The sequence below is a fragment of the Crocodylus siamensis genome, chromosome 1 (assembly GCF_052110815.1).
Source record: "Crocodylus siamensis isolate JL-2025a chromosome 1, ASM5211081v1, whole genome shotgun sequence".
Lineage (NCBI taxonomy): Eukaryota > Metazoa > Chordata > Crocodylia > Crocodylidae > Crocodylus > Crocodylus siamensis.
Genome location: NC_143395.1, coordinates 41,972,713 through 42,044,801, shown reverse-complemented (window position 1 = coordinate 42,044,801; position 72,089 = coordinate 41,972,713).

The following is a 72,089-nucleotide window of genomic DNA, read 5'->3' as shown; positions in this document are numbered from 1 at the left end:
TGCCACACAAAGGCTAACTCTGCAGCCACAGCTCGCTGGCAGCTGGCCCAGAGGGGCATATGCCTCTACTGGTTGTGCAGTCCCCATCCAGGTCTGGCAGGTGCGCAGCAGGTCACAACCAGGCAGCAGCCCCCACTGCCCAACTGCTGCAGTGGGTAAAGGGTGCAGGGAGCTCTAAGGGAACTCTAAGTCCAGCTGGCATATGGGGTAGTGTCCCCAGGTACCAATTGGCTGGCCCCTAGAAGCTCCTGAGAGTGAGTAGCCATGAGCAACTTGCCAGGGCAGTTTTATGTACTGACTTGGCCAGGACAGGGCAGCTTTTTATCCTACCGGAGATAGCACAGCTGCTGGTCCTGGGCACTAGCTCCCCCTGGCTGCAGATTTGTGAGGAGCCAGGCAGGGTTATTTTGCCTCAAATGGCATAATTTGCTCCACAACAAAGTGTATGTACAAACACGTGCACTGAGGCAAAAAGCCCCAGCTCAAATTTGCATTGCTTCTATTTGAGCTGCTGCAAGGGTTGGGGCATTGCTCCCTGCCCCTGGGGGGCTGCCTGTTGCTGGGTTGAGGAGAACATTCCCTACCCAGCTCCATGAGTGTGGATCAGGGTGGGGAACAATCTGTGGAACTTGTTCCCTGCTCAACTCTGTGATCATGGAGCTGGGTGGGAAACAAGCTAGGGCGATAAAGGTCTCCCAGTGCTGGCCCCATGGTCTGTGGCTGTGGTGCTGCGTAAGGATCTTCTAGCCCCTGCTCCTAAATTGTGATGGTGAAGTGGATGCTGGGAGATAAGCCCTGGCTCAAATTTGCATCACTTCTATCTGAGCTGCTTCAAGGGTTGGGGCATTGCTCCTTGCCCCCGGGTGGCTGCCTGTCCTACTCCCCGATTGCAAACTTCAAGCAGGGGGCTTGGAGCACCCTGCTGCTGGGACAGGGGAACACAGTGCTCACCTGAGATCCAGTGGCAGAGCCTGCCCCAGCAGCAGGCAGCTTCTGGGGCCAGGGAGAAATCTCCTGCCCCTGGTGGAGAGCTGACCAAGACCAGATTTGTTCCTGGTCAGGTGTCTACATAAGCACTACTGCACAGTTAGTAATCACAAGTACATTTGCTACTTGCATTTGCAGGTAGCAAATTTACTCATTATTAGCAAGGTCTGCTATGCAGTAAACATGTGTACATGTAGATGCACATGCTTACTGTGCAGTTAACCACACTACTTCACTATAAAGCTCCTTGTGTACATGCACACATAGAAGGACAGTAAGAACATGAAATACTGAAAGTGGTTCTAAGCTAAGTATTGTAAAGAATTAGTACTCAGAGACTGCACTAATGAGAGGGCATCTATGTATATTAAATCCTTTTATTATGTCATGGAATACTAGATAAATTCTGGAAGACTAAAAGAGTAATAGTATTGTAAATAGCCAAAGAGGAACAAGTAAGTTGCCATGTAAAGTACATGTCAGCTCATTTTGACTTTAGTCCTACACAAAAAAATAGAAGAAGCTATTTAGAATCAAACAATAAAGAATTACCATATTTACATGATTCTTAGATGAGTCCCCTCTTTTAACATGGGTAAGGAGGCCTCTCATCTTAGATTTTAGTATGAAGCAGTTGAAGGACAGACAGCTGCTGCAGCTCCAGTTGTGGCCCTGACCTAGGTTGGGGTTAGAGCTGCAGCTTCTCCCTGCTTCCTACCTCTGACCCCTCACTTCACTCCTCCTAGCCTCCAGAGCTGTAGCTGCTGCCTGCCCCCCATCCCCCGCACTTGTGACCCCATTCACCTTCTCTATCCAGACTTTGAATTCCTGCCACAACCCTCTTTCTTCCTGATTCCCACCACCACAGCCTCTGTCCCTCTACCCCACCCCCACTGCTTACCTTTGCTCCAGCACCAGAGCCTTCATCCTCTTTCCAACCTGGGGCATGGAGCTTGCTCTGGCCCCAGCCCAGCCTGATACCTGCAGCTGCAATGGCAGCTCCAGGAGCTGGGGCTGGAGCTGCCAAGCCACCGATGAAGGCTTCAGGGGGAAGAGAAGCATGTGTGGGGAAGAGGTGCCAGGCAGGGGTAGGGGAGCAGGGAGATAATCTAAAATTACCACTGATTAAAAAAAACCCAACCAGATTGCAGGAGAGTTAATAAGGATGAGGACAGAAATCATTGAATGCTAAAGAGCATTCAATTTGTGCATATGCAAACAAAGTATATTTTAATACACCAAAAAAGCAAAAATAGACATCTAAGAACAAAGGCCATATCTAAGGAATGGCCTGGGGGATGGGAGTGGGGAGCCTGAAGTGTGCCAGTGGTTAAGTTTTTATACTTTGATTGTGGGGGCTGGATTTCATGCACATTCATGAAAGATAGATTTATCTACTTTGAGCAGGGGAAAAATCAATGGTATCTTGAGATTCTTCCTAGCCATATTGATTCTATGGTCTTCCAGGCAATGCAGTACCAAAAACGACCTGCACAATTCTTGAATTATAAAGTGAGTAGTGGGAAGGAAAGATCTTGCCACTAATATCTAAGGCGTGGACAAGATCGATTGTAAAATACTGCTTTCTAAATTTTGAAAAGAAAACATTTGAAGAGACTCACAAAATTAAATCAAGTACTGGAAAGAATGTCTTACATTTAGGGACTTAAAAAGTTGAATCAGTATCTTAATAATAAGAAGAGTGAGAGGTGACATGACTTTTATAGGCAGAAAATACAAGGTACTTAAAGGGCTATTTAAACTATCATAGAAAGGCAAAACAAGAAACAAGAGCTAGTAGCAGAAGCTAGGCAGATTCAAACAATACATTTTAACTGAGAGTTATCAAATATTCTAACAAGCTACAAAGGAAGAGGTATATTTTCATCTTTTGACATCATCAAGTAAAAAGTGTTTTCTAATCTATGTGCCTTTAAGATACACAGTGAATGTGTGTCTACTTGAGCACCTGACTTTGCAGTTGTTACTGTGCACTCATTTAATACTTGCTAAATCTAGTGTTGTGTAGTCCTGGCACCACATGGGTCATTACTATGCAGTAGTTCATTGCTATTTCACAGTAGCAGCAGTGCCTGACACTGTGTTGCTGTAGCGCAATGTAGCAGCTGTGCCCACTGACGCTACGTTGCTGTAGTGATGAGCTATGTCATTGGAGGTCATCGCTACGGCAATGGACTATGTTGTGCAGATGCACCCAGTTAGCCACGTTACACTGAAATCAAGTACAAGTCAAGGTAGATTTCTCCCTAATAGACTAACCAAAGTATAGAACAAGCTTTCATGAGCTGAAGCTCACTTTATCAGATGCTGTGATGTGTCTTAGTTAAGCACTGATTCGTGGCCTCAAGAAAGGGGTGAAATTCTGAGCTGTGTTATACAGGGGTCACACTATATAATCTAATAGCTTCTTCTGACTTACAATTTTAGAAAATGAAGAAAATCCCTGTTGAAAATAATTTAAAGCAATATTTATTACACCCTTATTAAAATTAATAGGATTCAGAAAACTATTGTTCCAAAATACCAATGAATTCAGAGATCAAATGAGGATGTGGCTAAGATGACAAAACACCACAGCAGTTGACTTTGTGGCCAATTAATATGATGATAATACTGAGCAGGAATCTTAGGATGTGTCTAGATGCATTGGAACATGTGCTTTGTGGTGCCACAAAAGCTTTTGAGGCACTACAAAATGAATGCAGCAAATGGAAATCCTGGCATACAAAAAAAAGTGCAAAAAAATGGTGTAGTGACATGGCTGCAGTGGGTGCCACCTAAAACTGGAGCCTGGCAGGCCACAGCCACACTCCAGCTGCCAGCCAAGCTCTACATGCCTGGATCACCACATGTGCAGCCCTGGGAAGCCCCCAGGACCCCAGGTGAAGCTGTTGGGGGGCCTCCCTTATCCCATCTGGGGCAATTTGCCATGCATGGGGGTGCACATGCACCCACTGAGAGCACCATTGCATCTCCTGACCGGCTGCACTTGTTGCTTAGGCAGGGGGTGCATGCAGGAGGACTGTTCCCTACCCTGCAAACCCCAGCCAGGGAATGGAGTGTCTCTCTTGTCAGTGGGATCACTTGCAGGGAACCCCCCCCACCAGTCAGTGGGATTAGCTGTGGGGGACCTCTCCCCCCCACATCAATAAGATTGCCCTCCCCTCCGACTAAGGTGGGACCAGTCATCCATGCACCAGAGGGCACATGAAGGGGTGTTCCCCAGAGACAAGTAGCAGCTGCACATCTATGTTTCCCTGCGGAAAAGCACATGCATGCTCATAGAGACACACCCATACTGGGACTACCACCAATGGGAAAATGTGCCCATAACACAAAGAGGCTGAAAGAAATTGTATGAATGGCCAAGAACTTTTAGGGTCTATAGAGAAAGGAAGGTTAGAAGAGCTATTTAGCTGAGTCTTAATTCAGTAGCCACCAAATTCTACTCCTGTCCAGAAGCCTGATTCTATGCCCACCTTTTACTACAGGGATAGAATTTTATTTCTCTCCCAAAACTACTCACCCCAATAGGCCAACTGCATTGCACAATAATAATATCACAAAATCAGGCGAAGAACAAGTGTACAGTTTCACTCTTGACTCAACTTCTTACGTGGTGCTTGAGTTTATTACATAGTGGGCGTATATACATGAGACATTTTACTGCATAGTAGTGTAGGTTACTTCCCAGTAAGCATGTGTGTCTACATACGGACATGCTTCCTGCGCAGTAAACTTCTCTACTTGTGAGTAAATTTGCTACCTGTAAATGCAAGTAGCACATTTATTTATGAGTAGTTACGGTGCAATAACACGTGTAGATGCCAACCGGGAGCTCCTGGGCAGCCCTGGGAAATTTGCTTCTGGTCAGTCCTGCCACTAGGAGGCCAGCCTTACAACAGCCCTAGGGCCCCAGAGCTGAGTGCTGCTGTTTCCCCATGGCTGGGCCAGCTCTGTGCCTGCCCCAGACTTAGGTCCTTAAAAACCTGCAGGCATTTTGAGCCCTGGAGAACAAGAGCAGTGAGCCTGGGACTGGGACTACTGTCAGCCTCTGCTCTCCATGCACAGGGTGCAGGCTACCTGTGTCAGCCTGCCTACACCCCCAGTCCTGCAACCTGGTGCCATAGAGCCATGTAGTTTCCAGATCCATGCCATCCAGACCCACATGCTGCTTCAGACTGCTGCCAGGCAGCTCTTGGCCACTGTACCCAGCTCCAGCTGCCCTCAGCCAACTCCCAGCAGCCTGCCCAGACCCTGCAGGTTCTTTGGAGCAACACTGAGACACACAGCTATTAGTCCTGTACTCTGTCCCTGAACTGGGCACTGCAGGCAGCTGTCTAGGGCTGGCAGCACAGGGACAGCCGTGCAGAGGCCCAATGGAATTACCAGCTATGGCACACACCACCACCCAGAGTCCCAACTGGTCCATAGAGAAAAATGGCAACCTCTTGGCACTGTGGGGTGAGGCAGAGGTGCAGAAGCAGTTCACGTAGGGCGGGTGCTCCAACATGCATGTGTATGAAGGGCTGTCAGGTCAGATGTGAGAGTGTGAGAACAACCGATTGGTAAGGCAGTGGCACATAAAGGTCAAGACATTGTGGGTGCAGTGGGTTATGATCACTGACCACAGCTATTGGTGGGGAGTGCCCATAAGTCCATGCCCTTTATGAAGCAGCTGACATCCTCATGCCCTGGGACCCAGGCCATAGTCATGGTGTGTACTGCTGCATGGGTGGCTTGCCCAAGGTCGCACTCTGGCCTAGCATCCATGATGCCAGGCCAAACCCACAGTACCAACCTGAGCCCACAGTGGCCTGCCCAGGCTCCCACTATGGCGTGGCATCCATGGTGCCAGCAGCTCATCCTGCTGAGCTCCCTGACCCCAGCCTCCACCAGGGAAGCCTGGGCGAGTGCTAAACTGATGGCTGTGTGACCTCAGACCCAGCCCTGAGGCATGGTCAGCCATATCACCACTGTCTGCCAGCTGTGCCAGTTTCTCCTTGGGGGTAGGCCCTACCCAGACACCTGCATGCTGTGCCTCATCATGCCATCACTGCAGCTGGGACTGACCAGAGCTACTGGGCATGTCATTCCTGCCTATGTGGTGATCCCCACACTGGAGGAAAGGCCATCCCCATCCCAGCCCCTGCCCCCTTTTCCCACCTGGCCTGGCTGTTCTCCCCTAGCCCTTGGTTTCCCCTTGACCCAGCATGCAGGGAGGCAGAAGACAGTGCAGAGCTTTATTAAGCAGCCTGTGCACCCACAGCTACATGAAGAATGCATTGATGAATGCACTGAAGAATGCATTGATACCAGTGGTGATGTCCTCCTCAGCTGCGGGGGGCTGGGATGTCTAGCGCAGCCACAGGTAACACTCCACATAACAGTGGAGGTTGTGGGGCAGTGCAAGATTGTCAGTCACACTGCTGAAGCTCAGTGTTCCTTGCCAAGTGTGCAAGTGTGCCTGAGGCACCACGGCCATTAGCAGCAACAAGCAGGTTAAAGTGGGTTGGGCATCCCTTGGTCAGTGCAAAGAGATCCTCATTCTGCACCCAGGACACATGCAGCAGGGGCATGCTTAGGGTGCAGAGTGGGCGTGAGGGAGGGCTGGCCTTGGGATGCCTCCCTGGAGGGGCCCCCTGTGGGAAGGGCAGGGATGTGGGAAGTTCTGTGTCCCAGTCATCCAGAAGCCCATGCCCCCTAAGTATGGGTGCCATGTGCTTGGTGGCAGCACAGAAGACAGGCTGGCCTGAAGGAGAAGAAAGGGAATAGTGGAGTCTGGTGCCACAGCAGCAGGTGCTGCCAGAAGCCTGGCTTGTCCTGACATAGGAACAGGGTAGGGAAGGTAGGCTGCTTGCAGCTATCATCCACTGGCCTGCCTCCCCCACCCATACCCCCAAGGGGCCACATGGGCCAGGGCCTTCCTGGCCATGGTCTTTGGGCACCCGTACATGGACAACCCCCAATCTGAGGCTGGGCAGCACATGGGCCCCTAGTACAGGGCATCTTATCTCAGAAATGTTGCAAACTCTCACAAACAGCTTCTTTCTTATAGCTCTGCAGGCCCTGTAGCTGCATGTGGGGGGAAAGGCTCCAGCTGGCAGTCAGGATGTGGCCCCAGCATCACTGCCATCCATTGCTGGGGCCCTATGGATGTGCCAATGCTGCAGGAGGAGGATGCAGGACTTGACCCTCCTTTTGGACTGGCTGGTGACAGCTGTAGAGGACTAGCTTGGAGACACGTGTACATGGCAGGTTGAGGACATGGCCCACCAGGACAGGAGGTGGCCAGAGGATATCACTGGCTAGGATGCATGGCAAGTGGAGGGCATCATCCATAAGTATGCATGGGACCAGGCAGACCAGGAATTCAAGACTCAGCTTCTGGCCATGGAGCATGAGCATGTGGAGGCCTTGCAGGAACAAGTTGTGCTCATTGCCAGGGCAGTGGAGGCCATAGAGGAGGACCACTGGGTGTTGGACACTGTCTTGGCCTTGGCAGTCATCTTCATGCTGCCCTGCCTCCAGCCATAAGCCTGCCTGGGTGGAATTTCAGCACAGCCACCACAAGCCAGGAGCCTCTGCCCTGGGACCCCCAACACCCGGCCCCCCTGCCTTCACTCAGGCCCACCACTCACCCTGGTTTCATGTGGGTACAATGCTGGAGCTGCCTGCAGTGGGGCTAGAACTATGCACCAGCCCTACTGTCCCTGGCCACCAGCTGCCAGATGGGGAGCCACTGGCACTGGGGGACCAGAGGCCGCTTTGGCACCTGGGTGAGCCCCCTGCTTGCTAGACTTGCTGTGGTATGCACATCCACAGTGGATCAGCCAGAGGCCAGGGTGCTGGCTGCCTGTCCCTGGACTCTGCCCCCTAGGCTCCCCCACCCCACAGTCACCCACCCCAGGAGGGTACACACACAGGGCTCTTTGCCTATCATTTGAACAGGGAATAGGGTTTTTTATTGTTGGTGGGTGGGATGGGTAGTGGAGGGGCTTTGGTGTTGGGGAGAGAGTGGGGACAGGCTCCATTGTTAGGGAGGAAGAGGGGATAGGCCCTGGTATTGGGGAGGGAGGGAGAAGGGTTGTTTGTTGTGAGGAGAATAAAGTGTTTTCTTGAGAACTATCTTCCATGAGCGTGGTGTTGGGGCTAGGCATTGGGAAGGGTCCATGGGTGACTGTCCATACAGACTACAATGGGGAATGCAAGAGGAGGTGGTCATCCAGTGCCTCTCACACCCAGTGCCTTGGCCCCTGCTGGCCTGCAAGCCTTGGATGGCCTCTGGGTATTATCCAGTAGCCTGGCTGCAGCAGAGACAAGGGCCCTGAACAGTGGGTCCTTGGCCAAAGCCAGCAGCAAAAGTAAACCTGGTTATCTTAACTAGCTTGACCAAACATGACCTGCTGTCATCTGCCCATAGCAGCCTACTCTCACCTGTAGCAGTGGCAGTGAGGGCCCACTGGGGTCAGCAGGGCCATCATCATGGCCAGCAGGAGCCTGGGGTGCTAGGCATCACTGGAGCAGTCATGGTGTGGGGAGCAGAGGCTGTGGCGAGAGAGTTGCCATGTACTGGCCCTGGCCTCTGCACACTGTGTACTAGAAAATGGCTCATCAGACTAACCTAGTGTGCAATAGTTGCTGCTCATGAGTAGACAGAGATGCTTTACTGTGCATTAGATTAGTCTAATGTGCAGTAAGGTATCTCATGTAGATTTACGCATTACAAAGTTTTATCTGTGGAAGTTATTTTTCCTTGATTTGTGTAATTTAATCCATTATCAGGAGATTAAAATAGATACCAAAGGCAGCTGCTTTGTGAGACACTACACTATACATTCTACAGAACAATTTCCTTGAGAAGTTTCTACTCATAAAGAACAAACTATCCAAACAGTATCTCCACAACCCTGGTTCTTGTTAGCTTATACTTTCGACTGCTCCTGTGCCATATTTGCACATGTGAGAGCTGAAAAGTATGTTTCCACATTGCTTCATAAACACTTATTGTACAAATTATGCTGCTTTTACCTCCCTAGAAATATCAGGCAAAGAATTTTTGCATATTTTTGTGAATAATGAATGAAGGGTCACCGGTATTGCCAAAGGGTAATGTATTTAGAATTCTTTTCAATACTGGTAGAAAACCTTTGGATCCTCTGCTTTTGGTATGTGTTTCATGTTTTTGTATGGTGTGAATTTCATGTCTTTCAAATCACGCTACTTGATTTGCAGTGAAATAATAGGCATCAGTCTTCTCATGCAACTCAACAAAATGTAATAATTTTACAGTGGCAGACCAAGACAAACACACACAAACTTTCAGGGACCCTACCGTTTGCAAGTACTGTTTATCTCTGGGAAGCCCTTTTACAAATAATCAAATTGCAACTTTTGCTCTTCTTGAGGACTGGCACCAATTAATTTGACTTGTAACCTCATCCAAAAAAGGGAATTAAACTTATATCAATGTATTCTAAAGCATGATTATTAACCTCTGTTTTAATTTAGCTGGCAAATCTATTGAGTATATTTTGTGTTTCAAATATTAATTTTCTTTGAACTTTTTTAACCAAGTACTGCCTTTGGGGCTGTGTTTAAAGTTATATGGATTGAGTTCAACTGTTTTAATTAAAAATATTCAATTAACCCAAACAAAGCTGACTCTGAAGCCTGACAACATTCTCAAAACTCTGGTAGATGATTACTCAGTAAATAAATATTGAATCAAGTGTAATTGATTTTCCCCCCCTTGAAGTCAACTAAAATTTTTCTCTTTTTTCTTTTTGAAGTAATTAGGCAATTAAGTACTACTTAGTTGCTGGAATGACATGTTTAGTAATTAAAACAAACAATGCTATTAACTGTGGAAAACATGAAGATTCCATGAAATAAATCTGCTTGAAAAATCAGTCATTTTAAAACAAGGCATTGTTTATACTGCAGTTGATACCTGTTTTTATGATCTTAACCTTTTTTTAAGCTTTTGTGGAAGGTTTTTTATCAGTAGGTATTGGCTTTCTGATTAAGACCACTAATGTAATGTGTGTAACAGCAGGAGGAACCAAGGCAGTCTTCAGAGCTGTGCTGAGTATTAATTGGATGACAACTTCCAGAAACCACCAGGGGCAAGCTAGAAATATCATTGACTTGGTCAGCCCAGTCTGTGAGCTGAAGGGACAGACTTGGGGACAGCTGCAGGCTGTTTGAGTGCTCTAGGGACTAAATGATTGTTTGGGGAAATCTCCAGAGGTGGGGGAGAAAATTACAGTGCTGAGTATATGTTACCACATTGTTGGTATTTTTTTTACCTTCTACCTGCTCCCTGCCTTTGGCCCATTGGCTTGTTACCCTAACCCCTATGATTTTCTATATAGAAGTGGGAACACCCCCTTGCTGCTTGTGCCAGTATTTGGGGCTGCAGGGTTGGAGAAATATGGTGGTAGAAGTGAGATTCTGAAGTGAGGCTATCCTACAAGTGAGGCAAATGGGGATTGGTGTTCACAGGTCATAAGGCACCTGGCAAACTGCTGCAGTGAGTTTATAGATTGTTTTTGTTGTGTGGGAACATGATCAGTGAAGATGAGTACCACAGGTCTGAGGGTAACTCCAGTGGGAAGGGAAAACACACACACCCCATTTAGCATCTTCGGGCCTATAGTTAATCCAGCACCCTACAGTGGGGAGCAGTAAGAATGGGATGACTGGTTTGGATAATTTGAAATGATAGCTGAGTTAAATGGGTGGAATGAGGCTAGTAAGCTAAAATTCCTGAACCTGTTGCTCACAGGAAAGGCCAGGGATGTCTACTGTGGGCTCAGCTGTGAAGCCAAACCAGGTTACAAACACCTGACAGGGACTCTCAGGAACGCTTTGGAACCAGATGCTAGTCCTGACTGGGACCATGCAGGTTTAATCCTAAGAAGACTTCAGCAGAGTCAGTGCAAGGGTCTGGCATTTCCCTAAGTTGATTAGTTGTAAAGGCCTTCCCATATGTCTGCCCAGAAATACAGAACCTTCTGACCTATGATCAGTTTGTAAGCAATGCCTTCATTAGGGAGGAGTGGGTCTAGCTTCATTTGGGGAAGCTAGACCCTATCCAAGGTTCCAAGACAAGGGTGCAAATGTATGTCAGAGCAGAAGCACTTGTAGAGACTGAAAGCAGTGTTTAAGAGGCTGTAGAAGCCACCTTTAAAATTAAACCTGCCAGATGTCAGTTTTTCTGCATGGAAATACACTTTTTGGGACATGTGATCTCCGTGGGGAGGATAGGCCCAGATCCAGAAAAATTGGAGGTTAAGTCCTGGCCAATACCTTGAAATGTAACAGAACTGCAGAGCTTCTTTGATTTAGCCTCCTATTATGGAAGATTTGTGGCAAATTTTGTCCCATTGCAAGCCCCTTACATAAACTCTCCAATAAGATCAAGTTCATCCTCAAATTTAGAGATGGACCAAGGAATGTCAAGAGTCTTTATAGAGCTAAGGTGGTGGTTGATGTCACCCCCTATCTTATATTGTGACCCTCAGCTACCCTTTACGTTGAACTGTGATGCAAGGGACTTTGCCAATGGAGCTGGTTTGTTACAAGTGGAATGAGGTCAGGAAAAGGTAGTAGCTTATTCAAGCTGAACCTTAAATAAAGCTGAGTGCAAATATGCCACTACAAGAAAGGTATTGCTTTCTGTGATGACCTTCACCAAACACTTTCAACACTTCCTTCTGGGGAGGTACTTAACCTTAAGAACAAATTACAGTTCTCTCCGGTGGCTACACTATTTCCAACAACCCAAAGGAAAAATGGCTAGATGGTAAGAACAGCTGGCTAAGTTCAACTACCAAAATAGTGCATCACTCTGGGAGATGGCATCAGAATGCTGATGGCTTGTTCCACAGGCCATAGTGGAATTTGAACTTAAAGCTGAAGCAGTGGGGATACAGTCACTATCATCAGTGGATACAGCTAGGGGTGAATCAACCCGCAATACAGAAGAAACTAGAAGATTGGCAAACTGGTGTACAAGACAATGGGAAGATGCTGACTTTGAAAAACTAATAAAGTGGAAGAAAATCAATCAGAGTTCCTGAAGCAGGGCAATGTCATCCGTGCCTGAAGGGATACCAAGTAGAGTGGCCTGAGCTAAGCATTAACAAGGAGTACTGATGCAAAAACTTCCAGAATCTGCCCAGAGATACAAGCTTATTCAAATAGTGGTACCAGAGAAGGAAATTCCCAAAATTCTGCAAATACCAATACTGGGGGACATTTGGGCATGGTGAAGGTCTGTCATAAGCAGGGATCCTGGTTTTCTCTGATTTAAACAAATCCCAAAGTTTCAGTTTTAAAAAAGTAACCTAAAATGTAACATTTTTCTAAAAGTAACCTAAAATTTAACATTTTCCCATGATTAAAATGAAACACCCCTATACATCTCTCTCTCTCTATTAGTGGTGTTTCATTTTAATCATGGAGAAATTTGGATTTGGGGTTACTTTTTTCCAACCAGAAATTGGGGATTTTTTAAATCAGAGAAAACCAGGATCTCTGGTCAGTGGTGCCCAAAAAAAGATGAAGCGTAATCCCAGGGCCCCTAAGGTCTCCACTAAGGCTGGACGACCCCTGGAAAGGATAACACTAGACATCCTGAGTCCCCTGCCCATTACACCACATAGAAACAAATATGGTTTAGTAGTGGCTGGCTATTTTTCCAAGTGGACAGAAGCCTATCTCTTCCCTGATCAGAGGCTTAGACTCTGGCAAAGGTGTTTGTTAAGAGATTTTTATGGTACCATGGTGTACCTTGATCCCTACACATAGACCATGAAAAAAACTTTGAATCTTAACTTTTTAACCATGCATGTAACCTATTAGAAATTAATAAAACCCATATCACGCCACATCATCCCAAATCTAATGGATTGGTGGGGCAATTGAACCATACTCTGGTTGACTTACTATCCTGCCTGATGAAAGGTGATCAGAGTGGGATGAAATAATTCCTTACGTCATGATGGCCTACTGGAACAGTGTACAGTTATCTACAGGTTATACACCGTATATGGTGTTGTTTAGATGGGAGATTTGACTACATGTTGATGTTGTCTCTGGAATAAATATGTCAGAAGAATTTAACAATCCGGCTGAATATGTTACAAAGGTGGCAGGATATCTATATATTCAGTTAGACAAGTTGTTGAGAGATATCAGCCACACAAAGGTGTTGCAAAAAGTGGTTCGTTTCTCTGGAGGCTCGCAAAAATCACAGACACACAGTCATCAGTCGGCACAAAAGGTTGTATTTGTTTGCAAACAAGGTCAGAGTGGGGCATTGATGCCCAAATCAGCTTCTGACCAACTAATTGTGTTTGCAAGCGGAATTTATCTTCTCTCTCCTGAGCACGTGTGCAGACACCGGAACTCTTACAGCTACTTCCATTTCATACAAGCATACATGTAGTTACATCATTACATACATCGCATGTATAGTATAATTAGCTACTTAAGTATGCAGGGCGGAAAGGTAAATATGCATCAGCTCATTAAGCATGCCCAGAAACTACAACAGTTAGCCAAAAGTTCATACCCCAAGGCCACAGTCAATTGAATTCCAGCTTCTGTATCAGCATGAGAAAGGCTAAGGCGGGTGAGGGGGAGAAAGGAGCCTTGGGCAGTATCTCTTTCTTATCAGGTGCAAGATGCAAGCTGCGCATTTCTAACAAAGGCAAAAAGAGTACTATGACCTCAGGGTTACTGGACAGGTATATGAAGTGGGAGAGTTAGTATGGGTACAAAGCCAAACAAGGAGGAGTGGTCAGTGCCAAAAGCTATGTAAGAAGTTCAGTGGTTCTTATAGAATCATCAGAAAATTGTCTGAGGTGTTATATGTAGAGGTGCACTGAAACATCCACCCATATCATCTTTGCACCGATAAAAGGAAAATTAACATTATTGCCAGTTGGCTTTTTTTGGCTAATGTGGCTGAGAAATGTTGCCAATAAATGTTGCATGCATGTACACAGCTGCAGAACTCAAGTGGCCAGGAATGCAGCCCAGCAGCTTGGAGGGCAGCATCCAGCTGCTACATCTGTGCAGGAGAAGGGGTGTGTGGGAGGGAAGGGGCATGAGGTGGGTGGATCAAGGCCCCCGCAGTCAAGGAGGGAGTGAGATGGGGCAGAGGCAGGTGTAGGTGCAGGTACTGCACAGCTGGGTCAGGGCATGGGATGGAGCCACAGCTCATCCAGGGAGTGCAGAGGAACAGCTCCTGCCTCTGCACACACTGGTGGGGAGGTATGGGGGGCATGTGCCCCCAGATCTATGCATAGGGTGAGGGTGGGCTGCTCACTATGCACTCAGGGCTGGAGGTTGTACTGGCTTCTTCCTGAGAGGTGAGCTAGGCCCAGGCTGCACTCAGGGAAGGTGAGGCAGGCAGGGGTGCTGGGAGGGGGGGCTACAGGGGGATATGGCAAATTTTGGGGTAGTTGTAGGCCCCCTAACCCCCCCTCCCAATATCGCTGCCCCCCCCACCCCAACCGAGCACAGACTGGGCCCAGCCCCACCCCCCATCAGGAAGAGGCTGGCACAGCCACAGCCCTGAGCATGCAGCGAGCAGCCTGCTGTTGCCCCACCCACAGTTCCAAAGGGCACATGCCCCCTATGGCTCCCCCAGGGTGTGCAGGAGCCATGTTAGAATGGTGTAGATATTTCTTTACCTTTCATCAAGGGTGATCATATGTTCTGGATTGGTCAGGACAGTCTTGGATTTCAAAGGCTGGTTCTACCCTGCTGGGGAAAGTATAATGAGCATCCCAGGTATGATCTCAGGAAGCCCTAGCAGGCAGCAAAATTGCCCTAATAGGTTAGCTTGATTAATGGAATGACTGTTAAAAAGGGGATTGTTAACACCTATGAAGTAAATATCAATGTGTCATTATGGGCAGCTGAATCCTTAGAAATACCAGTAGTGGCCTAACTCTGCCTCTGCCTGCAGCAGGGAGGGGGAGGGGCAGGGGGAGTAAGGGGAGTGTCATAGATTTTACATTGTCCTGGATTGTCCCATATGGTCACCCTACAAAAGTTTTACCTGTTCCTTCCCTTTGATCAATTGACTTATGACCCTAAACCCCATGATTTTTTTAAATAAAAGTGGGGGCTTCTTTTTGTTCCTGCACCAAAACAACAGCAGCAGCGCATAGGCTGACAGAGGGCCTGGTGATGCCTCTCCTCTGCCTCTTGCAGCTGCTGATTTCAAAAGTTTTAATTGTGCCCTTACCTGAGATTAGATGGATTTCTCACACAAAACTTTGGGATAATTTATTGAAGAATTACTGTGTCAAATTTGGATATGTCTATAACAAATTTGATGTCTATAACTAAAACATCAAGTGGAGATATTTTAATCCTGTCTTAAGTCTAAATCTCAATGCTTCCTACAGGAAGTCACTACAAATTCCTTCCTAGTATTCATTTTTCCTAAAAAAAACCAAAATATAAATCTGATTCTGTGTTAGGCTTTCCTTAAAGAATGGCTCTAGCCTTTCAGAACAGACACATCCAAAACTTAATTGGTCTCTATAGAAAAGCTAGTATTTAGAATTCAAAGAGATGTTAACTATAGAAATGAAAAAAGAAGATGACCCTGTTCAGCTATTAGTTGACTAACACATGCCAACATGAGCCAATCTGGACCTTAATTGCCTTAATATAAATTACCAAAACAGTAAACGTTGTTAAAAGAATACATTGTGTTGCATCCAAATCTTTTTTCTTATTTTTTAAAATTTACTTGCAGATTGTAACTTTTATGAAGAACTGTCCAGAGAAGCATTTTCATTTATTGTTACAAGTATTTTCACACTCAAACTCTATTTAGTTTGCTGTGCATTTTCCTGCATTACACATTGCAACAAAAATTGTCATGGTGGCAAACTTTTTAATAGGCCCTATGCTCTAGAGGGCCACAAGGAAGCCTTTATCAGCTTTGTTGTATGATAACTCTTCTAATATCTCTCAAGACAAAGAGTTACTCTCCAGCTGAATTATTGCTGTAAGTATGGAAGAAGCCCTACTAGGTTTGCATCAGATACTATAATGCTTTCTACAATTGCACATACCAATTGAAAGTGGGTATTTACTAAACATAATTCTGCTCAGTGCTTTGAAAATAGATACCTTTCTTTACATGGGAAATTTCATACTACTATGGAGACTGTAAGGAAAGTGAAGAACCTTCTTTTCTCTTTGTGTTATCTCATTGTTAGGGACCTACTTAATTCATGGTCAGACAGATTTGCATGGCTTGGTAGCAGCACAAAGAGCTGATTTCATGGCCATTTACTGGTATCCCTGCCCACTGATTGATGAAAAGGCCCTAGTGGGGGAAGCAGGGATGAGGGACCAGCCACCATCTTGGCTGCTGGATACCTTTTGTGCCACCCCACCAGTCAGCACCTTCCCCTCCCAGATAGCCTGCCAGGAAATGAGGACCACTGGCTCCCATTGGCGAGCTCGCATTTATTTTTTTTAATTAAATTGTGTGGATAAATGTGGATTTAATGTTTTCCACAAAATCCGTAAAATTGTGAATTAAATGGGTCCCTACTCATAGTAGATGAAAGTTTTCATATTAAACTACCAGGATCATTTCAAGAAAAAAAACCAGTAAAACATATAATGAGTTATATACATACATTTGATGTGGCACGAGTTTACAAGTAAGTTATGCCTGGCATGCATCTATATGTGCAGGGAAGTAGAAGCAGATTTCCTACCAATCTGCTTTTGCTTTCTTGAGTCCTGCAGTGGGCCCTGGCCACCACTGGGGGACAACCAGGCTCCAGCTGCAGCAGTCAGCAGCAAACAGCCATCTTCAAAAGGCAGCCTTACTCACTGCTCTCTGGCCAGCCAGTCCCTTGGCCAGGAACAGCATGTGCAGCACAGAGAAAGCATGCTCTAGCACTCTCTGCTCTGCCTGTGCCTCCCCATGCTATGGCTGCTCCAGCCTCTACCTCAGGGAGCAATAGCCAGTGCCCTGTGTTCCTGTTGCCTGCCATGCTGGCGCTAATCTCCTGCTGCACCAATGCCACCTGCACCATAGATGTCTCATTCCTCCTGGAACCCCCATACACAGCAACTGCCTGCCAGGCCACCATGCTATCCCAGGGCTGCTGCCACACACTTGCTGCCTACACCCCATCCACCTGGCCAGAGGGGAGAATCTTACTGGGTAAGGTTCAGAATGGGCATGGTGGGAATGACAGTTTTTCCTAGTGTCAATGTTGAGTTGGTGTGTGATCAGAGTTGGTGTATGATCAATTAGAAAAAATACACATTTATAAGTCAGCAGGACGAGATGACCTTCATTGGAGAGTTCTGAAGGAGCTGGCCAAAGTCATTGCAGGACCTCTGGCAAAACTTCCAAAACTTGTAGCACTCAGGGGAGTTCTCTGAAGACTGGAAGAGGGCCAATGTTGTGCCCATCTTCAAGAGGGGGAAGAGAGAGGACCCGGGCAACTATAGGACAATTAGTCTAACTTCTATCCCAGGGAAAATCCTGGAAAAATTCATCAAAGAGTCTATATCTCTACACTTAAGTGTCTCTACAATAATGCTAGGAGCACAGGGAACAAGCAGGAGGAGCTTGCACTCCACCTTGCAAGCAACAACTTCGACCTGGTTAAACTAACTGAAACCTGGTGGGACCCTACTCACAATTGGGCAGTAGTCATTGAGGGTTACAGGTTGTACAGATGGGATAGAGTGCAGGAGAAAAGGTGGGGAGTGTTGCTTTCTAAGATAAGGAACAACTTACATCCTCCATAATCAAGATAGGATCAGAGGAGGGCCAAACCAAGGTACTGTGGGTCCAGATACAAGGGGGTCAAGGGAAAAGGAACTTGGCAGTGGGGGTCTACTATAGAGTGCCACACCAGGAGGATGAGCTAGATCTGGAATTCTCCAGACAGCTCTCAGAGGCCATATAGTTGAGAGATATGGCTGACATGGGTGACCTAAACTATCCTGACATCTGCTGGGAGGAGCAGTCAGCTTCCTCTCAGGCATGGATGACCTCTACATGACTCAAGAAGTCTATGGGCCAATGAGAGGCAAAGCGCCTCTCGACCTGGTACTGGCTACAGGAGATGACCTAATCAGCGACCTAGTGATCGATGGGAAGCTGGGTGACAGCGACCATGAGCTCATCACCTTCACCATCCTCTGTAAAGCTGGCAAGTCAGTCAGTGACATGGAAGTCCTTGACTTCAGAAAAGCCGACTTTGACAAGCTCAGGATGCTTGTCAGTGAGGCCCTAAGGGACCATGACCCCAAGGAGAGGGGAGTTCAAGAAGAGTGGTTGCTCCTCAAGGGAGCAATCCTCAATGCACAAGCTAATTCTATTCCATCTTGACAGAAAGGCAGCAAGAGGGCATAGCAGCCCCCCCCCCCCCCAGCTCTCCACAGACCTAGCAGACCTCCTAAGGCTAAGTTCTAATGAATGGATCTCTGTCGTCCTGGCAAGAAGTGGCCAGTGGTGTCCCCCAGGGGTCCATGCTTGGTCCAGTGCTTTTCAACATCGTTATCAATGATTTGGATGTGGGGGTGAAGAGCTCACTGGCCAAGTTCATGGACAACACCAAGTTATAGTTTCATAGTTTCATAATTTCTAGGGTCGGAAGGGACCTGGGTAGATCATCTAGTCTGACCCCCTGCCATGGCAGGAAAGACTACTGGGGTCAAATGACCCCAGAAAGGTGTAAATCTAGCCTCCTCTTAAAGACCCCCAGGGTAGGAACCAGCACCACTTCTCTTGGAAGTTGGTTCCAGATCCTAGCCGCCCTGACAGTGAAGTAGCGCCTCCTGATATCTAATCTAAATCTACCCTCTGCCAGCTTGTGACTGTTATTCCTGGTCACTCCTGGCAATACTCGGGGGAACAGGGACTTCCCCAGTGCCTGCTGGTCCCCCCTGACTAGTTTGTAACTGGCCACTAGATCCCCCCTCAGCCTTCTCTTTTGGGGGCTGAACAGGTTCAGGTCCCATAGCCTCTCCTCGTAGGGCCTGCCCTGCTCTCCCCTGATCATGCGAGTGGCCCTGCTCTGGACCCTCTCCATGTTGTCCACATCCCTCTTGAAGTGTGGACCCCAGAACTAGATGCAGTACTCCAGCTGCGGCCTGATCAGTGCCGCATAGAGGGGGAGGATTACTTCCTTGGACCTGCTTAAGAGGCATCTGTGGATGCATGACAAGGCGCAGTTGGCCTTCCTGACTGCATCCCCATACTGCCGGCCCATGTTCATCCTGGCATCAATGATGACTCCAAGATCCTTTTCTGCCTGTGTACTGACAAGAAGGAGTTCCCCAGCCCGTAGGTATGGTGCTGGTTGTTCCTCCCTAGGTGCATCACTTTGTACTTGTCTGTGTTGAATCCCATCCTATTCTCATCCGCCCACCCTTGTAACCTGTCTAGGTCTGATTGCAGCCTATTCCTCCCTTCTAGTGTGCCCACATCCCCCCACATCTTAGTGTCATCAGCAAATTTGAACAGGGTGCTTTTTACCCCCTCATCCAAGTCACTGATGAAGATGTTGAACAGTGCAGGCCAAGGACCAAGCCCTGGGGGACCCCACTGCCCACATCCCTCCAAGTCGAAAATGACCCATCCACCACCACTCTCTGGGTATGGCCCTCCAGTCAGTTGGCGACCCAATTGACTGTGTGGGTGTTAACACCACATCCCCCCAGTTTCTTAATGAAAACAGGGTGAGAGACAGTGTCGAAGGCCTTCCAAAAGTCCAGGAAGACTATGTCCACTGCTACCCCTGCATCTAAGGATTTGGTGATCTGGTCATAGAAGGCCACCAGGTTGGTCTGACAGGACCTGCTGCTAATGAACCCATGAAGGTTGCCCTTAAGCATAATCTCCCCTGCTGGCCCCTCATAGATATGCACCAGAATAATTCTCTCAAAAAGCTTGCCCAAGATCAAGGTAAGACTAAGTGGCCTATAGTTTCCCGGGTCCTCGTTCTTCCCCTTTTTGAAGATGGGAACCACATTGGCCCTCTTCCAGTCCTCTAACACCATATCAGAGCACCACGAGTGCTAGTAAAGTTGTGCCAGGTGACCTGCAATGACCTCAGCCAATTCCCTCAGTAGTCGAGGGTGGAGATCATCCGGACCAGCTGACTTGAATACCTCCAGTGACTCCAGAAGTTCCCTAACTAGTTCCTCACTAACCCTTAGCCTAGGTGAGCCTCCCCTGGGGTCTGAAGGGGACCCAGCGGGGGGGGGGTGGTGACTGTTCCAGTCCCTGATTAGGAAAATGGAGGCAAAGAAATCATTAAAAGTGTTGGTTTTGTCGTTTGGTGTGAGGACCAAATTTCCAAACGTGTCCTGCAGGGGCCCCACATTACCCGGAACCTTCTTTTTACCCCCTATGTATTTAAAAAAGGACTTCTTGTTGACCTTAATCTGGGAAGCTAGTCCCAGTTCCATCTCTGCCTCGGCCTTCCTGACTGTCCCCCTGCATCCCTGAGCAACTGCAGTATAGTCCTCCCTGGTGATTACCCCTCCCTTCCATTGGGTGTATGCCTCCCTTTTTGCTAGGAGACATTCCTGGATGCTTTTGGTGAGCCATGGGGGCTTATGTGCCCTCCTGCTCCCTTTGATCCATGTTGGGATTACCTCCCTTTGGGCTTGGAGGATTGTTTCCTTAAGAAGCGACCACTCTCCTTGGACACCTGGCTCCCCTCCCCTCCGGGACCTCAGTGCTTCCCCCACTATTCTCCTTAGCTCATTGAAGTCCACCCTTGAAATCTAGGGCTGCTGCCTTGCTGGAGGCCTTTGCCACCTTGTGCTGGATGATGAATTCCAGCAGGCGATGATCACTGTCACCCAGGTGGTTGAGCACCCGCAACCCCCTCACCAGGTCATCTCCCTTGGCCAGCACCAGGTCCAACAAGGTGTCTCCACTGGTGAGCCTGTGTAGCTCCTGGGTTAGATGGAGGTCCTGCATTCTGGCTAGGAACCTACGTGAGCAGTCAGACCTGGCTGACTGCTCTTCCCAGCAGATGTCTGGAAAGTTCAGGTCCCCCATGATGACCACATCCTTTGACTTCACTACCTCCATGAGCTGACTCAAGAATTCCTGTTTGAGCTCTTCCCCTTTGTTGGGAGGTCTGTAGTAGACCCCCACTGTTAAGTCTCTTTCCCCTTGATTGCCTTGTATTCTAACCCAAAGCACTTCAGATTGCCCCTCCTCTGATTCTTTGTTAATTGACGAGGATGTGTATTCCTCCTTATTATAGAGTGCCACCTTTCCTTCCTATCCTGTCCCTCCTGTACAGCCTATGGCCCTTGACATTCACCGCCCAGTCATGCGTTGGGTCCCACCATGTTTCAGTGATCCCCACTATGTCTGGGTTGGTGTCAGCTAGCAGGAGGGTAAGTTCCTCCTGCTTGTTTCCCAAACTATGAGCATTTGTGTAGAGGCATTTGAGGCCTCCTATATCCACTGGAACCAGCCAGTGTGCACTGGACCCCTACTTTCAGCATTACCCTGGCCCCTGTCACTTACCTGTGTATATGTTCTACTTGTTGGTCTAGGCTGGGCTGTACTCATGGGTGAGTGTGGTCATGCTTGAAAATGGGATGCAGACACAGGCAGACCTAGATAGGCTGGCAAGTTGGGTGGATCAAAACCAGATGAAGTTCAAAATTGAGAAATGTAAAATGCTGCATCTGGGGAAGAACAATCCCCAACATACATACAGGCTTGATGGTGCCAAAATGACTAGCACCATGACTGAAAGGGACCTACTGATAATAATACACTATAGTAGGAACATGAGCCATCAGTGTGATGCTGTAGCCAGCAGGGCAAACAATATTCTGGCATGCATGAACTGATGCATTTAAAGCAAAACCAAGGATGTGAGTATTCTGCTTTACTCAGAATTAGTGAGACTGCAGCTGGACTACTGCATCCAATTCTGGGTTCCTCACTTCAACAAGGATGTGGAAAAGCTTGAGAGTCCAGAGAAGAGCCACTCATGCAAGGTAAGCCATACAAGGAAAAGCTGAGGGACTTGGGCCTTTTCAGCAAAAAAAGAGAAGGCTGAGAGGGGACTTGGTAGCAGCTTACCACTATATCAGGGGAATACATCAACAGCTCAGTAAACAATGTTGGGGAAAAACAAGAGTAATGGCCACAAACTCCTGGAAGACTGTTTCAGGCCTAACAAGTTGGAAAAACTTCTTCACAGTTAGGGTGTCCAGTTTGTGGATTGGGCTCCTTCCAGAGGTGGTACCCTGGAAATCTTCAAGAGGAGACTTGACAGTCACTTTGCTGGGATCACCTGACCCAAGTTGTCTTTCCTGCCTAGTGAAGTGGGGCTGGACCTGATTATCTTGTGAGGTCCCTTCAGCCCCTTACAATCTATGAATTTATGACTCTGGCAGGGATGTTGTTGATGGGCTCCAGCATGCCACCACTGGGGCCGCTGTTGCCCTCCTGGGCCTCCATCCCTGCCAACTCTGGGCCCCAGCCCAGTCAGGACTGATGCCTACATGTCATACAGCATACCTGGGACAATAAGCACTGGCTGGAGGCCTTCCACATGACCTGGGCTACCTTCTGGGCCTTCCTGGAGCAGCTCTGGACTCATCTGGAGCGGCAGCACACTGGTATGCGGCCATCCCCACTATGGACATCTTCCTGCCCCTCACCCTGCTTAATCAGACCACACCTACCAGCCTGCAGTATGATGGCCACCTGTTTGGTGTGGGCAAAGCCACTGCCAGGGAGGTTGTCCTGGAGGTGTGCGGTACCCTCTAGGACATGCCAGGGCACACCGTGCTCCACATGAATGACTCCCTGAGAGTGGTGGCATGGTTCTATGCCCTGGGATTCCCTCAGTTCATCAGGACCCTCAAGGGGACCCACGTTCCCATCACCTGCCCACCCCACAGAGACTGCCCTATATGATTTGGAGGGGCTTTCACTCTAGCTTTCTGGGGGTGCTGGATCTGCAGCTGGGTTCTGAGGCCATCCCGCCACTACTCATCAGGAACTTACCTGCTCCTACCCTGGCTCATAAGGCCCTATACCAGCCACCTGGACCCCACTAGGCCCACTTCAACCACTACCTGGACCCATGCGCTGGTATAGTGCACCTTCATCTGCCTCAAGGGCCACTGACGCATCCTTCACCACCTGCATCAAGATGAGGAAAACCTTCCCCAGGTTATTATCACAGCATGCATACTGCATAACATCTACAAGGCCTAGGGAGAACTCCTCCATAAGGCCTGGGTGGAGGAGGCATGGATTGGACACCTGACAGTGGGAGCATCACCTGTGGTGGTAGCCACAGTAGTGGTCCCCCCCCTTCCAAGGCTTCAAGAGAGCCACACAACCAATGTGTGTTGGGGGGGAAGGGCAATGGGTGCAGGCGGCCCTGGCAGACCACCTCCTCCAGCACTTCCTGCTATATACCACATGCACCAACACCCGTGGACACCCCCACCTCCTTCACCCATCCCCAGCATCATGCCTACTACAAATTTGTTTCACAAGAACAAGTTTTTATTCCCTTCACATCAACCAGAGCCTCCCTCCTCCCTCAACAAACAGGGACCCTCAACCACCCACCTAATCCACCAACAATAAAACACCTTCTTCCCCATGAAAACTATATACAACATCATAGATTTATAGATTCAGAAGGGACCTCAACAGATCATTAAGTCCAAACCCCTGCCTGGGCAGGAAAGAGTACTGGGGTCAAAAGACCCCAGCCAAATGTGTATCTACCCTTTTTTTAAAGTTCCCCAAGTTAGGTGACAGCACCACCTCCCTTGGAAGCCCATTCCAGATTTTGGCTTCTCACCATGAAGAAGTTTTTCTGATGTCTAGCCTAAACCTGCTCTCTGTCAGTTTGTGGCCATTATTCCTCGTTACCCCAAGAGAAGCCCTGGTGAACAGAGCATCTCCAATACCTTGCTGCACCCCCCTAATGAATATGTAGGCTACTGCACAGTTAAACATCTTGTGTAGATGCACCCAATCAACACTTCACCTTATACAGCATTGTGCTATTTGATTTTGAACTCTGCCATGAGAAATTGTACAGTGTTTGAAATCTCTTTTTTGCACATTTACAGTTGTCTGCAAAGTGTTGGTACCATAAATTAAAGAATTCTCATATCTGAAATTCAATTTTATAAGACCGGTAATGGAATCTATGATTAAGTTTAAAACATGCACACACAAATGGCAGATGCAGGTTTAACTAGAGCTCATTACAGTTAATTTATAGATTTCTCCTTAATATATGTTCATAGCTGACACCCTAATAGAATATAAACCTTATAACTGTCAAACAATGGGGTACGATTAGTACTCTTACAGGAGAAGAACATACTACCACTAAGCCTTAAGGACTGCATTGATCCATTTAATGCTATGTCTCCATAAATCTTTTGCTGGTTTTATAAAGCTTGGGAGCATTAGGACATGATTACTTAAGTTGAAATTTCATTTCTCTGATTACAGTTGCAGTCATAAGCAATCATAACACAAATATCTTTGAAAACCACTCTTTTGTAATTCATGATCCACCTTTCCTACAATAACATGAAAATATCTCATGTCTTCTGTTTAGAAAAAAGGGATAAAGCTAAAGGATTAATTTGCTTCTTTGTCAGCTGTCTTCTGAATTGCAGTTTAAACATGAAAGAAAGTGTAAGTATAATACATTTTTCATATTCATGTCCTGAAATGTTTGTACAACTCAAAAGTGCCTCTAAATCCACTATGCATATTAATGTCATTTTAACTAATTGAGGGGGAAGTTGGTGGTAACCATACCATATACAGTAGCATTCTACCTTAGGATTGAGCAGTTATGCTTATGTGAATTTTCTCAAAAACTCTTAATAAAGAAACTCAAGAAATAATTATAAAACCTAAAAACAAACAAACAAAAAATCTTCCTTATATAGCTTTAACTATACTATACTTTGTAACTACCTAATGCATCTGAAAGAAGAGTAGCAAAATTGTTTCAGCTGCTGGAGCATGAGTGAAATACATTAATACAAGGAACTGTTTTCTGTTTGTTTTTAATTTAATTGAGTATAAGTATTTGGAAGATTAAGTGCCCATAGTTTAATATTGTAACTGTATTTCAATAGTGTTTTACTTACCCAGTGGTAAGTGGCACATGTGTCGATAAGGCGCTGTCATTACTGCGCATTCACTTTCTGCTTCCTTTTTGAAGTACTAAATGACAGTGCAGTAACAGCCCATATTGCACCATCCATGCAGCACAAGGTTATTTTTAGCCGCTATGTCGCCACAGCAACACACTACATCACGGGAGCTGTCGCTATGGCGATATAGGTGTGGCGTCACAGTTTTTGTCCTCTGATGCTACATCACCATAATTTGTTGCTATGGCAACATGGCGTTATGTATAGCCATGCCCAGTTTTTGTGTGAGTAGCTACTTAAGAGTTGCAACAACCTTATACAAAACCCGTTAAGATGGATGCAGGATTTACATGTTATCTCAAAGAAAGTTTCTTTCCAAAATATTTTAAATCTCTTTTACTTTAATTTATTTGCTTGTTTTAAGTTTTGAAATCCATTTGCCCAAAGAGCCAGGAGTTCTATGTGTGTATATTTTATCTAAAATACAACAACAATGCCAACAACAAAACCAAAAAGCAATGACTCAGTCCTAAGCCCAAAAGAAGTAAGATTTCTGTACCATACAAAATAACTCATTCCCACTTAGGTATCCAACCTGCTTCCACAAAAAAAGGCCAGGAAAACAAACAAACAAACAGGGCTTGCAACATGACATACAGTTTAGCAGGTCCAGAGTCTGCAAAACGAATGCAAAGTTGAAGACTCTTGATCAAAAATCCCCTGCTTTAATTCCATCATGACTAACAAGGGTAAGGAGCTAGCTGAAAAATTAAGGATCTCAGCTGGCCTAGTACTGCAGAGGGAGATAAATTCATAGATTTCATAGACATTAGGGATGGAAGGGACCTTGGAAGATCGTTGAGTCCAGTCCCCCGCCCAAAGGGCAGAAAGTCAGCTGGGGTCATAGGATCCCTGCAAGATAAGCATCCAATTTGCTCTTGAAGGTGTTCAGAGTAGGTGCTTGAACCACCTCTGATGGCAGACTGTTCCAGACCTTGGGGGCTCCTCTGACCGTTCAACCTCGTCATCCCTTGGGGTGCTCTGGCCCAGATCCTGGTGGTCACAGCAGAGGTAAAGGGGAACCACCTTATTTTTGTGATACCAACTTTTAAGACAGCCCATTAAGCATGTAGAAGCCAATAGATTTTGACACACTCTTGTATGTCCTGAGTCAAACCACAACTCAGCTTGTCAAGGCTGACAAGGAGCTGGGAGTATAGGGAGCGAGGAGTTGCTCTTAAAGGGGGCTAAAGGTTTTGTGTCTTCTGCTGTCACAAAGATTTTCCTGCTTTTGAGACTGAGAATGGGCTTGTGTGCAATATGCTCTTTAGAATCAGCTTACTTTCATCTTAGTAAGCTACCAGGCAACTCTGTTAACCATTTCAGGAAGATCACATAAGCAGCTGACAAAAGAGTTGTGTGAAAATTGCATATTGACAATACCACTACCCATTCAACCTTTATATGCAGCACTATGGTTTCACTTACATATTGATCAGAAAGCATTTTAGAAAATTCTAGAACTTATTATTACTCTACATAAGTGCCATTCAGGTCAGTCTTCCAGTTCTAAACTCTGGTCCTCTCAGGAATAAAGGATCCAAGCCATTCAAAGATGATTCCCACCCTCCTTTTTCAGCTATGAATTCTTTCTTGTCAGAAATAGCTTATTCAATAACTAATACTTATTGTGGATTACAGCTAGTTATAACTAGAGTTCCCAGGCTCCCTGCTTTAGAAGCAAGACTTAAAAGAAAGGTACTGTATTTAGATGAGTAGCTGCCTGTGTGGTATTAATCACTGTAGTGGAATTACTCTGATTAATATCAGCCAAGGATAATATCAAAGTATAGTCAATGCATATTAGTTGCACTGCTTATACTTTCTAATAGTTTAGACTCTCCTTTGCCAGGGGATATATTGTATAAAGCTGCCTTTAGCTCTTCACTGTGCTAATTATTTTAGGTCAAGGCTATCAGGCCTGCGCAAATAGGGAAGTATTCAATTCAGATTTGGATTTGGCAGATTCAGAGGACAGTGATCCAATTCGGAGATTCGGATCACTGTCCTGAATCAATTTGTCAGAAGCAGATTCAGATTTTCAGAGCTGATTCAGAGAGATTTGGTGATTTGGATCGGCTGGGGAGAGGCAGGCACAGCCAGGTGGCTCCTCCAGCTGTGCCGGTCTCTCCCTGGGTTGGGGGGAGCCTCAGGAGAAGCCCCCATGGTGCTCTGCCTGTCCCCACCCCCCAACCCGCCCCAGTCTAGTTCCAGCACTTTAAAAAAAAAAAAGCTCTGCACTCACAGGATGCAGGAGCAGCAATTGGGGCTTCTGGGTGCTCATGGTAGAGCCCCCCCACACACAGTGCAGGGCAGTGGGGGGCATTGGGGATTGCCCCCCTCTCTTAGCACCTGCACAGCAGTGCAGTGCATTTTGGGAGGGTGTTGTGCGTTGTCTGGGAGCTGGAGCCACTTGGGCTGAGTGCTGCCAGGCTCTGGATGACTTCTGGAGCCACCCCAGCTCCCAGACAGTGCGCAGCACCCTGCCAAGCTGCGCTGCACCTGCATGATGCAACAGCTGCCACACAAGTGCCAAGCAGGGGTAGTGATCCCCACTGTTCTCCACTGCCCTGTGCTAAATGGGGTGGCTCTACCATGAGTCCTCAGAGGCCCAAATTGCCACTGCTGCATCCGGTGAATGGTGGGAGGCTGGGTCAGGTGGGGGATGGGGCTGGGTGGGGCAGCTATGGGGGCTTCTCCCACGGCTCCTCCAGCTGTGTCTGCCTCTGCACCAGCAGGGGGGGCCTTGGGGGCTATGTCCTGCTGCTGCCTGCCCAGTGGGTGGGGGGAAGGACGGGCATGATGCAGCCATGAATAGATCCAGGCAGCAACCATGCATATCCCCTGCTCCTAACATTGCTGTGCCTGCATCAGCACTGGGAGCAGGAGCTCTGCCCTGCTGCTGCTTGCCAGCTGCATGACCAGGACACATCCTGTGCTCCCCCACCCCCCTTCCTGGGTAATGCATCCTGCCCTCCTTAGCTGGGCAGGTTGTTCCAACAGCTCCCACAGCTCCAATCCCTCCCTCCCCTATGCCTCTTCCCTCCCCCAACCCCAACAGACTTACTAGCTGGAGGCAGCTATCAGCCGCCTGTTTAGTCTATGGCTGAATCTCCGAATTGGCTGAATCTTTTCTGAGTCTTTTTCTGAATTGATTCAGATGCTTTGAATTGATTTTGGAGCTTTTACTTGGTCTCCTGATTGGATTTGGATTTGGAGATTTGGTCCCTGAATCGGGCCAAATCTTCTCTGAATCAAATAATTTACCAAAACTTAACACAGCCCTAAAGGCTATCAAATTGGCAGTTATGAAAACATATGCATCCTGCACGGAATTAACCTTTGGCCCTTGGCTCCCACCCAGATGTTGCTGTCCCTGTCACTTCAACTGCAGCAGCAGTCAGGGGCTTGGCTCTGCTGCTTGACCCAGGCTTAGGATTCAGGGTAAGGGGATGTGGGTCAGCCTGCAGTGCTAAGGAAGCCATCACCCATACTGAATGGTGCTATGGGGAAGTATAGGGTGGGAACACCCTCCTCACCCCACTTGGTGTATGTGCTCACCCACTCAGGTCCTCAGTGTAGTGGGTAGTGAAGTGCCTGCCTGCTGTCAGTGCAACAGGGTAAGGGGGTGGCCTCCCACATGCTTGATGGATGCAACAGGGTAGGTGAGTACCTCCCACCATTGCACTCACTACAATGGGTGGAAGTGCTCGGATCCCTTTGTGCTTAGTGCAGCCCTGCCTGCCTTGGTGCAACAGGGCTGGCCATGCACCCTGGGCATAGGGGGTGGGGGACAGAGGCTGTGATGCCTACTAGTGCAGCCCCCAATGGTGCATTCTGTGTAGCAAGTGGCTCCTGGCTGCTTAGAAGTTGAGCCCCCCTATTTTAGGTTATTTGTGTTCAATTTGAGGAAAATTAATAGAACATCATAGACACAAAGGCATAATTTTAAAATGTGTATTTTCAAATACTATATTAGCAATAAGTAATCAAGGATGCTTCTGGGGTAATAGAAGCAATTCTGTAAGAGACAGGACCAAATAATCTACCACTCTAAATTTAAATGCACAGTTAGGGAGCTATTTAAAAGGAGATATTTTCCCACTTCACTGTTCATTATATAAATAAATACTTAGATACTGCATGATGCTTGAAATGGTAATAGAGCATGGTAACTTTTCCTCCTGGCTCCCATTTCCCCTCATTAAACATAATGCTCTATTTCTAGGTACTTGAGACACCAAGATGGTTCCTTGGAGTGGTGCCTTTTTATTGGATAGAGATACAGTTCTAATCAGTTCTTTGGTCTGTGCAGAAAGGATCCCTTTGTGTGAAATTTCAGATTAAAACCTTCCTGGTACCCAGGTGTGCCTAATAGTTTGGAAGGTATATAAGTGGTTCTTATTGCTTTGTATGAATCGCTCTTTTTCAGCTTCATGGTTTTATTGCTACAAAGCCCTTTCAGGGCCTCATTTACCTCATGTTCTCTTTCTAGAATTAATGTTTCCCCAAAGAGTTTACATAATGTTCTTGATCTATATTAAAAGGAGGAGTGGTCTATTAAAAGCTTCTCAGTCTGCAGCTGAAGAGGGTGCAGTGAGGGACACTCAGGAAAGTTAAGGCAAATTAACTGCAGATGTGAAATCCATGTGTCTTTGTTAAAGGACATTAAAGCCATGTATGGATGCTCTTATTCAGCAGTTCGCAGTAAAATTTACTTTTGTGCTTTTCATCTCAACTTACAGCAAACTAAGACCAGAGGCTCCCTCTACACATACAGGTAAAGGCACAATGGGATCTAATGCCATGTCACACATGCATGGGAGAAGGTGCAATTGTGGAATTGCATATTAGATCCCATAGCACCTTATCCCCCTGCACCAGCTCCCATGGCTGCAAGTCTCACACATCTGATGAAGTTCTGTGGGGCTCGTAGTGGGGACAGTGCTGGGAATGTTGTCCCTGCTGCAAGCCCTCAGGTGTGAAGCTCACAGTGGAGCTTGCAGCAGGGCCACAGGGAGAATGCTGCCACTGCTGTAAGCCTCATGAAGTGTGGGACTTGAGCAGTGATGCATTCTTCTCACTGCCTCTGCTGGGAGCCCTGCAGCTGACAAGGCACGCAGGGGGAGAGCATTCTCCATGCTACATGACCCACAGCTGACAAGACTGCCACCACTGCAAGCCTTTTCAGCTGTGGGGCTAGCAGCAAGTGGTGCAGCTCTGTGGTTGGGAGCCCCTCAGTTGATGGGACTCCCAGCCACAGGGGAGCACTTGGCTATACATTCAATTAATGTGATTAGAACAAGCTACAAAGTTATTCCACACATTTGGTGTGGAATAACTTTGTTGCTTATTGCTTTTTTAACACATCATTAATTGGTTGAACTTGTAGCTGGGTCACAATATAAGGCATAATTACCTGGTTAATCACGCCTCAAGTTGTAATGTGTAGAGGGGGGCCAGAGTTGAATGACTCGCAAAAGGGTTTGTATTTCAGCTTACTTGCATTGACTTTATACCTGTACTGGATTTGTTTTAATTTTCCTGAGTACATCCTTGATAGATGAAGCCTTAGCTTTGCCTAAATGTGTTATTTAAATCCTTTAGACAAAGTGAAAGTTATCTTTTCTTTCCTTTTATTTTGAAGTCTTATTTTCCTTGGTATGGCATCAGAAACATAATGGTTGCATCAAGAATGGTGGCTGAACTTCTTACCCTGTCTCCCTGTAGGACATTATTATACTTAGTATAATTTACCCAGCAGCTGGATTTGTTGATGCAATACAGGAAAATTTTCAGAGACATAAGTGACAGCACTTTTATTTTAAACTGTTACTTTCCCTACTATGCGAGATTACTATGTATGTTGCATACGTTCAGTTTTGAGAGGGATATGGATCTATGTAGATAAAATGGGAGATATGTAAATTTTCTATCCCAAATCTGAGATTTAGCATTTATACAAACAAACCAGCAAACTAGTGAGCTTTTTTGCAGCAGTACTGTATCTCTGTAGGAAAAGGCCTAGAATCACTGCTTGTCCTTGATTGGTAAAATTCCTTAAGTAGGAACAGATTAGTCTGTCTGAGAGGTATGGATAAAAGCATTCCTTTTAAAATTATAAGGCTAGATTTACATGAGGACAGTTACATAAGCTGTGTTTCTTGTAATTCCTGTTGTGCATTTCTGATTCAGGTAAGGTAACAGCAATAAGCTAGCAATATGTAGCTGATTTATATACCTAGGAAACACATATACTAATAGGAGTTGGGCACTAAACACACCTTCCATTCAAATAAAAACCCAGAAAGCTTCTTTATGGAATTAGCTGAAAAGAATAGTAGTCTCCAGTCCAAGTACAGGCACATGGCACTTCCCAAAATACAAATGCTTCTGAGTAACATGCCACCACAAGGGATCATTAGTTGTTTTGTAAAAACATGTGCACCTGTGAAAGAGGAAGTAAAACCAGAGAAGACAAGAGACAAAAAACTAGGAAGGAGCAGACACAATCTAAACAACTACTGGAAGAATGGCCATGAGAAAAAACATTTTCTATATAGTACTTGCAGAAAAGGACTTGAAGTTAAAAATATGTAGTTGAAGTTAAAAATACATTACCTCTTTTCTGAGTCTTTGTTGATTCTTGTTCTTGGAAATGCAGTTTTTTCCAGACTGTTTATATATCTTATTTATTCAATGGGTCTTAGGTTAGATATCAGGAGGTGCTACTTCACGGTCAGGGCGGCTTCCAAGAGAAGTGGTGCAGGCTCCTACCCTGGGGGTTTTTAAGAGGAGGTTAGATGAACATCTTGCTCAGGTCATTTGACCCCAGTATTCTTTCCTGCAGGGGGTCGGACTAGATGATCTGCTCAGGTCCCTTCCGACCTTAGAAATTATGAAACAACAGCATTACTTTGGAGTACTTAATTCCTGTTTTTACTCTGTAGGAAGAAGCAGATACACAACCAGTTGGCTCAGCTAGTGGACACTTTTTTGGTATCTGGTAGGGCTGTGGAAAACTTTGGTTGCTGATTCAATTTGGCAGAGATTCGGCCTGATTCAGCAGCTGAATCTCTGAATCCAAACTGAATCAAGAGACCCTTCAATCTCTCTGAATTGAATTTGAACGTGACTAATTGATTCAGAGAGATTCTATGATTTGGACATAGACACAGCTTTAAATGTTTTTTCTACATACCTCAAGGTAGCAGGTGGCTCATGAATGCTGAGATGGATGGAGCATCCCATGGGAGGAGGACGAGGTGGGGAAGTAGGGGACTCAGCATGCTTGGCAGTGGACCCAGAAGTGGACCAGAAGCACTTCCAGTCCACTTCCGGGTCTGCCACCAAGCATGCAGGGGCCCCCTCCCCACCCCCTGCACTCCTGTGGGATGCTCCATCTGCCCCACCATCCTAGCATTCACAAGCTGTGCCTGGTACCTTGAGGTATGTAGAAAAAACATTCAAAGCTGCGTCTATAGCTGAATGTCTGATTCTCCAAATCAGCATCAAATTGGGACAGTGATCTGAATCAATGAATCAAAGCAACGAGCCTGATTTGGGCCACATCTGAATCTGAATAAAATAAGGCCCGTTTCTCACACCCCTAGTATCTGGCCACTAGGTAGTGGGGCAGGCAGGTTTCATTGTGAAAAAATCTGCCACATAACAAAATTCACTTGAGGAGTGGACCAGTACACCAAAGCAAACTTTACTGGTGTGTAATCACCCCTCTCTTTCTGAAGGATCTTCATCTTAGGGTAGAATGAGTTCCACAAGTGTCACACTGTTTGTTTTGTGCCCACTCCATTTTTTCTCTGGAATAAACATGAGCATCTAAAGACCTGCAACATGTTTGAGCAGTCTATGAAGGCCAGTATTTACATATATGAGCTAGACTCCCTTTAGCTTGCTTTCTCTCTGGTCCCTTGAATCTTGCATTCTTTCCTGCATAGTGGGTTAAACTTCAATACTTGGAATAGAAAGTATCCCAATCCCAGGTTAGATTTTAGCAGTTACAGTTAGTTAAGCAGTTACAGCATGGGAGGTCTGGAATAGAAGTCTTAAGCCTCCCTGGTTGAAGAAAATATTTAATCTGCAGGTGCTATCATAGAAGAAAAAAAGACCAGACCCAAAGGTGTGACACATGTCCAGAAAATACTTTGAATTTGTGAATACTTTGAATTGAAATACTTTCAAATTGTGAAGCCCAGTCTCACCTAACTCAAGGCTACAAGTAGGTGCTCACATTTAGGAGCAGGGTATGAAATACACCCTTTTGTGAGCAGGTTGGGCAATGTTAGAGTTATCTTCCCTGGACATGCCTGCAACAACTTGGATGAAGAAGAAAAGGAAGGGAATTAGTGCCTTTTGATGTTGGAAATGAATAACTGCTGCCCCAGTGTTATATGCTCAGAGTGTTAGTTTATTTGATCAATTAAAGAGATACAGTAACCATAGTCTTATCAGTTACTTCATTGATGAGGGCAGTCTGGACTGTAGAGTTGAAGTTTCCACTTCAGAACACACAGATACTTTTTACTTTTACTACCATCCTTCTGAGAGAATTATTTCTGATATCTAACCTAAACTTCCCTTGCTGCAACTTGAGACTGTTGCTCCTTGTTCTGTCATCTGCCACCACAGCTGGGGTTGCTCTGAACGTATATAAATTTGACTTGAAACAAAAAGCTGGAGCAGGGGTGTTAGCTTCCAATGTATTGAATTTTACTTCCTTCTTGTAAAATCAGGAAGTTTTAATTTTAAAAACATCTCATTACTATATCTTCCAAGTTTCAGAGATAAAGGTTGTAGCCATGTTGGTTTTAATGTACAAGCAGGCTGTGGTCAGGCATATAAAGATACTGAATGTCACCATGTCTGAGTATATTTGTGGATGTAGGTATGGAGGTATGAAGAGTATTATAGATAGGAAATAGTATACTAAGTCCTTTAAAATATACTAAAAACAATCCAGAATGTATACAGAATTATTTGTAAGCATAAATGAGTTATGCCATTGGGAGAGAATATGAATAGATACCTGATTAATATCTTTGATGAAGTGGAAGCATTGTCTTAAAGTAAACATATAGAAAATAAGAACATCATGAGAAAAGCATCAGAGGAAAGAATGTAGAAGTAATTCAAGCTTAAAAACTAAGTAAACTTATCATAAAGTAAGGAGGAAGTAATATCTGTTTCAGTCTTCTGCAACACAGGTTGTTAAAAAATAGAAAATGACACTGTCAGAAATCATTGTTTCAGAAATCATATATAGTTGAAGTAACCTGCTGCCTCAGATTAGAGTATGAAAGCTTCAGATATTGACTTAAAATTGATGTCAGATTCTGTTTCTGTAGGTTCTCAAGCATTTAAAAAAAGTCAGGTGGAGGAGCTAAGTTCAATAACCTGTGTGTAGAGGAATTCCAGAAGTCATTAAACCCACATCCTCTCTGATATAGCTATGTGGGCTAATCATGAAAAAAGGTAATTGTATTTTTGCTGCATCACACTTGATAGTTTACTCGACTGACTGTGAATTTTAATACAAATTAAAACAAATATTATTAGACAACATTAGCATACTATCTCAGGACCATAGCAAAGAGAATTAATTGCATTTTATCTGATATAATGGAAGTAGGTAAACTTTACTTCAAGCTGCTGCATATCTTAACCAAAGTGTTTTTATTAAAATTTTAGGGCATTTATATGAAGAGTTGATCTGGACACTGGAACGCTACAAGATTATAGATGTGCTTTTACTGACATGCATCCCATCATATGATATCTACTGTGAACATGTTCTGTTTAAACATAATGCGACATAGAATGTTTCTAAACATGTTATGTGCTTGAATAGAAGACTCTTCATACGTATCAGGACACTGGCTGTCTCCTTTTGAACTATCTTAACCACAGAAGACACAATCTGCTGTTATTTCTTTGTTTTTCTACCACATTTGTGTTTGCATTTAAGCCTGCTAGAAAACATGTAGGAGGTGACTTGGGAGGCAATTTTTTCTTCTGTAGGACTGAGACATGGAAATGTTTCATATTTTTCATGGATTTTTCCCCTTAGAGATATTTCCCCTTTTAAAATCAGTTCATAATTGATGTCTCAGATGTTTCCCCTCCTGCCCTTGACTGAACCTGATAAGCAGATGGTGCAAATAGCTCAGTAAATACTTGCTGGGTCATTGAAAAAAATCTGCCAGACTGCTGCATTCTTTGGCATCATGCCTTGTGGCATTAATGATTGCTTAGGATGAGAGTTGCTTTGATGTTTTTCCATAGATTTCAAAGATGAATATGCAACAAGGCTTAATTTATTACTTTTTGATGCATATTGTATCAACTCAGGGATCAGAACTTTTGCTATCTGTATTTTACAATTGTTCTTGCCCCTTACACTACTATATGACATGATAGGGGACAGAGATGGTACTTGTGGCCATGATGATCTTCTGGCCAGAGGTAAGTGTCATGCATCCATGTCATACATCTATTGCTGGCCCTTCCTGAAATATTCACAATAGAAGACCATAGAATCCTGCTGCATTATATTCCCAGATTGTGGTATGAATTATACTGAAATGGCAGCATGGTCCCATGACTAGGGCAGAGATAACAGCAGTTCTATTCAGGCTCTGAACCTGCTGGGAAAATAATGTCACCACTAGCTCGGTTTCCCCACCTACAAAATTGGTGGCTTCTCTCTGGTTCTTCCAGGGTCTGTGTCTTTGGGACAGCAAGCCATAACAGGTGTTCTATGTTCACTGGCACAGAAATGGGATTCTGAGTTCCCTGGGAACCCTGAGCTTAGTTGCTGAGTCTCAATCAGGGAGCCTGGAAACTCTGAAAACACTGTTTAGACCCCAGTATCCCAAGACTTCTAGATTTCCTGCTTGCAAATAGGTGTTTGGAAAACCTGAGGTCCCTGACCTAGGATAGCTCCCAAAAAAGGAGTATACCCTAAGGCCACAGCTGCTGGCTCCCACAGCTATCCTGAGGCCACAGATTCCAGCTGCTGTGGGAGCTTCTAGGTGACATTGACAGTCTTGTCAGTTTTATGGCAGCTATTAGCAAAAGTGAACTAATACAAATGTCAGTTTTATTTAGCAGCTGTGGGGGCTTAGGGAGCATATTTTATTTTGGAGAAAAACTTGTTCCGGTATGTCTGGAATATTTGTTTTCATTCTGATTAAGACTGAAATTAAATTAAAAAGATCTAATATGTTTGTCAAACAGGGAATAATTTACTCTACAGGAATGTAGAACTGGAATGAACCATCCGGGTCATTTACTGAAATCCCCACAACTTTAGGCAACCATGAAATAAACGTCTTCCTATCAGGATCCACAAGAACATCTACTCCTGCTCTTCCTGCACAACATTGTCTTAACATCCTGTTACAAATGTAGGATTTTTAATATCAAAACACCAAACATAAACCATACACAGAAGAAAACCTACAGTGTGCCATTCAAAAACAGGAGGTGAGACCATGGTGGCTCCAATAACTTGGGCCCCTGCAATAGCAAGGAATTTGTCTGGAAAAATATATAGATGTCCCTGTATTTTTGTGTCCCACTCATAATTCTGGAATTTAGTAAAGGTCATCAAATAAGGAACTAGACAGACAAAAAATGTATTTTTCTTTCATCTCTGCAGATGAGACTCTCTTAGTTGTTTTACTCTTATTTTGCAAGTGGAACTTTTTCTGGAAACTGGAATTAGAGATTTTAGCTGCTGCAATTCTCTCTATAACTAATCTTGAGATATATTAAGAGAGCAAGAATTCTTGTAGAAATTGAGAAAAGTAAGCATCTGAAGATTAGCTATAGAGAGAATTGCAGTACTTAGACATCTCTAATTCAGCTTCCAGAAAAAGTTCCACTGGCAAAATAAGAATAAAACAACCAAGAGTTGTTCTTTCATTCTCCACTATATATATATATATGATCTATTTATATCTATAAATATAAATAGATACATACTTCTCTCTATATACATATATCTAATATAGCTATATATACCCACAAGATCAGCCCAGGTAAGTATCAAAGAACCTATTAGACAGCAGTATAAGGGGGTTCCAGGGGCAGCCACCAGGGGAATTAAGTGTATATATACAAATGCCAGGAGCATGGGAAACAAGCATGAGGATCTAGACCTCTTGTTTGTGAGCAATAACTTTGACTTAGTGGGACTAACTGAAACTTGGTGGGACTCTACTTATGACTGGGTGGTAGGAATAGAGGGCTATAGGTTGTATAGGAGAGATAGAGGAGGGAAAAAAGGAGGAGGTGTTGTTCTCTGTGTCAGAGAACAGTACACATCTTCCCTAATCAAATTGGGATCAGAGGATGGACAAACAAAGACTCTGTGGGTTAGGGTCCAAGGGGGTTGGGGGAAAAGGGACCAGGTGATGGGGGTCTACTACAGGCCTCCACACCAGAAGGACGAGTTAACCAGCAATTTAACCAGCGAGGGACAACAGCTTCTTCGCTCCCTGTCCTGTTGCCAGCAGCGCAATTCCTGCAGCTTGCTTCGCTGCATTCCCCTGTGCTGGGAGAGGCAGCTTCCCACCCTTTTCCCCCTCGTAGGGGCTCTGGTAGGATCCTCCCTGCTAAGGTCCCTGCAGGTCTCCCCCCCACCGCTTCCTCGCCAGCAGCTTCTTTTAAATCCGCCAGCCGGCTCCTGCCGCTGGTATTATCCGCTGGCTGCAGCTGTATAAAGATACGGCTAATGAGCTGCTCGGGTCCCACCTCCATTTTTGGCTTCGCTGTGGATCCTGCCGCAGGTAAGAAGTTTTTTGTTTCTTTTCTTTTACTTTTGCTTTCCCTGGCAGGTTCCTGGCTCCTTGGGGTCTGCCCCTCTGCTTCTTCCCGTGACATAACCCCCTCACTTAAGCTGCCTTGGGGCAGTTTATTTAGGGCCGTGGTCTTCCTACCTGTCTTGTCCTGCGCTTCTCTTTGCTTTTGTCTTTTCTTGTCATCTTGTGGTGTGGCCTCACACCTAGACAAGAAGTCTGCTATTATGTTGTTGATGCCTGGTCAATGTACAATTTGAAATCTAAAGGGTTGTAACGCCAGTGCCCACCTCATGATATGCACGTTGTCTGTTTTTGCTGTCCCCAGCCATCTCAGTGGAGCGTGATCTGTTATTAATGTAAACTCTCAGCCCATCAAATAATATCTCAAGTGGTCCACCGCCAACTGTATTGCTAAGCATTCTTGTTCTATTGTGGTGTACCTGGTCTCCGCTGATAACAACTTGCGACTAGCATAGGCCACCGGTCTTTCCATTCCTCCATCCTCCTACATCAACACTGCCCCATGGACATTTCCAGTGCATCTGTCTGTAATACAAAGGGTTTTGTGAAATCAGGGGTATGTACAACTAAGTTTTTGCACAAAGCCTTCTTCAATTGATGAAAGCTTCTAATCATTTCTCCTGACCATTTTATCCCCTTTCTCAATGGCCCTTTTAGTGCATCTAACAGTGGGCCCACTAAGTCCAAGAAACGTGGTACAAAGCAGCGGTAGTAGTTAAATACGCCCAGAAAAGACCAGAGTTACTTCGGCGTTTGGGGGGCTTGGAACTTACGAATGTCCTCCACTTTATCTACTAGTGGTCTGATGGTTCCTTGTCCTACCAAAAGTCCTAAATATTTTGTCTGGCTACGTGCCATTGCACACTTCCAGGTGTTCACTGTTGAGTCTGCCTTCTCTAATTCCATGAGCACTGCCCTAAAGGCCTGTAAGTGTTGGGACCAGGACTGTGTAAAAATGATGATATTGTCAATGTACCCTGCAGTATAACTCACATGAGGAGCCAAGATTTTCTCTCTTAGGCGCTGGAAGGTTGCTGCCATACTGTGTAGCCCAAATGGCATGCGTACAAATTCATATAGCCCCCATGAAGTGCAGAAGGCAGTCTTGGGTTGGTTTCACAGGGCCACTGGAATCTGTCAATACCCCTTTGCTAACTCTAAAGTAGATATGAAATTCGCAGAGCCAATTTGCTCCACTAATTCAGTCACGTGGGACATGGGGAATGTATCAAAGATGGCTATTTTGTTCAGATGATGGTAATCAAAACAGAGCCTCAAAGTACTGTTGGGTTTGGGCACTGGCATGAGCGAGCTTCTCCAGGGCTTCACGAAGGTATAATGACCCCAAGTTCCAGCATTTTTTAATTTCTCTATGTATTTCTTCTGTGAGATGATGGGATATTGGTCACCAGCATTCCTGCACTATGGCACCCAGAGGTGTGCAGATCGAATGATATGTGCCCTGAACCCACCCCAGCTCTTCTCTAAACACATCTTCAAATTCCACGATGAGTGTCTGTATCGTCTCCTTCTGAGATCATGTCAGGTCCTCCCCTATACATATTTTCCACTCTAATTCCTCTGATTCAATGTTCAACTCTCCCCCTTGGGGTCCAAGGTCCTCTGACGTCCCCTCCAGAAAGGCAGCCCAACCTTCCCATTGTCACCACTTCTGCAGGAGATTGATGTGGAAAATCTGTTAAGTCCAGTGGTGCCCTAGCTGGTATACCTCATAATCCACCGGGCCTACCCTCCTGGTTATTTCAAAAGGTCCCTGCCATTGCGTTAACAATTTTCTGGTAGATGTTGGTAACAAGACAAGCACTTTCTACACAGGTTGGAACTCCCATTCCTTGGAACGCGTATTGTACCTGGCCTTTTGTTGTTGTTGAGCCTGCCGTAGGTTATCTGTGGCTATGTCCCGAGCCAGCTACACTTGGCGTTGGAAGGTTTGCTGATATGTTGATGGTTCCTGCACTGTTGCAGATGGACATTCCCAGTCCTCTCTCAGCATCTGTAGCAAACCCTGAGGGTGGTGTCCCATGACTAGCTCAAACGGTGAATATTTCAGGGACTCTGAGGGGCTGTCTCAGAGGATGAATAGTACTAGTGGGAGGACTAAATCCCACTCTTTGGGGGTCCCCCTATATGCACCGCTGTAGAATTTTCTTGATGGACCCGTTAAGCCTTTCGACCAACCCGTTTGTTTGAGGATGATATATTGATGTGCGCAGCTGCTTTATTTTCAGGGTTTGGCATACCACCTTCAATACCCCCAACATGAAGTTGCACCCATGATCTGTTAAGATTTCTTGTGATATCCCTATTCTGGCAATCAATTTTATGAATTCCTCTGCAATACAGGGTGTGGTTACCATTGTTAATGGGGCCACATCCGGATACCTTCTGGCATAGTCTACAAATATTAGAATGTATTGGTTGCCTGTGCTGCTACAGGGCAATGGACTGACCATGTCCATCGCTATCCTTGAAAATGGGGTGTCTATCATCGGTAAGGGCTGCAGTAGGGCTGGGGCATGGGGTGCAATCCTCCCTAACCCTCTGGCATTCGGGGCATTCCGCGCATTGCTAGGCCTACATCCTTCCCTAGCCCCAGCCAAAAGAAGTAATGGGCAATCTGGGCTGATTGTCTTATCTCGTCCCATATGTCCCCCGGTGGAGTTGGCATGGGCGAGCTGCCAAATGATCTTCCTAAAACATGAGGGTACTACCAATTGTGTTTTCTTGGTGTTTCCCGCCCCTCCTTGTTTCACCCGATTACAACAGGCGATGTCTTACCTTGAACCGTAGGCATATCGCCGCGGCCAATGTCGATATGCCTTCCGAGGCCTCCATAGCTGTGGCTTGCAATCCTTGCAGTTTTTTGTCTTCTTCTTGGGCTTCCTGGAATTGTTTGCTGCTTACCATGTCTTGTATGTCGAGTACTTCAGGGTTGCCATCGGCCTCTCCATCACCGTCATCCTCTCCCAACCATCCTTCCTGCCTCCGTAAGTTTCAGCGATTACTTTCTATGTCCCCGACCCTCTCTAGAGTGTCATATAAGGGGCCCCAATCCCGCCCTAACAACATATCGCATGCCAAGCGAGGCGCCAGGCCCACCAATATCTCCCCTCAATGCTCCATGACCCACAAGTGTACCCATTGGTGTGGGATGTGCTGTTCTTCCCCATGCAGGCAGGAGACCTTCATGGGCACCTCTTTGTGACTTGGGCACACCATCACAAGGTTGGCCCTGATCAAGGATTGGGTGCACCCCAAGTCTAAGACAACCCATATAGGGCATTCTTCTACCTGGACTCGCACCATAGGACTTTCCCTGATCATGCCTTCCCCGCCACTGCTGAAACTACAATCCATCGGCTTGGTGTGTGGGGTTTCCTTGTGACCCTCAGACGCTCCCCGGAATGAGGGATCTGGTCACCACTGCTCAACTACAGTTTGGGCAATCCTTGGCAAAGTGCTCTGCTTTCCCGCAATGGAAGCAAATGACATCGTGTGTCTGGCCCTTGGGAGGGCATCACAATCTCTCTTGATCCTTGGGACCCTGAGGAGGATGAGCAGGGACCTGCTTTTCCCTGGGATAGTAGACCTCAGAGGCCGCAAAGTCTTGAGCCAATTTCAGGGCCTCATTGCAATTTGGTGGTGAATGCTGTCAGACTCACCGTTGTGTTCGGTCCTCCAAGTGACTGAGGAACTGCTGCTTTGTCCTTACAACCAGGGTGCCTAACTGACTGGTTATCAAGGCATGTCTCTCGAAGGCCTTGATATATGCCTCTGGGTCATCCTCACTGGTCATGCGGGGCATCTTGAATGCAGTCAGGCCATGCCACAACCAATCTTGTTGACACTCCAGAATTTTTGCTGTATATCCAAAATCTGGGTCAGTATCTGCAAATTTTGTACCAACATATCGGGAGAATTCATGGTCGCTGGTTGCATTGCAAGTTGTTCTTCCAGTCTCAGGCTCTCAAGGATGTTCTCGGTCAATGCATCACTTTGTGCCCGTCTGGTCTCGGACATCCGGTCACGCGCTGCACAGCACCGGAAGTTCGGGAGTTTTCGTCTGTCTGTCCCTGCTGTCCTGCCAAGTGGATCTCTCTCTCCTTTCTTTTACTTTTGCTTTCCCTGGAGCGTTCCTGGCTCCAAGGTTCCCCACTGGCTTCTCAGGGCCTGCCCCTCTGTTTCTCCCTGTGACACCATCCTTATAAATAAACTGAGGAGATTTGCCTTGGATCACAGTGAACACCTGTGGAGATGGCGATTTTGGATTTTTACTGAAAAAATCTGGCTTATCAAAAGAAAGGTTAAGAGAACTGGGAGATGAGCATCAATGATCCCTTGCGAGGGCCCTGGGCTTCATCGAAAAAGCGATGAAACCAAGAGAATGAGTGACGGCCATCGGCATCGATGCGGCGACCGATGGCACATCATGTACTGACACCAAATCAAAACGAACCGAAACAAAATGAGAAGAATCAAACCCAAATGAACCGAACCCGAACAAATCAAACCACAACGACACGAACCAAAGCGAACCGATCTGAGACGTATTGATCCGAACCGAACCAATCCCGATCGAACTGAACCTGAACGAAGCAAACCGAAGCGAATCAAGCCGAGCGAACCCGAACCAAGATGAACCGAGCCAAGACGAAACGAACAAACTGAACAAACCGAACCGAGACAAGATGAGACAACCTGGAACGAACCGAACTGAGATGGGCCTAGGCGGAACGAATCGGAGTGAACCAGCCGAAGCGAACCAAGCCAAGGTGACATGATCCAAAACGATACGAACCAGAACGATATGAAGTAAAACAAAATGAACCGAAATGATCCGAACTGATTAACCACGAACCGAGATGATATGAACCGAAGTAAAGAGAATCGAGACAGAACGAACCGAAACGAAAAAAAAAAAAAAGAGAAACGAAACCCGAAATAACCATATGTTGCGCGCCCTGTATAATAGGCCCTTAGGGTAGTAATGCATATGTAGTCTTACTCTAGTGCATGTTCTGTCCAGTTTTGTTTTCTCTTTCAGAAACAAGCCTTTGGTCATGCGACCACTGGCTGGGTTCGTGACTTCGTTGGTAGCCATCAACCTGCTGGTTGTCATTGCTGTGGGATATACCCTGCGTGACCACTCAGCTGCAAGACTGCAAGCCAGTCGAGGAGATACCACTCCTCAAAAATGAACTAGAACTGGGACGCTCGGCAACCGCAGAGCAAAGGATGCATGTACTGCTGTTTGGCTTGATGATGTTGTGCTTTTGACTAACATTACTTGTTTATACTTTGCTTTTCAAATTTTGAAACGGAGGTTGTGAGGTTTATCTGTTTTCGTGTTTACAAAATTACCCCCTCACGTTAATGTAAAATTTGAGAATGAAGACGAAAATGAAAACTAAATTTGAAACTCCTGTGTTACCAGCAAGGGGGCATGTCCGGACCAAATTTTAAATGTATGCTGGTAACACAAGAGTTAAGTTTGATCATGTGCAGAAGAGACAAGCTCATGGAAAATTCCACAGCGTGCCCAGCATGTGCCCCCTGGGTGACCTGTTGGCTTGTCAGTCAAGCGTGACCTACTTTTCCACCATGCGCATGCTCAGTCATATACAGAATCTAATCAAAGGCATGCTCAATTTGGCTAAGAGCATGACTTCATAGAACTAGAAAATTCTTCAGAGCAAGAAACCTGATTGGCCACTTGGTCGCTATAAAGGGCTTGTGAGCCCCCACCTTTGGATTCTTTCTCTCTGTCAGTGTGGTGGTGGGTGTGTAAGGGGAGACTGTGCTCAACCTGTAAGCAGAGGCTGCCTTGGCAGGACTGTGAGACAGGGAGAGATTGATCCAGAAAGCAGAGGCTGCGGCTGCAGGGACTGCTCTTCTGGAGGGCTTCAGGCCCATGGGTCTCCTCCTCCTTGTGAATTGGCTATTTGATTCCCCTTCATTCTCATATTGATCTCCTGGCTACCGGACTGATTTTGGCACTGATCCTGACCACGATTCTGATCAACCCGACTCACCTCAACTACAGCTTCATTTCATCATAACCGGCACTGACCTCGGCATCGTTCTTCATCGACCTCGGCACCGATCATCCATTTGTACATCTTGGACTGGCATCACACTGTTCATTGAGTTACAGTTCTGTTGTTCATATCCCGTTAATGAGTTGTTGACCAGCCCTGGGACTAACGAATGGGCAGCCGCATCTATCCTTCGGGGTAGAAAGCAAGGGCTCACTCAGGAACCCCGTGGGCCAACAGACCCCTTCGTTGTTCATTTGTTTTGTAACTGTAACTGAAGCAAGCGTCTCAGCCTACGCTCCAGAAGCGTAAGTAAATAAATCCACTTTATTCGAAACTGCACGCGTCCGCGTACCACTCAGGACTCCTCGATGCTAATCCCGCCTGTTCATATCTGATACCACCCTCGGCCCACTGTGACCTTTGGGGCCCAATTCCCGGACAGCTTTCCCTGGAGGGTTCCTGGCCCCAGGGTTCCCCCCTGGCTCCTCAGGGCCTGCCCCTCTGTTTCTCCCTGTGACACCATCCTTATAAATAAACTGAGGAGATTTGCCTTGGATCATTATACAGTAGAGTGGGTAGCAAACTGGCTCAATGGTTGTACTCAGAGAGTGGTGGTGGGTAAGTCGGTGTCAACCTGGAAAGCTGTGTGCAGTGGAATCCCCCGGGGGGGCGATGCTGTTCAACATCTTCATCAGTGATCTGGATGAGAGAGTGTGAAGCACCCTGTCCAAATTCCCAGATGACACAAAAATATGGGGTGAAGCTAACACCCTGGAGAGGAAGAACCAGATCCAGGCTGACCTCGACAGGTTGGGGAAGTGAGCTGAGAGCAACAGGATTCAATTCAATAAGGACAAGTGCAAGGTGCTGCAAATAGGGAGAAAGAACTGCCATCATACCCACAGGCTGGGGGGCAACCTTCTCAGCACCACTGAGGCACAAAGAGATCTTGGAGTCACTGTTGACTCCAGGATGAACATGAGTTGTCAATGTGATGAAGTAGTCAGCAGAGCCAATTGTACCTTGTCATGCATCCATAGGTGCTTCACAAACAGGTCCAGGGAGGTGATTCTCCCTTTCTATGTGGCACTCTCTATGTGGCGATTCTCCCTCTCAGGCTGCAGCTGGAGTACTATGTCCAGTTCTGGACACCGCAGTTCAAGAGGGATAAAGACAACCTGGGGAGGGTCAAAAGAAAAACCAATTAGAGGTCTGTAGGGAAGGCCCTACGATGAGGAATAGTTAAGGGACCTTAACCTCTTCAGTCTCTCCAAGAAAAGGCTGGGAGGGGACCTTGTGGTGGAATACAAATTCATAAAGGGAGAGCAACATGAAGTAGGTGACGATCTATTTACCAGGGCACCGCTTGGAACAACAACGAACAATTACTTCAAGAGGAGACTGGATAGGCATCTGGCTTGGTTTACATGACCCCAAGTTTGGTGACCCTTTTCTTGCCTGCCAGGAGCAGGGGATCAGACTAGATGGCTCGCTGTGGTCCCTTCTGATCCTAGAATCTATGAATCTATGAGTCTATAAATGTGTATACATAGTTAATGGAGAATGAAGGAAAAGAAGATTGATTGAGCCTTAGTGTTATTCAGTATCATAACTGTTTACTCTACTTGGCGGTCAGCAAGTGACACTCATCTTTTATTTAAAAAAAAAATGTTCATCGATGGATGGTACCACTGTAACACTAGACACGACAATAGCTGCAGAAGTGACAGTATACCCTCGAATCTCAGACATACCCAATGAACTAAAAGAATTTTTAAAGACTGTACTTATGTAAATTGCTATGTCCAGATTTTTTCTTTGGTAATTTTCATTTTTTTCATTTAGACTGATTATGCATCTCAACAGTAGTTTATGGCAGTGTGTTAGGCAAATGGGACTTTGCATATGTTTAGGCTGCCTTCATACAAAGCAAAACTAAAACAACAGAGTTGTTTTGGAAGCCAGCAGCTCTTGAAAATGATAATAGCATTCATTTTTAAGGGTCATCACTGTGCTTGATGTCATTTATACATTTTTTTTAAAGAAGACGACCTGCATTTTGCACCCAAATTAAACACTTATCCAACTATATGAATGGCTGAGTCCAGTCACTAAATAAAGTCTGTTATCAAAAAAGCCAACAGCATCCTGGGTTTCAGTAACAGGAGGCTCGCTTACAAATTAATGGAAGTAATTCTTCCACTTTATTCAGCTTTAGTGAGGCCTCCACAGGAGTACTTTGTCCAGTTTTGGGCTTCATACTTCAAGAAGGATGTGGACAGTTTGGAAAGAGTCCAGAGTAAGGTAACAAAAATGATTAGGGGCCTGAGAGACAAAACTTAAGAGGTAAGTCTGAAAAAATTAGGATTGTTTAGCCTGGAGTAGCGATATCTGAAGGTCTAAAAAGTGTGGGGGGAGTTGATAATGGTCTTCAAGTACCAGAAGGTGATTATAGAGAGGTTGGAGATGGGATTTTCTCTGAAGCTGTAGGGCAAAGGACTAGGAGCAATGGCCTCAAGCTGCAGCAGAGGAAATTTAGGTTGGAGATTTGGAGGAACTTTTTGACTATGAGTTTGGTCAAGCATTGGAGCAGGTTACCTAGAGAAGTCATGGATCCTCCAGCTTCAGAAATTTTCAAGACCAGTTTGGACAGACACTTTGATGGGTTAGTTTAGTTAAGGGGTGATCCTAACTTGAGCTGAGTACTGGAATAGATACCCTTGTGAGGTTTCTTCCAGCCCTACTTTCCTATGATTCTATGAAACCTTCTACATGTAATGCTGGGTCTACTGAAATCCTTTTCTCAACTTAAAAATCCCCCACTCTTTTAAAAATTATTTTAGTAAGAAAATATTTTCTTTTAAAAGGAAAAAGAAAAGAAAAAGGAATGTTATTTCCAATGGAGTAAACTTTTGTTTCTTTTTAGTTTGGCTACTGAACACTGGACAAGGGGGGAATCATGCCAGATAGGGTACAGAATGGGGCATGGTAGGAATGACTGCCTTCCTACTATTGCTGTAAAACTGTTGTATGATTAATTTAAAAAATTGGACACATAAGTCAGCAGGACTGCATGAACGTCATCTAAGAGTGCTGAAGGAGCTGGACAAAGTGTCTTACTAATTGTCCAATCTGATCTCCTTGTATGGCCAGGTAACTCACCACCTGGATAAGAGAGGAGGTTGACATTGTATACCTTGACTTAAAAAAAGCCTTTGATCTGGTATCCCATGATGTTCCCACAAGAAAACTGGAGGATTGCAGGCTTAACTGTGTGACAGTTAGGAGGGTAGGAAGCTGGCTGTGGGGTAAGACCCAGAGAGTTTTAATGAATGGATCTATGTCATCCTGGTGAGAAGTAGCCAGTGGTGTCCCTTAGGGGTCCGTGCTTGGTCCAGTTCTTTTCAATGTCTTTATCAATGATTTAGATGTTGGGGTGAGGAGCTTACTGGCCAAGTTCGGGGTGACATTGAATTATGGGGAAGCGGGGTCACACTTAAAGATAGTCTTCAGATACAGGTGGACCTAGGCAGCCTAGCAAGTTGGGTGGATCAAAACCAGATGAAGTTCAACATCAAGAAGTGTAAAGTGCTCTACCTAGGGTCAAACAGTTCTCAACACACCTACTGGCTTGGTGGAGCCAAACTGACCAGCACCACGAATGGAAAGGTCCTAGGGGTAATAATAGATTACAGTATGAATATGAGCCATCAGTGCAATGCTGTAGCCTGTAGGGCAAATAATACTCTGGCATGCATCTCAAGCAAGGCAAGAAAATGATTCTTCCACTTCACTCAGTATTGGTGAGATCACAGCTGGAGTACTGCATCCAGTTCTGGGCACCGTACTTTAACAAGGATGTGGTAAAGCTTGAGAGAGTCCAGAGAAGAGCCACCAGGATCAGAGACTTGCGTGGCAAGCTATACAAGAAAAGGCTGAGAGACCTGGGACTTTTCAGCATAAAATAGAGACGGCTGAGTGGGGACTTGGTAGCAGCTTACTGCTACATCAGGGTAGTACATCAAGGGCTCTGTGAACAACTGTTCCCCAGCTTCTAGTTTACCTTCCCTTCCCCTCATAGATTCATAGATTCATAGATGCTAGGGTCGGAAGGGACCTTAATAGATCATCGAGTCTGACCCCCTGCATAAGCAGGAAAGAGTGCTGGGCCTACATTACCCCAGCTAGATACACATCCAACCTTCTCTTGAATACCCCCAGGGTAGGGGAGAGCACCACCTCCCTTGGGAGCCCGTTCCAGACCTTGGCCACTCGAACTGTGAAGAAGTTCCTCCTAATATCCAATCTAAATCTGCTCTCTTCTAGCTTGTGGCCATTATTTCTTGTAACCCCCGGGGGCGCCTTGGTGAATAAATACTCACCAATTCCCTTCTGTGCCCCCCTGACGAACTTATAGGCAGCCACCAGGTCGCCTCTCAACCTTCTCTTGCGGAGGCTGAAAAAGTCCAGTTTCTCTAATCTCTCCTCGTAGGGCTTGGCCTGCAGGCCCTTAACCATACGAGTGGCCCTTCTCTGGACCCTCTCCAGGTTATCCGCATCCTTCTTGAAGTGCGGCGCCCAGAATTGCACGCAGTACTCCAGCTGCGGTCTGACCAGCGCCCGATAGAGGGGAAGTATCACCTCCTTGGACCTATTTGTCATGCATCTGCTGATGCACGATAAAGTGCCATTGGCTTTTCTGACGGTTTCGTCACACTGCCGACTCATGTTCATCTTGGAGTCCACTAGGACTCCAAGATCCCTTTCCACTTCCGTGCCACCCAGCAGGTCATTTCCTAGGCTGTAGGTGTGCTGGACATTTTTCCTCCCTAGATGCAGCACTTTGCATTTCTCCTTGTTGAACTGCATTCTGTTGTTTTCTGCCCACTTGTCTAACCTGTCCAGGTCTGCTTGCAGCTGCTCCCTGCCCTCCGGCGTGTCCACTTCGCCCCATAGCTTAGTGTCATCTGCAAACTTGGACAGAGTACATTTCACCCCCTCGTCCAAGTCGCTGATGAAGACATTAAAGAGTATCGGTCCAAGCACCGAGCCCTGCGGGACCCCACTGCCCACACTCTTCCAGGTCGAAACCGACCCATCCACCACAACTCTCTGGGTGCGACCCTCCAGCCAATTCTCCACCCACCGGACTGTGCAGTCATCCAAGTCACAGCCCCTTAACTTGTTCACCAGTATGGGGTGGGATACCGTATCAAAGGCCTTCCTGAAGTCCAAGTATACGACATCCACCCCTCCTCCTGCGTCGAGGCGTTTTGTGACCTGGTCATAAAAAGAGACTAGATTGGTCAGGCACGATCTACCTGCCACGAACCCGTGCTGGTTTCCCCTCAGCATAATTTGTCCTGCCGGGCTCTCACAAATGTGAGCCTTCATGATTTTCTCAAAGATTTTGCCAAGGATGGAGGTGAGACTGACTAGCCTATAGTTACCCGGGTCCTCCTTCCTCCCCTTCTTGAAAATGGGAACCACATTGGCCCTTTTCCAGTCCTCCGGGACTTGACCCGTGCGCCACGAGCGTTCAAATATTCCCGCCAGTGGCTCTGCAATGATGTCGGCCAGTGCCTTCAGTACCCTCGGATGGAGCTCATCCGGGCCTGCCGACTTAAAGGCATCCAGTTCTTCCAAGTGACCCTGCACCACGTCAGGGTCCACGCATAGAAGTCTGGTGCCTTGCTGCTGCCTCCCTACACTCCCAGTGAGAGACTTGTCATGCCTCTCGCTTAGGAACACTGAGGCGAAGAACTCGTTGAGGAGTTCAGCCTTGTCCCCTCTGTCCGTCACCAATTGTTTCTGCCCATTTAGCAGGGGTCCTATTCCTCCCTGGGCCTTCCTTTTACTCCCTATATATCTAAAAAACAATTTCTTATTGTCTTTTACTTGGGTTGCCATCCTCAGCTCCATGGTAGCTTTGGCCTGTCTAACTGCCTCCCTACAAGCACGAGCAGAAGAGGTATATTCCTCTTTGGTGATCTCTCCCTGTTTCCACTTTTTATGTGCTCCCCTTTTGGCCCTTAGTCTGCCCTGGATTTCTCTGGTCAGCCAGGGAAGCCTCCTGGCCCCTTTCCCTCTTTTACCTCGCACGGGGATCGTCTCGCTTTGTGCTCGAAGGATAGCTTCCTTAAGGCACAGCCACCCTTCTTGGGCTCCCATCATTTCAAAACTACTACTCTGCAGTGCATCCTTCACTAATCGCCTGAGTTCGCTGAAATCAGCTTTCCTAAAGTCCAGCACGTTCACCCTACTGGTTACCTTACCCACTCGACGCCTTATGTTGAATTGTACTTTTAGGTGATCACTGTCCCCCAGATGGCTACCGATCTGTAGGTCCCCTACTATGTCATCCCCCGTTGCCAATACCAGATCCAGTAAGGCATTCCCCCTAGTGGGACCATGTACCTCCTGCGTCAGGTGGAGGTCCTGTACACAGGTTAGAAACCTGCGTGAGCGGTGGGACTTTGCTGTCTGTGTCTCCCAGCAGATGTCCGGGTAGTTTAGGTCCCCCATGACCACCGCCTCTTTAGCTTTTATGGTCTCCGAGAGTTGCCTCAGGAGCCCCAAATCTATTTCTTCCCCTTGATGTGGGGGTCTGTAGCAGACCCCTACCACCAAATCCTTTTCTCCTTGCCCCCCATGTAGCCTAACCCACAGTCCTTCTACTTCCTCATCCTTTGATTCTGTCTTGATGAGGGTTGATGTATATTGCTCCTTAACATAGAGCGCAACCCCTCCCCCCCTTTTCCCCATTCTGTCCTTTCTGTACAATCTATAGCCCTCAATATGTACCGCCCAGTCGTGGGATGAATCCCACCAGGTTTCCGTCAGCCCCACTAAGTCGTAGTCGTTTAGTGCAACCAGGAGCGCTAGTTCATCCTGCTTGTTCCCCATGCTCCTAGCATTAGTATATAGGCACTTGAGCCCTGTGACTGGTGCTTTTGCTACCCCCTCGCTCCAAGTCCTAAAGGGCTTTTTGTCTCTAACCTTCCCGTTCCTTACCTGTGCCGTATTGCTGTCCTCCCCCTGTCTTTCACGTTCCCAAAGCTCTCTTTCTTCAGGCTGGGCTGTCCTTGTGGGTGCCACCTGGTTTGGTGGTCCACAGCTTCCCCCACCCTCATCTTCCCCTCCCCCCGACGAGCCTAGTTTAAAGCCCGCCGGAGGAGATCCGCCAACCTGGAAGAAAACACACGCTTACCTTTGGGGGACAGGTGAAGCCCATCCCAGCTGAGCATGTCCCTCGTTGTAATGTGTGGGTCATTGTCCAGGAAGCCGAAGCCTGCCTCGAGACACCACTGCCGAAGCCGCCAGTTGGTCTCTCGTTTGAACAAAGATTGGAAAATGTCTTAAGCAGATGAAGGTGAGAGTTCTATGGTTAGAAAACATAAGGAAAACTTTAAGATTTATTAGCCATGTGTTAATTAAATAATGTCAGGAAGTGTGAGGAAATAGTCCTATCATAGCTCATTTTCATTCTGCAGTACTATGATCATATCATTTTAAAGTGATGTAGAGAACATCTAGAATTTTGAATGCCACTTTTCACTGGGGAATTTGTTTAAGGACAGAAATTAAATAAATACATATTCCATCAGGTAAAACAAAACAAAACAAAACTTGAAACCTATAATTATGAAATAAAAAGATAGGCTTTAGCTAAAGGGCAAAAGCTGTTGGCTGTGTCACCCCAAGCCTCAGAAGAAGTGAGACAAGATGTTCTGTACTACCAGTATATGAAGATAAATGCCTATGATTGTAAGGAGGTGGGCGTTCAGACAATTTGCTTAGAATTCACTATTTGCTGTTTCTAGGCAACACTGGAATTTCCGAATCACCTTTTGGGAATTTCTACATCTCCTTAGTTTTTGTAGCGTGTGGTTAGGTAACTAAACCTGAATCACTCCTTGTAGGTACCTAAGCCTTCCCATTGACTGTGGGGATCCATGGGGCTTAACCCATTCAGATAACAACACCTTTCTTAGCAAGATACCTATTGTTCATGCAATGTCTCAGTGTCAGAACCTCCAACACCAATTCACCCTTAGTGAATTTCCATCCATTTTGCTCATATAACAATGGTGTCCTGATTGTTTGTATAACCATGAGATAGCTTGGTGAAATGTTTTGTGAATGTTTGTAAGAGTTCTTGTTAATGTGATTCTCCTGTGAATGAGATAATTATAAGTCCCTATAGTTTTTTCAAGAAAAATCTTTAGATTTGTTGATCTTGGCTATGAAAACAAAAGATAAAATTTATAAAGGGACTTGTTGGTCCCTTTTTTTATCTCGCTTATGCTCAGACACTCTTGGTCTTCTGCTCAACTCCTTCTGCAATAACCATACAAGGCTTAACTTGAAAGCAAATATGTGCGAATGATCTTGTTGTAGCTTGCCTAGGGAGAAAGAAATGGGGAACTCTGCTCCAGAAGTACACAGCCTTAGCCTAGCCCTTTGTAATTGAATTGTTTACATTTTACAATTTGTTTTTTTGCTGACAAACTTACACCTATTTTAGGGCAACAGTTATTATGCCCATCACAAATATAGTTTGCTTAGGTTAGCAGTTGTTTTAACAGTAAGTTTTGCCCCTCTGTTCCAATACATCTGTAAGATCTCACCCACTTTCCCTTTCTTTAATTCAACAGCATCACCTTGTTTATGGCTTAGTTATGTAGCCTGTGTTCTACCTTGTATTAGCCTTATTTAAGCCAACAGGACTCCTGTCGATTCATGATTTCTATAAGCATCTCTGGAAAGTTCAATTTGATACAATCTAAAACTAAATAAGTCAGTTCCATATGCCAAATTGTCCCATTTATTTTTTAAAGCCATGTCCAGAAAAAAAAGTAGTCCCTAATAAGTAGAACAAATAGAACAAAGCCAGTAGAAATATCCCTTTCTCTTTTTTTGAGTTGTACTGCAGAGAATATATACCATGAAAAATGAAATTAACACAAATTGTTTATTTTATGCTCCCCTTGCTTCCGTCTGATTAGCGCAAATTAAATTTCATGCTAAAATACCCAAGCAGTTAGTAAGCCATTAGGATGTCAGCAATATGGGAAAATTACTTTAAAATAAAGGCACAGAAGCTATTCAATGCATCAAATGTAGTAAAAACATTTTAACCACCTTTTTGCTAGCTTTACAGCATTCATTTTTCTTTGTCTCAAATACAGTGTGATTTTTCAAAAAACCTGAAGAGATTGTGATATAACAAAATTGAATCTGTGTCCATATGCTGTAACAGTAGAGAAAACTTTAATGAAACAACAAAAGCAATTCTTCTGTTCTTATTAACTTTATGTTTTGGAGATGCCATGGAGTTATCAGCATACGTTGTAATACTATACAGCAATGAACTTAAAATGCATGCCCAATTCATGACTTTCAGAACAGCAAGAAAGCAGATTTCTTGTTTTACTTCTTTGCATTGAGGATGTGGATTTACTGACTGTTACAAGTTATGAATAAGAGAAAATACAGAGAGTATTGTGTAATCATTGCTCACAGCTACTGTTTGCTATGCATGCTCAGTTCAAATACAACCAAAATTGCTCATTGAGGTAATTCTTTAGACAAAAAAATCTGCAAAAACAAGCAAATATTTATTAGTGTTTTTTTAAACTGAATGTTAAGTTCCCCAGCCATCTTCTTCTCATTAACATCATTTACAATATAGAATTTTAAATATAGAATTTTAAATAAATGTGGTGCTTGATTTAGGAAAGTACTAAAGTCCTTGCTTAAAATTAAGCATCTCTCTTACTGTTTTCTAAAATATGGGTGATTTCCTGAATTGTGTTTATGTACTTTAAAAATAATAGTTGGGATTTTTAAAATAGTTGGAAATGTTGTCATTCAGAAATCTAAATGAGCTTAACACAATTCAGCCAAACAGTCTTCCTGTGAATGGTGGGCAGATAGAGGGAAACTGTAGCGTTGCAAGGTAAAAGACACATCCAAGGTCACATCATATTTTTGTGACAGAAGCAGGCACAATGCCTCAATATTGTAATTTCTAGCTTATAGACCTGACTTTTTAATATAGCTGAATTTCAAAATGTAGCACTTGATACACTTTTGTGCTAAGTGCATGTGGTTCATCTCCCAAATGAGGTATCCTACAAACTTTAGTAATTAGATCATATACTTTGATCATACTACAAGATCATAGACATTCCAGTAAGTAAACATATCACTCTGTCCTGTTTTTGCTGATCTTGTCTTTGAGAGATTTTCTATTTTTACCTTTGGAAAGGGTGCAAATTGCATCACTCAAGTTCCTTGGAACTGCATTTTTAAAACCATTTCCTTAAGATTTCTTGCTCTTAATGTTAATTTCTGCCTGGCTTTTTGTCTGCTTTATTACTTAGTTATAAGTCAACCTGAACGCTTTTAAGTCCATTAAAAGGGTCATATAAGTAAGACTTGATCTAAAACTGCAATTCGACTCCTACAGATCAGCACTATAACTGCATAGAAAATACACAAATATCCTTCCTTGAAGAGAAAGAGACAAAAATAGCCAAAGCCTTTGATTTGCCAAAACTTCTGGACTTATTATTATTTTGTTATTGTTGTTAAAGAAGAATGCTATCCATAGGGCCCCTTCCACACATTGCAAGTATAGTGTGATTAACTGGTTAATTGTGCAATTACTTAAAACCAGCTACACTTGCAAAGTATTTATCACATGATAAAAAGCTCCAACTAGGTATCAAGTTAGATGTAAAAAATGTGTACTAATTTTATAGCTGGTGTGTTTTTAATTTGTAGGTATAGCAAGGTCTCCTGTGTGGATTGGAGCCCTGTCAGCTGACAGGGCTTTCTACTACTGGGGTGCACCACGTCCAGTGTGAAAACCACAGGCCTGGGGGATCAAGGCAGATCCAATCCCCTCGGCTCAAGAGTGCGTGAACTTCCAGTGCCACAAGCGCACCTGAGACTGCGAGTCCCATGCCTGATGGGGCTTTTGGTCCCAGCTGTGCCACATGTCCAGCCGGGACCAAGAGTCCCTACACCTGACAGTTGCAACCCTGTGGCATAGTAGGAGACACCCCTGTGAGATCCACACATTAGATCGAATCACATCTTTACCTGCCCATGTACTGGGAGCTGAGAATAAATGTTTCATAGACAACTTAGACTGCCTTGAAAGAGTAGAGTGTTATTTGTGCCATAGCGCAGCAGAGTGAAGCACCAGTGGTGTCATTTGGGTCTGGGGCTGACTCATCCTGTACTTGAGTTGGATCATTCCAATCCAGGGCTGGAAAATGTTGCCAAAGCTGGTCTATGAAGTGGGAGTGCCCCAAGCATTTGCTTTGTGAAATTAGGCAATTCGAAAAAGAGACAGCAACATTTGTTAAGGTTTTGATTAGACTGGTACAGGCTTCATACTACTTAGACTGACTGCTGTTGTACTTAGACTGCTACTTATTAGGTAAGACAATATTGTCCCATTATTTCCTTGTACTCTAGTCTATATCCATCAGTTTTTTGCATTAGATTGAAAATTCTTTGAGAGAAAACCATCCTTTGGTTCAGTATTGGAACAACAACTTGCCCTGTGGAGTCTAGGAGCTGCTATGCTCTAAAGTAATATAAATAATAAAGAACTATAATAAATCTAATCAATAACAACATTCATAGTGAAAATGAGATAAAGGATTTATTTGGGTTATTATTTTATAGTGATCCTGATGCAAACTGAATACAGTGGGCTGTATTCATCAAAATGATGAACACACTTAATTCCAGCAGAAAAAGTTAAAATTAAGCACATGCTTATAGGCTTTGCTTACTTTCCTGGCTCCAGTTGACATCTTGCAAAATCAAGGCTTTAAAGTGCTATTCAAGTATCTTTTGCTGAGATGAGTTCACTGTATTACAAATGCTAGAATGGATGTTTTATAGACAAACCTGAGACAGCAGACACAAATTTAAATGTTTCAATATCTATTGTAACATTGCTGAGTTTATATCAAGATGTTGCCCTTAAGACTATCTCTATTTTACACACACACACACACACACACACACACACACACACACACACTAGATAGATAGATAGATACAAATAAAAACTTTTTTTGAAAAAGAACAGGAATCTGTACAGACATCATATATTGTAGACTGTATTACAAAAGAACAGTACTATGATGTCATGCAGGGCCTGCACATTGTCTCAAGCAATAAAGTAAGACATGTATTAGAGTAAGAAGGGAATGTAAATTTGAATTATACTATGAAGGGATAAAAATTAAAGCAATTGAAATATTAAGTGAGAATGAGACTAGAAATACAGGTATTTGTGTTCCTATTTGCATTTTACTCCACTAGTAAAATTGCCTGAGAAAATATGTAACATGAAAATGTAATGTAGTCATTTATTAGATTTATACACCATCCTTCTCAAAAAGACTCAGGACAGCTTACTATAAAAGAAAACATAACTTACAAAAAAAGATAAAATATTAAAATAAGGCTTATGAGATATATAAAGAAATAAAATCCCAAACTTGGTGACTCTGTTGGTATGACATTACACCTGCACACAGAGGTATCCCCTTGACAAGTGCAGCAAGACAAGTCTGGAGTTCTCTAACCTTGTCATTGTCTTATAACAGTATCTGAGCAGGGGTTTACAAATTCCTTCCAGACCAAATCTGTGTCAGTGTGCCTGTAAATGGACATTTAATTTGACCTACAACTGATTGTCCTGAGGTTTCATCAGGATCAGAACAGGAATGACATGGTCATTTACACCCATCATTCTTCCAAGATGCATTGCTGCTTGCTTATCTGTAGGCGATCAATGAGAGAATACAGCCCAACAGGCTTATCTCTGGAACGAATGGCAATAACTGTACAGACATATGGAAGTCTCAGACAAAAGTGTTATTACATTTTATTTGGCATACTTCAGAGAGACTTGAAGCAGAACAGTGCATGTGTATGTCTGTATAATCCAAAAAGCTTTACAAATGTAAAATCTGTACTTCACAAACCAATTTGTGAAGTAAAAAGGGTATAAATAGCCTTTAAATTGTGGCCAGGTAGAGACATGACACTTTTACTCAGTCTAAGTGATCAGAAGCCAATCTATACCCATAACAGAACCGAAGTTCAGCACACAGAATAGATCTATACCAGTAACAGAACAGAAGTTCAAAACATGTAGACTGCTTTAAACATGGTAGAACCTGGTTAAAGTTTTGTGCCCTCCACCAAAGGGCGAATGTGCATTTTAATCACTACAGATCTAAACTACACCACTTGCAGAAATTGCATAACTTAGCTCGATTCCTCCTCAGGCTTTATAAATGTCTGTACTTAGCCTAAGAAAACTATTGTATCTTGGTCCTACTTAGGACTTATTCTGTCACCTAATTTACTTTGATTTCAGTGGGTCCTGACTCACAAAAGTGGAAATGATCTTATACCCACAGAAAATTACATTTTCTTGAAATTAATCTTAAAACAGCCTAAACCTATAGACAGTATATTTAAGAGTACATAGTATTCTCCCTTCCTACACATTACTAGTGAAGCCTCCCCTTAAGGACTGTGTCACTGAAGGGTGATTATAGAGAGGGTGGAGATGGGCTTTTTTTTCTGTGGCTGTAGAGGACAGGATTAGGAACAATGGTGCAGCAGAGGAAATTTTGGCTGGAGATTAAGAGAAACATTCTGACTATGAGGGTGTTCAGGCATTGGAACAGGCTACCTAGAGAAGTTGTTGAATTTCCATGCTTGGAAACTTTCCAGAGCAGGTTAAACCTGCACTCGCCTGGGATGGTTCATTCAGGGATGAATCTGCCTTGAGCAGGATGGACTAGATGACTTTGTGAGGTCCTTTTCAGCCCCACTTTCCTGTGATTTTAATATCAAATATTTGGACAATTAATTTAAAAACTCAATAAATAATAAATGCTGATAATTTAAAAGCTAAGAAAAAGTTTATTCCAAATAAAACTAAAATTGGTGGCAGAAAACTATGTAAAGACATTTACAGAGAAGGGGATAATGAATCTTATAGCTGCTATAAAGGAAACCTTTATGTCACCACAGAGAAACTTCTAAATCATAGGGGTCTTAAGCTATGATGTGGAGTACTGAGCAACTTCCCAATCAGCATTTGGTATTCTCAAGATTAGGTCTCTCATGAACTGTAAAATTTAGTTTCAGTCATTTTTATTTGTGTGATCACTGGGAGATTTTCTTCTCTGACATAGTTTGCATTAGAAAGATCTCAAATGAATTTTGAACATAGAACTCACAGGCAAAAATCCTTTAAATTAGCATGGCTCACTAATTAAAGCACCCCTCCCTCACACCTTGCAGAGCACATCTATAAATGGCCTATATGTTTAGATGCCAAAAGACTAAAAACATTGAAATAAAACTCTTGGCTGTTTCACAATAGGAGCTTCAAATCTAAAAGGATGTTCTGATTAAAACATGTAGTACCCACTTAGGTGTGTAGATGTGTAGCTTTGGTTCACAGCCCTGCAGTGGACTCCTCTCATTACCTCCTGCATTGCTACCTACTGGCAGGGAGAAGGGGAAGAGAAACACTTAAAAAGAATTTGGGATTATGCAAAGAAATGATTAACTGCTTGAGCACAAGAGCATAACCAAACTAGAAAAATCTCTGACCAGCAATATTCTGGTTTCAATATACAAGTTGCAAAATTCACCATATACTGTACACAAAAATATTTATGGTACAGTTACAAAAATTTATATATTTAAACATAACCGGGTCATAATGAATAAGCATATTGTATAAATAGAATGATTTGCATCTATGCTACTCCTTTTCCAAGTTAAAAAAGCCTCTTCCCTCCAAAATACAATTTTCCTACTGCAGTGATAGTTGTAGGGTAAACTAAAGTTCTTTCCAGTTTTAGTTATTTATTTTGCAGTTTCTGTCATTAATATTGACGCATCCCTAGGTGGATTAGCAGAATGTCCACACAATTTGTATGTCCTTCTCAATATATTGATGAAAAGGGATGCTTTTTCACTTGATATGCAATTAGATTCTAAACCTTGTTGCCATGAGGTGTTATTGATGTCTAGAACTAACCAAGAGTCAAAGTTCTGATAGCTAATGCATGAATAGAGTCGGGGAAGGCAGAAAATCCCTGTTCTTTGGATTTAAAACTATTAGAGTTTAGTAAGAAACCTTCAACAAAGTTGACTTCAGGAGAATTCCTACACATCTTGTCACTATTAGGGACAGGATATTGGAAGAGATGACCCAAAGGTCCATTATGGCAATGCCTATATTTCTGTAACAGAGCATTACTGATTCTAATCTTTATCGTGCCAAAAGCTGTTTATAACTGACTCTGAGCCATGTGGAAAGGACAGTATGTCTCTGAATCCTTTTTTCTTCTTTTCTGTGCAAATTTTGTTAACATCTGATACAATAAATCAGTGGCTCATAAATTAGAATTAAGTAACAGCTTTAATTGGTGCTCTAACTCTTGGGTAGTGGAGCAGGCCAACAATCATGCTATTTACACAACTCATCATATTTTTATTTAAATATATATTCATGAATCTCTATTCTTTTTATAGTTAGCATAAACAAAAATGTGCCATCCTAACTAATTACATGTCTACCTGTCCTGTGGGAAGGAAGACAGTTTTTATCAGAAGTCAGTGTAAACCAATGTCATTTCTTGTACAGGGCTGTAAACCATTGCAAATCTTCAATGCAACTTTGTATAAGGAAGAAAATACATGTAACGGGTTTGCAATAATTATATGATTTTCTAATAATACTGATTTGCTGGTTAGAAAGGCAGAGCAGCTGACTAGAAGCAGTTCTCAATATACTGTGACCAATATACTTTGCTATCTAATTATGCTTTGATGATACGTTGACTGGCCTTAGTTTCATGTGAAGGGCTATTCTTCTAGGCAGCATTTGCAAATTATTTTTTTTCAGTTTGACCTTGACAAAGTGTGTTTGTATTTTAATTGTTTGTTTATGTGTGAGACAAAAGAGGAAGTAAGAATGAACCTCGCAGTTCCTTTTGGAATTAAAAAGGGGACTGAATCTACAAAGCATGCCAGGAGCTGCTGCTATCACCACTGCTGGTGGCAGTGACAACCAGAGATACACACACCTGCACACAACCCTCTCATGGAGTAATGCAGGGGGCTCCCTGCCTGCTCCCGGGCTCCATGTGAAAGAAACTTTCTTATTATAGAAAGCTTATCCTTGGTTTCCCTACACACTCAGGGAGAGCCCGCTCTTCTGCAACTGCTGTCCCCAAGCCCTGGCTGTGCTTCTTGGTGGTAACAGAGGTCAAAGATAAGTCTGGGCACATGTATATGTCTCTGCTTTGGCCATGCAGCCCCACTGGGCCTTCTGTGACTTGGCAGCTGCCTTCCCTCCCTCCCCTACTTTCATTCACTGGCATGTGCTCCACTGTTTGGCCTGTCATTGCAGGGGCATCAGAGTCCCAGAGGATAACTAGTTCACCTGGGAGTGGTGTCTTCTGGGATGCTGGAGGACCTCATACTGTTTTTTTTTAAGTCTGTGGAACATCTAGAAGTTAAGCTAAATTGAGCTGCTTAGCAGAGCTCAAAGCTAATTCTTACCTCAAATGGAGTAACTTTAAAATGCTTGAATGTGTAATTGTTCAAGTCTTAAGTGCACATCAGAGCTAATTGTGAAGTGTGATCTCATGCTATGAGGTTATACACCCTGTAGTAAAACCAGGCTTCATAGTTGCGAATTGTAACATATATCTTCTCTGTAATACAAGGACATAGTAAGATGCATGACTGATGTATTACATGCATTGGATATGGCAAGGATATCTGAGTGTCTGATGCTTTCAGTCTTCCCAATATTCAGAAGTTATCATCCCTGGCTAACCAAGATACCAGGGAATGAAACAGGGGCAGAGTGCATTGTACTAGTGGGTTAAGCACAAATGAGCATCTGCAACATGTACTGGGCAGTGATTTATATGTAAAAGTTACTTTTCAAGGTTCGAACTGAAAGTTTTTCTAAAACCAGCCTTATTCATCTATTTTACTCTTCTTTGTATCAGCCTGAAGAAGCTTGATTTCTGATACTAATTATAGAAAGATTATCCTTGTTTCGCCACAGCTTTACTCTTATTCATGTTATCATTTTGTGTTGTGTACACTCATATTTTTTGTGCATGCTCATATCATCTGGTCCCATAGTAAGGGACATTACATCCATTTCTGTATTCAGAAAATATGATCAGGCATGCTTTAGTGCAGCATTCTCTAACAGAATCTTTTGACGATGTCTTCTATGTTTGGGGCTTATTTAAAATTTAGGGGGTTTTGTAAGAATTTTGTAAAGAAAATGCAGGGTTTGGGTGGGAGAAGAAAATACATGTTATTTAGATTCAACTGCCAAATAATCCTAGCCTCAACACTTAGCTAACATTTTTGCTTGAGAAATAAAAACAAAACTGGGAGGGTTGGAAACCCTGGCTGTAGGGATAGAAGTTATAATTAAGAGATACCCTCTTACTTAGAAGAGTACAGGTGCTAGAAATTGGGAAATGGTCCCTCAGGTTAGGTTACTTAGTAAGACAGACTGAGGGTCTGCAGAGGTTGCCTACTGATCCACAGTAAAGTTAATTGTTTAGTTTATCTCACTTATGCTTGTGTTTACTGAACTAAGTGGGTGCATCTACATGTGAACATTAATGTGACACAATAAACTCTGGCACAGTTCACACTGGAGTCTATTGCTCCTAGGCACAGCATTTATATGTGCACCCAGGACTGAAGCATGTTGAGCTGGGGCAGTGCAGCCCTGGCTGGCAGGGGACCTGTGGGGTGTGGTTGTCAGCCTGCCAGCCCAGGGCTGCTCCTGGCAAGTTTATTGTGCTGTGGAGTAACTGGCTAGGAAATGAGGGTGCTCTAGTTCAACGCTAGCCAGCAGGCAGCCCCTACACTGTAGCATCCTCATACCCCAGCCAGTCCTGGTCACTGTATACACATGTTGTGGCAGAGTAAATAATCTGCCATAGGTTAGTACTTGTGTCTGACAGTACTTATCTATGGTGGAGTTAATTAGTTTACTACAGCCTAATAGCTCTACATGTATAGATGGAGATGCTTTACTGTGGAGCTAATTAAGGAACTCTGCAGTAAGCATCTCATGTAGATGCCCCCACTGGTCACTATTTGGTGTCACAAATGTTGAATGAAAAAGAAATGAAATAATTTGAGTTCCAAACTGAAAACAAAGGTGGAAACTGAGAGCAAATGGAATAACACAGCCACATGGATGGACAGTGGTCACTGTATGTGATCTTCCTACACAGTTACAGTCTAAATAAAAAGGCAGTTAGTCATGGAAGTTTTGAAATCTCCACCTGCCCGATTATGCCAGGCAGTATAGCAGAGAACTGGAGGGTGTTCAGACAAAATTTTGAGTGGTATCTAGCAGCTACAGGGGTAGAAGATAAAAGTAACAAAGTCAAAACATCAATTTTCTTTCACATTGTGAGGGAGGAAGCCCTGGCTGTTTATAACACCTTTACCTTTGAAAAAGGTCAAATATGAAATTAAGTAAAATACTATTTGAATGTGAGGAATACTTCAAGCCAAAAATGAAGGGAATCTTTGCAAGACATTCACCTTTTATATGAAAATCAACAACAACACAAAGTATAGATGAATATGTTACTGAACCAGAAAGACTGGGTAACAATGATATTATTGAAAACTTGACAGAATCTTTGCTTAGAGACAGGATTATTTGCAGCATTGAGGACACTGCCTTAAAAGAAAGGCTATTGCATGAGGTAGACTTTTCCCTAGAAAGCCTGCCCAAATGTGCAGGGCAGCAGAAGCTATGAAGGTCCAGGCTGTGGAGTTGAGTACACCAAGGGGGCATTCATGCAATAAGAATGAAAGAAAGTGCAATGTGGCCAGGAAGAGCGAACTCCTAGGGTGGAATTTTCCATTAACAAGGAGAATGCTGATGGAGAAAAGGCAAAAAGCTGACGTGTACCAAATGTGGAAGGCAACATGGACCGCAGTGTTGTTGCACTGCATTTGGAAAACTAATATGATGGAGGAACCGTTTTTCCAAGTGCTGCAGATCCCAAACACAAAAACCTCAGTGCATACAGCTAAAAGCAGGAAAATTTTTGTATAGATATGGTAAAGTCAAACAAAATCAATAGGAGGGAATGGATTGCCAGTGGAAGTGCAAAAAACAAGGGTTTCATTTAAGTTGGACACTGGAGCTCAGGTTAATATTTTATCAAAGCATGAGTGTAGAAAAATAAGGTTAACAAATATCAAAATAACTACCTATTAAGGAACAAATATACCAGTAAAAGGGAGCTCTCAGCATCCAATATAAGTCAAGTATATAAGCACTATTCATTGTGGCACCTAAGGAGGTGACGTCAATTTTGGATCCGTCAGCTTGTGAGAAACTAATTGTGTGTGCTAGAAGTACAAGAAGACACAAGATGCATGCCTCCTGGTAATCCTCTTGGCTGTCATAGCCCAAATGTGGACAATTTTAGGAAGAAAGCAGTTGTTCCAGAACATAAGAGGCAACCATATCCTTATAGGAAGAAATGTACCTTTGGACACAAACGCAAATATTATCATACAGCAAGAGAAAACCAGCTTCAGTTTTCTGTAGCTAATGAACTTTGACCTGTGTGCAGAAGCACAGCTACCAAAAGTACAAGTCAGGTTAATTGTGTCTGCTCCAAAGCAGAGGATGTCTGACATGTCGCTGGAAAAAAGTATGTGTATAAATGCCCTAGGTTTTACTATAGCTATTTTTCCCTGCTTCTGTTTTTCCCTGATTCTGTTTTTTTCTGGCTGTCACACGGGGAGGGAAGGCATCTCTTCCCGCAACCCCTTCTGCTACACAAGTCATTTTTTTAAAGCCTTCTTCAGATGCCTTGGGCATTGGCTGCAGCCAAGGCTGGGGATTTTGACTCGGTTGTGTCAATGCTCCTGCTACGATAAATCTGGAGGTTTCTGGCTAGCGGGTCTTGCCCCTCTGCTTAAGGTCAGACCAATTGCCATATTTGGGGTCAGGAAGGAATTTTACCCCATAATCAGATCAGTATGGCATATGAGGAGTTTTACCTTTTGCTGTAGTGATGTGGCATGGTGTGGTGTGGGAAGGGAGTCCATGGCCCACTACCTGGGATCTTGAGTATATATTTTCAACCTTTTAGAGAAGCAGTATGTTAGCCACTGTGGTCCTTCTGCTTTATCCATGGCACATTGTGTTGTGGCAGGATTGATGGTAGTTTTACTAAGAGGTTAGATTAAAGATTTGTAGGGGTAGCTTGGATAGGAATAATCAAGTTTCAGACAGGTGGATGGACTAGATGACATAGGGAGATCCCTTCCATCCCTGCTTCATTGTGATGCTATGATTTTTCTATTGATTGATTCTGTAGTTACGAGTAAAGATGTGATAGAAGTTATAATTTAGAGACAATCACTTACTTAGATACAGAAGTTGGAAATTGGGAAAGACAGAGAGAAAGACAAAGTGTTGAGTACTGTTCCCTGATAAAGTTAATTGTTTAGTTCATCTCATTCACGTATGCTTATGTTTATTGAATCCAGTGGTCTCTGCACTGTGGAGGACAGTTTCATATTTAACAGACACCTGGATTGTTTGGAGAGCTCTGCTATCCACAGAAAAAAAGAAAAGAAAAGAAATTCAACAAAGATAAAAGAAAGGTAGAAAGGTGCCTAGGGGAAAAAAAAAACCAACTAGAGTGAGAATAATTGACTAAGCAGTAGCACTGCTGAGAAGTATCTGGGACTTATGGTGGATCATAGACCAAAAGATTTATCAGTATGATGCTGTTACAAGAAGCAAATGTAATTTTGGGTTATATTAACAACAGTATTATATCCAGATAATATGAAGTTACAGTACCACTTGACTTACAGATTCATAGATTGTAAGGGACAGGAAGGGACCTCGCAAGATCATCGGGTCCAGCCCCCTGCGCTAGGCAGGAAGAACAATTGGGGTCAGGTGGCCCCAGCAAGGTGACCATGGTGGCTCTTCTCTGGACTCTCTCAAGCTTTTCCATGTCCTTGTTGAAGTGAGGCACCCAGAACTGGACACAATATTCCAGCTGCGGTCTTACCAATGTTGAATAAAGCAGAAGAATCACTTCTTTGGTTTTGCTTGAGATGCATCAGTTGATGCATGCCAGAGTATTGTTTGCCCTGCTGGCTACAGCATCACAGTGATGGCTCATTTTCCTACTATAGTCTATTATTATCCGTAGGTCCCTTTCAGTCATGGTGCTAATCAGTTTGGCACCATCAAGCCTATATGTATGTTGGGGATTGTTCATCCCCAGATGCAGGATTTTACACTTCTCAATTTTGAACTTCATCTAGTTTTGATCCATCCAACTTGCCAGCCTGTGTAGGTCTGCCTGTGTCTGCATCCTATTTTTAAGCATGACCACACTCCCCCGTAACTTGGTGTCATCCATGAACTTGGCCAGTAAGCTCTTCACCCCCACATCCAAATCATTGATAACGATGTTGAAAAGCACTGGACCAAGCATGGACCCCTGGGGGACACCACTGGCCACTTCTCGCCAGGACGACAGAGATCCATTCATTAGAACTCTCTGGGTCCTACCCCGCAGCCAGCTTCCTACCCACTTAACTTTCTAGCAGCTAAGCCCACAATCCTCCAATTTTCCCATCAGAACATCATGGAATACCAGATCAAAGGTCTTTTGGAAGTCTAGGTATACAATGTCGACCTCCTGTCTCTTATCCAGGTGGTGAGTTATGTGGTCGTAGAAGGAGATGAGATTGGTAAAACAAGATCTGTTTATGATGAACCTATGCTAGCTGTCATTCAGAATCCTACCTTCTGCAAGCATATTGCACATAGACTCATTGATGAATGTTTCCGGTATTTTCCCTGGGATAGAATTTAGGTTTATTGACCTACAGTTGCCTGGGTCCTCTCTCCTCCCCTTTTCGAAGATGAACATAACATTGGCCCTCTTCCAGTCTTCAAGGACTTCCTTCAAGTCCCATGAGTTGGAAAAGTTTCTCCAGATGTCCTGCAATTACTTCAGCCAGCTCCTTCAGCACTCTTGGATGAAGTTCATCTAGTCCTGCTGACTTACAAATGTCTAACTTTTCTAACTGATCATGCACCAGCTCAACGTAAACAGTAAGAAGGTGATCATTCCCACTATGCCCATTCTGACTCATATCTGGTATGATTTCCCCCTTATTACGGTGAAATACTGAAGCAAAGTAGTCATTCAGGAGTTCAGTTTCTTCCAGAGTGTCAGTAACCAGACGTCCTGAGTTGTTAAACAATGGGTCCATGCTTCTATTTGTTTCCCTCATGTTCTCTACATACCAAAAGAAGGACTTCTTATTGTCCTTGATTTCTGTTGCTAGTTTAAATTTAGTCACCTCCTTAACCTTTCTAATCTGCTCCCTACAAGTGCAGGCCATTGTTGTTTCTCCTTGGGGACTGTCCCAAACTTGCATTGTTTGTATGCCTCTTTCTTTTTTTTAAGAGGAACATGGTATCCCTATTAAGCCAATTGGACTTCCCAGCCCTTTTGCTACCTTTCCTCCACATGGGAATGGACTTCTTTTGTGCTTTGAGGATCTTGTCCTTGAGGGAAGACAACTCTTCATGCATTCCTTTCATCTTTGGTCCCTCATCCTGCAGTGCTTTCCCTACTATTGCCCTCAATCTGTTGAAATTCACTTTTTTGAAGTCCAAAATTTCAACCCTATTGGCTGATTTGCCTACCTTGCAATGGACAGTGAACATGATGATTCTGTGGTTGCTGTCACCCAGGCTACCCTCTATATTCAATTTGCTCACCAGATTGTCTCCTTTGGCTAAGACCAAGTCTAGGAGAGTTTTACCTCTGGTTGGCCTGTGCCCTTCCTGAGTCAGGTAGAGCTCTTCAATACAGATCAGAAAGCAATACAACCAGTCCAACTTAGCTGAGTGTTCATCCCAAGAGATGTCTGGGTACTTGAAGTCACCCACGACGACTATGTCCTGTGTGCACGACCTCTGCCAGTTCTTGAGAGACCTCCAAATAAAGCTCCTTCCCTAGTTTGATGGTCTGCAGTAGGTGTACCTAACTCTCACCACACCCTGCCCTGTAGTTTGATCCAGAGGGTTTCCAGCCACTCTTCTTTGGAGCTGATGTCAGCTTCCAAGGAGGTGTACCACTTCCTCACATCTCCATCTTTTTCCCTACTCTGTTCCTTCTCTTCAGGGTGTAGCCCTCTATGACTCTGTTCCAATCATGTGAGGAGTCCCAGCAGGTCTCCATAATACCTACTAGATTGTAATGCCCACTGGAGAGTAGGAGGGCTAGCTCCTCCTGCTTGTTTCCCATGGAGTCACTATTGGGTGCATCTACACATGCATTTACATCACTTTACATTTACTGCACAGTAAATTACTGCACAGTAAGTGGGACTAGGTTGGCATTTACACATGCAGGTGACCTGGCACTAGATTTAGTCCCTAGTTAGAGCAGCCTGCCATGTGCCCCTATGGCTTAGGCTGAACCCCTCCTGCACTCCCTGATCCAGCCTGTCTGCCCCACAACCCACACCCCCTTGACCTTCTGCCCACTCCCAGCACCACTCCAGGACATACACATAAGAGAAAGCATACAAACTTTATTAATAGAACAAATCACCCTGTTTCTCTTCCCTCCTCCCTCAAGAAACACAGCTTCCTTCCCACCACACAGTGCCCTTCCACCATCCTCACCACCCACCAACAATAAAATACCCATTCCCCAAACGTGAAAGACACATCAGGTGTCTGACCCCATCCCTGAGTCCCCCTGGAAGGAGATTAGTGGTGGGGCAACTCAGGTGGAGAGCCTGGTAGAGGAGGCCAGCACCCTGGCTGCAGGTAGTTCCCCTGCAGCTCTGGGGGCTGTGGCAAAGCCTGGGGATGCCTGTGGCTATCAGGCACTAGAGGACTTGCTCCACAGTGATCCCAGGGGCCTGCTGTAGGGCAGCAGGCAGGACCAAGGGACACTGCGGGGCCAAGGTGGGGGGCTGAGTATGGAGATGCATGGGCACAACCACCCCTGGGTGGCCCTGGGGAACAAGCTGCTATTCCAGAAGCTCCCTGCCCAGAGCTGTGCCTCCTTCCAGGCAGCCTTCTGGGTGAGATCCTCCACCCGCCATGCCTGCTCGTCTGCCATCCAGCCCTGCACTGTGACCACAAGCTGCCAGAGCAGGGAGGGCTTGTCCTGGCTGCACTGCTGGTACACCGGTACCTCCAGGCAGCTCCAGCAGCATGTGGTGCAAGCCTGTGGACATGATCCTGTGGGCCCCTGTGGTCTCTCCCCCGTGTCCAGACATTGTCCCTGCAAATGCAAAAGATAGAAGGCTTTTGTGAGAGTTTGCAATGTTTGAGAGAGAAGATGCTTCACTCCAGGGGCGCTGCACTGCCTGGCCTCAGATTGGAAGGCAGCTGCATGCAAGTGTCAGGGACCATGGTAAGCTGGCTGGGTGGGCCAGGGGACCTGTGGGTGCTGCCCCAGCTCCCTGACATGCTTCCATGGTACCCCAAGCATGCCCCAGCTGTACATGCCATGGGTAGTTTGTGCAGGCAGAGGGCCTGCACAAACAGTTAGCTGACCAGAGAGCAATCTAGCCCAGCAGCAGGAGAGGAAGCCAGGCTGGAGCCCTGGGGCTGAGTTCTGGCTGGCCCCCTAGTGGCTGGGCAGACCCAGCCAGAATGTGCCTACGTTACTGTGCAGTAAGACATCTACATATGCATTACTGCACAGTAATTAATTGGATGTAAATACTTGCATCATTCAGGTATCAAATTTATACCAAAGTTAGCATAAGTTGCTATAGTTACTGTGCAGTACAGGGGTGTCAGTGCAGATGTGAGCCTGGATTGTGCAGTAATTTAAGCTACTGTGCAGTAAATATGCATGTGTAGATGTGCCCACTGACTGTCACTTAATTTTTACTTGGAGTACTGGATCCACAATGTTTTAGCCACCAACATAAGGAGCAGGGTGCTCAGGAACTGGAGAGGTTCAAGTCAAATGAAAAATATAATAAAGAGGATAGAATGCAAGGTGTACAAAGAAAGGTTGAGAGAACTAAGCATGTTAAAACTGAAGAAAAATTAAGGCAATACATGATAGGAGTTTTCAAGTATTTAAATACTTGTCATAAAGAAGGATAAAGTTTTTCATCCTTGCCACAGAGGGTAAACAATGTGACAATAGGTTTAAATTGAAGAAAGAAGACTTAGTTCAAATCTTAGGAAAAAACTTTTTAATTCTAAGAGCAGAAGGACAATAGAACAAGTTGCCTAGGAAAATTTTCAAGAGGGTGGACTGGCATCTTTCCTGGCTGGTTTATAAATCATGAATTTATTCACAGGGTCAGCCTACATGACTCTCAAGGTTCTTTCTAACTTTACATTTCTACTAGCCAATTGCCCATCATGAATGACAGAGAGTTTCAGGGAGTGTTTACATGTCCCACCCCCACGCAACCTTCAGAGCTGGCCATGTAAACCAGGAGGCAGCAATTATTTTGGTCAGAGTGCCACTTACCTAGTTTTAGCAAGCTTTTGAAGGCTATGTGGGTAGCCACACCCCTTGGCAGGAGCCCCACCCTCTAGTCGCCATCTTGAGACTGGAAGGCCCGCCCTCTAGCTCCTGACCTTTGTCACCAGAAGCCCCTCCTCTTGCCCCCAAATGTAATCCTTTCAGCAAGGGGCTTTGCCATCTTGGAACCAGAAAAGTACCTAATGATGCTGTAAAAAGGAAACATCTAGAGCATTCATTAATTTGATTTGAAAAATATTTTTATCCAGATGTACATATGTTTGTGTAGTGTACATAGAGGTGATTGCACAATAGCTTATAATGAATTCTTATTCTTATATGTTGTGGGGGTGGGTATAGACTTGTAGGGGGCTGTGGGTGTGTGGGTATGTGTGTGGATATGTGGGATGTAGGTGGGTGTGGGGTTTGTGGGGGGTTGTATGGGGATGTATGGGTGTGGGGGGCCTACGTGTATGGCAGTGCAAGGGGCATGTGGGTGCATATGTATGGTGCACTGTGCATACTCATCCTATGAACACACCCACCCACACACTCTGCCTCTGCCTGCACATGTGCACACACACACACACAAAAACACACACACACTCTGCCCCTGCCTGTACACACACACACACATACACTCACACACAGACCCCACCTGTACACACAGCCCCCACCCCAACATTCTGCCCCTGCCTGCACACACAAAGCCCCACACTCTTCCTCTGCCCCTCCACACATGCTCTGCCCCTGTCTGCACACCCCTTCACACACTCTGCCCCTACATGCACACACAAACACCCCAACACTTTTCCCCTGCCTGTAAACCTCCCCCCACACTCTGCCCAACCTGCACAAACCCCCAGACTCTGTCTGTGCCTGCACACACCCCCACACCCACACACTCTGCCCTTGACTGCACACACAGATGAGCACACACACACTCTTTCCCTACACACACACATGCACCCACACTCTGATGCTGCACACATACATGCACAGACACACACACAAACTCTGTCCCTGCTCACACATACCCACACTGACCCTGCACATGTACTGGCAGGGCTCAGTGCTCCCCAGTCCAGTGATGCATCCAGGAGCCACATAGTGCCTGAGCAGGGCAGGAAGCAAGGAATGGCTGGGTGTGGGTAGGCCTGGGCTGCTCAGTTGTGATGAGACCTCCCCCTGGGTCCTACTGCCCCTGTCTCTTGTCAGCTTTAACACGCTGCCAGGGGCAAGTAAATATTAAACTCTAAAGACCCCCTCCACCTTTGCCTCCATCTCCCTGCCTCAGGAGGTGAAACCCACTCAGCCAACCACTGCTGGCCCTTTCATGGGAGCATGCACACTTGATCAAAAGCATTAAAGACAGACTAAGCCCTTTATTATTTTAGAATTATTATAATATTCCACATTTGCTTTTAACTCAAAAAGCCATAAAATACCTGTGGCACTGAGATATTTTTAAAATTTGTTGAATATTTGAATTATTTCTTCCTCCCTTTTGAAAGTAAGTTTTTTTGGCAAATACACAAAAGCAAAATGGGAAAGATGGCATCATATGTGCATTTATAGTTATTCTTATTTATAGTCATAGTTTTTCATAGTTCCTGTAAGTTTCCATGATGTGAAACTATTCCTTTACAAGGATTACTAATTTGAAACATTCTAAAATGGAAAGTATGGCTCCCCCAAATCATGAGACAAGTTTTAAAAAGTGGTTTTCTTTAAAATAATAAAATATTTAAAGGTGATTTTGGGGTTCTGAAGGCAAAGCGTGGGGTTAACTCAGTAGAAGGCTAGCAACTTAGTCTTTTAAATGAAAGTTAAGATTATCACATATTCAAATGACTGCAGAACCTGGGCATTCAAGAAAACCACCACATGTCACCAGACCAATGGTTGAAATCCCTGTCTTATGTTGCAGCTAAGATATTGCAAAGTTTATCATGCAATTGTTGTGCTAACAGGTGGAGCTCCTTACAAAGATTAGAAAAATAAAAATTCCAAGCCCAGTATCACTATAAATAACTGGCTATGTACAGACATTACACTTATCACACAATAATTATGCAGAAAGTGCCCTGCAGCCATAACTGAACAGGTGTTCATGGCACATAAAGAACTTTCAAAATAGTGGGTAATGCTTTTAGTAAACCCTGGATAGATGTGATCAGACTAAAGTGCTGAAAGTTAGAGCACCATCATGTGGCACTTTTTCAGGCAGTAGCTGATGTGCTTCTTTTGGTGGTCTAGCTGCCCTC